Raw genomic sequence first — 72089 nt, forward strand, 5'->3', positions numbered from 1 at the left:
GCATACAAAGTCTCTAGGATTAATGGCTAAGTAATATGAAACATAACACTAGTCAATCAATATATAGTATCTCAAATCTTTTAGTTAAGCAGCCAAATTAAGACTTTTAAGAGTAGTCTTATCATTCAAGGCCATATAACTATTATTAGTTATACAATAATCGTACGATAAGAAGCTATTATCGTACTCGTGGCAAGTTTCTTCTCCTTTGTGGCCGGATCCTGAAACATTAACACCTTGTCTTTGTCTCTAACCCCGACCATGTGTAGATAATCCTCGTCTTCTCTCTCTTCCCCTTTGAACAATAGTCTTTGCTCTTTTGGCTCCAACCCGGTCACCATTGATCATATCATTTTCAGTTCACCTATACAAATGATCAAGGTGATTAAAATTAATGAAGAAAAGACGTACACTATCTTAAATAATCAACTAATAAACCCAGTGTTTTAAAAACCAGTTGAAGTGGTTAACCGGATTTCGCATGACAGACTCGTATTTTTGGCCGGTTTGCTAGAATATCATACTGGCGTTTTTTTTTTTCTAAAATACCGGTTTTTACCGGCAAACCGGTTTTAATTCAGAGAAATCTTTTATATTTGTGGCCCATATTTTTTCAAAATTACTTTTAACCCAACAATTAACATTATCAAACGTGTAAACTTTAGGACTATTTTTTTTAAGTTGAGTGCTTTTGTATTATTTTTTTAATATGGATTAACTTTTTGATTATTTTTTGTTATGAAATCATTTACTTTTGGGTTATTTTGGATTGAAGTAGTATTTATAGGAAATTATAAGGTAAACTATTCAACCGTTGAACCTCTCTGTATAACCCGATTCAACCGGTTGTATCATTTTTTAGTCCAATCCGGTACAAATAAAATACAGATTTTTAAAACATTGAATAAACCTCATGATCAATCACAATTATTACTTTTTATTCGCACAAATATATAAAACTCGATATGGTGATTGATGACATACCAAAAGTAGAAGTAGGGTGAATGGATACATCATGCCATCGCGAACCAGTTACGACTCTAACTGTCATAACTTCTTCTTTAACGCCTTTCTCTCCAATCTCTCTCATTTGAACTAGCATTCCACCGGGTCGCAATTCCCATTTGACTTCAACATCCATGGTCATGTCACAACTTTGTGGACTAACTTTGTTGCATTCGCTAACGTTATTCTTCGCCTTGCCGCAACTTAACTTGGAAAAAGTTTTAGACAATTTCGACCTAAACTTCATGATCATCATGTTTGGTTTGATATTTTGATGGTGTCTTTTGTTTGCTATGTTTTTTTTTGTGATAGAAAGGTGTGGATGTTGGTAGATAAATACTAGTCTTGAAGGTTAATGTAATTAAAATATAAAAGTTTGGGTACCTAACTTAAATTAAAATATTCAAAGGATGTAAGTTGTCCTTTATATATATATTTTGTTTTTTGATAAGCGTCAAGGCACATGGGCTGGGCTGTGGAAGGTTGCTTAATTGGCGGGACCAAACATCCTAATTATAATATTATATATATATATATACTCCACGTAAATAATAGATTATAAGCTTTTTTATATTCACAATGATTTCAGTATAATACAGTAAGTAAAGATTTGGGGCGGAGATTGTAAGGTTTCAAGTCTGGATTCGATCTTAATTGGGTGTATTTTAGTGGGCTTTCGGGCGATGGGTTTAACGGAACAAAAAAATGATATTGAGCTACCTAGCGATGTATATGATCGAGGGTGTCTAAGGTTGCATTTTTCCATTGGATTACTCTGGGTAACCATACTTTATTCGTGGGTCGTTCATATAAATTTATTTTATAGTATTATGATTAGTGTTGTAAAACTCGATCGATTGGCATCTTTTTGGGAACCTTTCTTCAACTCAACCTATATTTCTTAGACTCGAATCTAGGCAGTTAATTCATAGCTACTCGACGATTACTGGGATCTAACCAGTTGTCAACTCAGAACCGCTCAACAATTACTCGGAGCTACTCGGGGATTACTGGAATTTAGACAATTTTGAACATGTGTTTGTTTGATTAATATTAAATATAATGTATTTTGTTATAAATATTAGTAAACTTATAATACTTGACGCATATATAATTTCCAGAAAATTAATTTCTTTATAATTTATCATGTGTGAGCACTTCCAAGTCTAGGCTAAATACTTGCAACTCTATAGTCAACCGACCCGACAGCGCCCAACGACTTATGTAACTATCATTATAAACAACTAATTTATCACAATAATGAAAACTATACTCTCTCAAATAATAAGAAAAACAAAAGCTGGAATATATATGATTATGGTAAAAAAATAACATAATAAGAAATTGTTTAGAAAAATAAAGAAAGAATATACCTAATGGTGGAGCATGTGGAAGAGGAAATAGCTTGTGTTGAGTATGCTTTGACAATGATAGTGTAGGTCGATGGATCAATCATTAGAAGAGGTTGATGATGACTTTAGGGTTAGGTGTTTATAAACAATTAAAACTCTTTGAACCACACAAGCTAAAGTAAGTCGATCGGTTTGACAGTTTGTTCGAACGTTCGTCTTAATAGTTTATAGTTTTATTAATGGTTTAGGACTTCGAATCAGTCGTATAAACTGAACTGACATTTTACCTTTATTATCTTTTTTATATTATCTTATATTCATAAATTATCTTTATCATTTTAAAATCGTATTACAAACTAACAGTTTTAAGAAAATAATAATAGTTCAAGTGTTCAACCCGTCAAACCACAAAAGCCAACCCCTTAGTCTGCCTAGCCGCCCCGACCAATCTAACCAGTCTGGTTTCTAATTTTACAAAGTTGTTAACTTTTTGGTCTAGAGTTTCGTTAAAACCAAAGGAACCTGACCTTGAATACCCCTAGTTAGGGGCAAAGGTGGATCTTAGTGTGGGCCGCGCCCCCACCCAACTTTTGCGCTCGGTAGTGTAATTTTTCTCAAAATATAATAAAAAGAATTATATGTATTGTGTCCGGACATACAAATTATTTTTCAAATTCCTCAGGCTCACCAATATTATGTGTTCAAGATCCGTCACGGGTTAGAGTGGGTTAATGACTTGACGTATAAACGCTATGGTAGATCAATGAATGACGGTCTCAACAATAACTGTCTATGTATCTAGAAACATTAAACGTGAGTTATTTTATTGTTTAGGAAAAAAACAAACATCTCCTTGGAACAATGTTGTTTATCAAATAGGACATGGTATGGTCCAAAAGACATTTGCATATGGTTTCGTAATTTGAGGTAAAAGTGCCCATATCTTAAGGTCTTGAGACCACCTTTTGTCCGCCTTCAACATATGTCGGACCATTTTTTTATGTAGTTATTAAATAAGTTTATAGGACACATTAATAACATAAGACTATAACCAAATGACACGCTTCGTGACAAAAAGATCGTATTTGAAAGAAAATTGACGCGTACTACGATGAACCCGTGCGTCCTATTTAGTATGTCTATATATAAAGTTACTATAAACAAGGGCCGATATGCGTAGACAACACGGATGGGTAAGTATGTTATATGTTACACACTTATACTGCATTTATGTATATGTTGCATATAAAATAAGCAGGGCTGACCCAACCTTCATACGGCCTGACGTCTATGGCGTGGTCTCGATGAGGGCCTAGAATATTTTAAGAATAAATTTATGTATATATATAGAGTTCTTAAACTGGGTCCAAAATATTCGAGCAAATCCATTAAACATTAAATAATTTAATAATAATAATAATAATAATGTTATTGGGTCTGAGTGTAGCAAGGAAGTAATGGACTTGTAAATATGACCTAATAATGTGTTATATTGGGCTATTTTAGGGATCAAAAAAATTATACAAAGTTTATTTTTAAGTACTCGTATTGAGCACTTAAAAACTTAGGGCCTACCCTGAATATAAGGTTCTCGAGTATTTATATCATAATCTAACAATAACAAAAATTAAAATAAAAATAATATATTTTTTTGAACGACTAATTTGAATCACTGACATGCCACTAGCTCTTTCGCTCATCTCCGTTACCCGAGTACCATAAAGTCACCCTCAGTAGAAAACCCATCAAAGATGAAAAACACCTATGTCATAACATGAAGCCTTTTTTTTTTATCATATTTGAGACTTGAACTCAATGCCGTAGTTTATTAATTGGTTAAATAAAATATTATGATAGAAAGAAAAAGATGCTTAAATGATTAAACAAAAACCAAGATCCATGCTCACACAGCCCACAAATTTTGTCGCTTATTCACTCACATATTTATGCATGTGCCCGAATATTTTTCAACCTAGCTATTTGGATTTAAAGAAGAATAAAATCCATGCTCATAATTCAATAAATTTGGAACATATACTTTGGTATCTACTTTGAGATCTTATAATCTACACAAAATCATCTCAAATAATTATTTTTTCATGTTTTTGTGTTCTTGTTTTCTTTTTAATATATATTTTATGTTGACATATGCCAGAAAAAAATGATGATTAATACATTATTATAATTTTGTAAAAGATATTCAAATAACAAGACATATTACATTTTACTTTATATTATCTTGATGGTGTGAATTATTATTAGTTATCGTTTTTAATATTTTCTTTTTCGTGGTACAATGCTCATAACATAGCCAAGTTCTTGTGGCAAACTAAATGGAATCCAAGTGTTTCAAAAAGGGGGGGGGGGGGGTAAACATCTTTAAATGCCCGTTTTTTTCTTAACATATTATCGACTGGGGCTAACCTTTCGAATAAATGGTTAGTTGTTCTGTGACTGTTATATATGTCTGCTTTATTCAAAAGATATTGAAACAACTCATCATCGTTTTACATTTTGTGAGTTGCATTTGTGGCTTGGAAATCAGTTCTCTTGGCTTCAATTAGTTGGGCCGAACACAATGGAAACAAAAAAAATCTAAACCTAAATGGATCAAAATCATTTAATAAAGAAAAAGAAATCACTCGTGGAAGGAATTCTCTTTACTACTTAGTGGGTGATTTGGAAGGTTAGAAACAAAGCAATTTTAAAGCCAACGACTTGAAGACGAAGCTAATATTTTAATTTTATTTTACATTTTTAGTTTATTTGAATTGTAAAAAGAAATAAAAAGGGTAACATATCTTGAACCGAGTAGCTTCAAAACCTTCTACTTTCATGTATTCCCGTCATTTGGTTGTTTGGTTAGCTTTTTTTATAAATTCTAACAAGTAACATTTTTAGTTAATATATTTTTGTTGTTAAAAAAAACTTACAAAAGTGATTAGGAATCAGTTATCCGGGAAAGAAAGTGGGTAGTTTGGATTCGGGAGAAAACAGGAACACCGTCCCCCACCCCCATAAATGGAAAAGGTGAGTCTGTTAAGCTTACCAAACAAAACTTTTTTGTTCATGTTCGGTTCGTTTATTAAAAAGACGAATATAAACGAATTTTCAGTCAAACGGACGTCCGGTCAACTTACATCCCTAAAAGATGAGCAAATGGTATCGGGTATTTTCGGTACCAATTCAAGACTCACTTTTGAGGTTTTCAGAATTAGTGCATTATGGTACCGGTACCAAGCTAACCAGTATGGTGCCACGTACCTCAGCACTTAATAAAATAAAATAAAACCAAAAGTCAATTAATTAATTTGTTTAGTTTTTTAAAGCAGTGGTCCAAAGTTGCAGCATGAAAAAGAATGAACCATCATGCACTTTTTCTGTAACGCTTACTTTAACCTTTTCCATTTGCATTTGAAATTCAAATTATTGCAGCAAAAGTAATTTATATAACCAACTTGTGACAAAAACCATATCTTTTTCCATATATATAAACTAACTACTTCTAGTTTGTTTGTTTTCTACTGTGTACATTTTGTCATTTGTACTAGTCATGGGACAACCATCCTATCTCATACGTTCTTTCTCCTACAACGACACTCGCGTACCTCGTCAACCCGACGATAAGGTAAGTCTCATTAATGTTCATGTACCTTGAGCACCATTCAATGAAATATTGAAATGCTCTAATGTGTTCAAATTCACATATAACTCGAAACCGTATATTTTTTTTATTTCCTCTAGGGGTCTGAATTTCTGGCACGACATTACTAAACGGGTCGGGTTTGGATCAACATGACAGGTTCTTGGGTTGACCTGTTTAACCCATTTTTTTTTTAATTTTAAAAAATGTGTTTTATGTAATAAATTAAATTGGTTGGGTGTGTTATGTAAAAACATTATAACTAAAAAGGAAATTGGCATAATATTTTATACATTAAAATGTAGTAGTTTTATAACTTTTATATTTGTTGTTATTAAAATGTGAATTTGAAGTATTAATATGTCAAAACAATAAGAAATAAATAGTTTTTCGGGTCAACGAGTCGTGTTCACGTTCATGTGTCTTACATGATTTTCGGGTTCATTAATGTTCATGTACCTTGAGCGCTATTCAATGAAATGCTTCAATGCGTTCAAGTTTCACATAAAACTCGAAACCATATATTTTTTATTTCCTCTAGGGGAGTGAATTTCTGACACGACATGAAATTAGCAGGTCTGGGTCAGTTTCTGGTCGAACTTGTCAGCCCGTTTGACTAAACGGGTCGGGTTTAGATCAATCTGACGGCGTCTTGGGTTGACCTGTTTAACCCATTTTTTTATTTTAATTTTTTAAAAATGTGTTTTATGTAATAAATTAAATTGGTTGGGTGTGTTATGTAAAAATTTAAAACTAAAACGGAAATTGGCATAATATTTTATAAATTAAAATGTAGTAGTTTTATATAAACTTTATGTGTAGTCATTAAAATGTGAATTTAAAATATTAATATGTCAAAACAATAAGAAATAAATAGTTTTCGGGTCAGACGGGTCGTGCTTAGGTTCATGTGTCTTACATGATTTTCAGATTCGTGTCAAAATTTTGGGTTCGTGTAGGAATGGACCCGCCAACCCGCGAACATGACCGTTCACTTGATATTAATGTACAAAAGTCTAAACCTTTTTTTTTTTTTTTTCATATTTCAATCTTTCAGATTAAGTTGATGTCAGATTCATTAGGCTGTGAAAAATGGTCAAATGTTTCTAAAAAATGTTATGTTGAAGAAGCCAAGAGTTACACTCAGCCTGGATCTGTTGCTGAGAAGAAAGCTTTCTTTGATGCTTATTACAAGAAACTTGCAGCCCAAAAAGCCGCTGCAGCCGCCTTACTAGAGCAAGAAAAGGCGGCTGCAGCTGACGCTCACCAAGTTGCTAGTAAGGTTGCTGATTTGTCACTTAAAAATAACATAGTAGATGCAGATATTAATAATATTAAGGTGTCTCTAATGAAGAGACCTTTGTTAAAGGTACTACTTTTATTACTATAATTGTTTTAATTTTATTTTGTTATGCTAAATTGCTAACCATATTTGGTAACATTTAAATTTTCTACTGTGTTACAGTCGAAAACTGTGTGTCACCGAAATGACGATATTACAACTCTGAAAACCAAAAACGTTACAACGAACGGTTACATTGATAAAAGGAGTTTGGCTCCAAAATCATTGAAGGTGTTAATGAATTCTAGTTTTGTAAAAGAATCTTGCCGAAAAACCCAAATGACAAAATCTACTTCAAGTGTTTATTCAACCCCTAAACGTGATGTAACGTCTATGAAAACCCCTGCTAAGGTGATTTTTTATTTATGACAGAAATACAAATTTTGTCCTTTAAACATACATGATTTACAAATCAGGTTCTTTAAAGTGTTTACTTTTAGGCGGTGTCCTTTACATGCTATGTTTATTTGATTTTCGTCCTTTAAGCTAACTCTCATCCAATTCCTACGTTAAGATGATGCACGTGAGTAACATGTGAGGGCTTTTTGGTCTTTTAACATGTCAATTATCCCTCCTCTCTCTCTTAAACCACGATAAACCACCAGATCAATCACACCCAAATATCTTTAACATGTCTGCATGTTACTCACGTGCATCAACTTAACAGATGAATTGGATGACAGTTAGCTTAAAAGACGAATATCATATAAACATAGCATGTAAAGGACACCGCCTGAAAGTAAAATATTTTTAAAAACCTGATTCGTAAATCATGTATGTTTAAAGGACAAAATTTGTAATCTGTCTTTATTTATTTATTTTTATCGTATAGGTTATTATGTCATTTTTCTAATTTAGACAGCTTAAGATTGTATTTGGTTTTGTTATAGGCATTTGTGAATGGGGTAAATAATAATAAGCAGCCTTTAGCAACCCTTTCAGTAAATAGAAGGTAAAAAATGTTTTATAAAATTTTAATAATATATTAAGGAATATAATCTTGATGTTTTTTTATGCATCTTGAAGGATTGAAACACCTGCTCATCCTACAGTTGTTGGAACGAAATCGACTGGCCCGAAATGGCACATTTTATCAGCAGTGTAAGTTTGAATAAATATTTATATGTTTTATCTATTATTTATTGAAAATCTACAACTTTTATTGAATAGTTCGAAGTCGTTTACTGCTTACAAAAGCAAATTAGAATCTCCAACTATATCGTCTCCCTTCGTGTTGAGGACAGAGGATCGAGCTGCACGAAGAAAACAGGCAAGAAACTAATACATTTTCGTGTCGAATAGTTTCTATTTAAGTATTTATTAATTATATTAATTACTCATTTTCAGAAGCTCGAGGAGAAATTTAACGAGAAGAAACCACAAATCGTGCACCAGAAAGCTCGGTTTAAGAATTATTCAAACTAAAACTTTTGTTTTAAAGCTCTAACTTTGCCTGACTAGTATTATGAGTCATGAAAACATGTCTATATATATTTATTTACATGTTCATTGTAGTTCAAACAAGTACCAAACTGTCATATATATATATATAGAAACATATGTCTATTAGTTTAACGGATGTATGTGTATGCATTCAAGTACATAATGGTATACAGATAACAGAAGATTTACCGACAAAATGATGTTAAACATGATGTGACGATATAACATTAGACTCATGGTTTACTTGATCAAGACTTGGAGATCTCTCGGCTTTCTTCCCAGGATATAACAAATAATGTTGCACGATAAACACCAAGTCGAATAATATAGACGCCTGCAAACATAGAATTAGCAGTTACACTTATGATATAGTTTTATTTTTTTTTTTGATTTTTAAAATGTTAACATGATATAATATGTTTTAGGTATACATGATACATACCAAAGAAAGCAATGTTTTGCCTATATTTCCATAGAAATTCACCCCCGAATCTACACCACATGTCGAAACATAATCTTGGTTCATAATTCATGCTAACATAATATAAAATTTTGAAAAAAAATATAACATACGTTGGTCGATAGATTGGACCGCCATTTGACCATAATTGGTCAACCCACCGAGTAAATCAAGCAATATGTTACCGATGCTGAATCCAGTTGTGCTCTTCCTTTTAAAGTTCATAATTACCTGCGGTATATACTTGATGACGGTCATGAAAACCTGCAACATGCTGTAATAAATATACTATGTCATTATAATTCATATTCTCATAACTAACAAATTTGTAGTCGAATAATGAATATTACCTAAAGCACGAGACGAGCCACAACCACCAATGTTTTGGTATGGCTATAAAAACACAAATCGCAACAGCCGACCACGCTGCTAAAACTATGGCCATAGTAATCTTCGTGACCTTTTGATTTCCACGCTTCATAATTATAAAATAAACGATTAATCTTCATCTAGAGCATGATATATTAAGGGATGTGATATTCATACACCACCTTCATGCTGACTCGTACAGGCCTATACGAGCCGTATAGGCCACACATGGCTGACAAGTGTACAAAGGGGGAAATACAGCTTTTTTCAGCTCGTATAGAGCCTGATACAAACTGGCACAACTCAGGTCCTATACGGCTCGTCAGGGGAGGCTTTGAGGGTGGACAATGTGGGTGTCCAGCGGGGGCACGTGCTTTTCAGGGGCACGGATAATTTAAAAAAATTCCAATATTATATATATATATATTATTTAGAATACCCGAACTTTTATAAGCCTGTGATTTTATAATACCCAAAAACTTTATAATCTATTTAAGTCATAACCTCAATTAATATAATGATTTTGCTAATTGTTATGTTTATTGCTATAACTTTAATCGTCGTTTAAAAATAACCGTTTACAACTTTACATTATTTAGTTCGTTAAGACTTAAAAGAGCACATTTTTTTCAGCTTGGCCGGGGTACGTGAATTCTCAGGGCCGGCCCTGCGGCCCATATAGGCGAAAAGTGGTGTGTGAAGATTCATGATGCATGGTGTATGAAGATCCTACACCTATATTAACTATAAAGATGGTTATATTATACTTACTTCATAAATGGCGATCTGAAACAACGTAAATGCAGTTAGCAGAACCGCGTGAGTAGAGAAAGCAACATCATTAGCAGCTACTGGTATCATCTGCCATTGATAATATGCAAACAACTTTCTAACAAACTCTAACCAACTTTAACAAACTTTAACAAACTATTTACATAATAACAACTAACTAAAGAAACAAATAGAACCTGATTGGATCCATATTTTTTATGATACTGTCGTTGAACCGTTGAGCTAAAGAACACGGATGCATTGTATATGAGATATGACGAATGCTTCGTCAAATTCAACACAACAAAATCAAAATTCAGCCCCACAACGCTGCAATTCGCCAATTCGGTGTCAAAACTTGAAATCAACTCATGTTTAATAATAATAATAATAATAATAATAATAATAATAATATCTTTGTTGTGCTATTGCTGTGATTTACTGCGTACGATGAATAATAATAATGATAATAATAATAATGGTTGCCTTTTTCGCTTGAAGTTTAAAATGACTTGGGGATAGAAGCTGATGGACCAGGCGCAAAACGCGATCCATCCGAAGACATTCGACAAGGCCTTGAGCGCGGTTGAGTTCCATGAATCCATTCTCTACTAGCAACTTGAACTGTTGATCAAAATATCAGGATGTCCTGGTATTTATGTGCACTATCATAGTGGGAGCTCAAGTGGTATAAGTGATGTCATTTAGCGCCAACTTTAATATTTTATGAACATGGTCATTTTTTTATTTTTGGGAATTAAGTTGCTTGGGGTGGATGTATATCTTGTATTAAATGCGAAAGAAAATAAAATGATATAATATAACGTAATATAATATAACTAGTTTTATCTCAGTGTTTTACGTGGGTTGATTACTTTATTTATTTTAAATTCTTGTAAATATATATTTTTACATATTGGAGGTTTAAGATCGTTTTATAAGGGTTTATTTAAGTTTTGGTTTTAATGTTTTGTTGTTTAATTTATATTTTATAATGATTTGTATTATTTTCTAATATAGTTTTATTATGATTTAATATGTATAAATTAGTTTGTTATGTTCATTGAATATTATGAACCTGGTCAGTTTTGTGTTGTGAATTAAGTTGCTTGGAGTGGATTTGTACATCTTGTAGTAAATGTGAAATAAAATAAAGTAAAATAAAATAATGTAAAGTAAATTAAATTTTAATATAATGTAATAATATATAATGCAATATAATATATTATAAATTGATAATAATGATATAATGATTGATGTTAGTGGTATGTAAATGTATTGCATTTAAAGTAATGTTTCAAATTTGTAATAAATGTTTTTGTTATAAAAGGGTTAGCGAATAATTTACTTACGGAGTTACTAACACTTTGAAATGACGTTTTTAAGAAATCAGATGACGTGTCTGTATGTAAATACGATTGAAGGAATATAAGGTAAATGGTATGAGTGGTATATGCAATATGGTATGATTTTAGTGGTATTTAAACGTATCCTATTAAAGTAATGTTTTAAAATTATTGTAAATAGGTTAGCAAATAATTTGTTTATGGAGTTACTAACATTTGGAAAGTACGTGTTTATCAGAAGACGCATGTGACACGAGTCGTGTCATTGAAGGAATACGGTATAAGGGTATAAGTCGTGTTATTGTTTGCTTTTAATTGCTAAATTTGAAAATTTACGAGTTTAATAATTAATACTTATATTATAGTATTCACACAAACATAACGCAAGTAGTTATTGAAATGCATATATAAAGTTTTATGTGCTAACTTTTTATGAAAGGAATAAAATACCTTTATTATATAAAATAAATGTACTTTTGAAATAAAGAAAACATATAGAACTGAACACCCCCCCCCCCCCTCCTTCTTCCTCGTCCATCACCATCTCCATTTTTATTTTTCTTTGAAGGTTCATAATTTTCGACAAGTTCCAACGCCCTCAATCACTACGTTTTCATCAGTATAAAATTAAAACCTTCTCCACCACATTACATTTTTTTCCATCTCTAAGTTACGGGGAAACAAGCAACCATAAATAATCTTGAAAACCATTGCATAGTTAGCAACCTACTTTCTTCGACCACCATAACCAAACACTCACTATTGCTTCGAGCAATACAACCAATACTCAGTTTCCATATTCATTCTAGCATCCACAAAACCTTAGCGATGCATTGCTATTGGCTCTGATATGTGACAAAAAAGAAAAGGCGGGGGTTGCACGCTTGTTCATGCGTGTTAGAGAAAAAAGAAGAGCTCTATAATTAAACATGCATGTGATGAATTAAAAACCTGGTTAATAGAAACAAAACCAAACCAAACCAAACCATTATAAAAAAAATGGTCATTTGCTCTTAGACCATTTGTGTAATGGCACCACGAAGCGGGCATGACACCCATAAAGTCAACATGGTCGGCGGTATACTACAATTTCATGTATTCATATAAATCATGTATTTATAAGTAAAATTTTTAGCCCTAATTTGATTTTGGGTATTAACCGAACGGATAACCGAAAACCAATTGATTAATTTGGTTGAGGCTATTAACCGAACCGAATAGAACCATACACACTCTTTAGTCCATAATAACATTCAAATCCAGAAGCCACTGCTAACCATATTTCTCCTGCGCCATTCTGATTTGTAGGGCTGTAAACAAACCAAATGAACACGAACAATGCCTAATTTATGTTCGTTGTTTAAGGAAATAATTTGTTCATGAACGTTTACCAAATGGGAATTTATGTTCGTGTTTGTTCATTAAGGAAATGAATGTGTTCACGAACCCAAATAAAATCGGCGGAGCCTAGAGATCGAGATCAATGTATTCATTAATAGGAACGAGAAAGAAAATGCGAACAATGCAAATCGATGTGAGAATATTAATTTCTTATTTTATGTTAGAGATAGTAAATTAAAGAATATCGTATACAAACAAACATGAACGAATGTTTGTGAACAGATTACCGAACGCACACAAACATAATTAAACAAACGGGAGCTCCGTTCACGTTGGTGTTCGTCCATTTATCTAACAAACAAACATAAAACTTCTTACAATTCTTCCATCATTTGCATCTATGGCGACTGCTATTATCAGGAAAACCCTCAATTCCATAAACCCTAATAACTATCCAATAATCCGATCCTTATCTACCACCGCCACCGCCACCGCCACGTCATCCTCCTTCACCTTCTCTTCCGATCAGAATGACGTCACCACCACCGGAGATGATGACATATACATCAAGGCACGTAAACCTGCACCGTCCACGTCAGTCACCATGCCTATGTCATTCATGACTGGTTCAATTGTCGGCAAGAGGTTTTATAAGCAAGTTACTACCAGACCTGCTGACGACGGAGTTGGCTGGTCCGTTATGCTTGATTACCGGACACTTAAGACGCCTTCCAAAAGGCCTCTTAAGTGTCCGACTCTCCCGCTCGCCTACGCGATCGCGGCCGAGTGGGATTATCAGGTTCAGTTCACGTTTCTCCTAATTTTATTGATTCATTTTACTTAGTTTCGGTTAATTTGAATATAGCCTTAGACTGCACATAGGAGCCCTATGAGTTGATTGATTACTGAATTTATTTGAACTCGGATTGATAAAAAGCTCGAAACGAGCTGAGTTTTTTTGAGCTCGAGTCTCAAATTAAGCTCGTTTAGTTTTACTTAGTTTTGGTTAATTTGAATATAGTCATTGGAATGCACATAGGAGCCCTAGTTAGATCATTTCTTAAATTGATTGATTACTGATTTTATCGTTATTATTATTATTATTATTATTGTTATTGTTGTTATTATTTGTGGTTGAATGAATTAGTTTACATCTTGCAATTATTGCGCATAGCATATACTCGGATCGATAAAAAGCTGGAAGTGAGCTGACTTTTTTTGAGGTCGAGTCTCAAATTAAGCTTGTTTAGTTATTGAGCTTTGTGTATTTTTTTAAGTTTTATCTCTTTTGGATTTTTAGTTCAATTCACGTTTCTCCTAATTTTAGTTTATTGCTTCATTTTACTTAGTTTTGGTTAATTTAAATATAGCCTTAAAATGCACATAGGAGCTCTAGTTAGATCATTTCTTAAATTGATTACTGAATTTATTATTATTATTATTATTATTATTATTATTATCTGTTGTTGAATGATCCTAATTTTTGCTTGATTAATGTTGTATTTCATGAATTATACCTGTAAAATGACAATCGGATCGATAAACAGATTGAAACAAGCTGAGATTTTTTGAGCTCGAGCTTCAATAAAGCTCGTTTAGTTATTGAGTCTGAGCTCGAGCAATGCATTGGAAGCTTGTTTAGGCTCGTCGAGCCTTAACGAATATTGTGTATCTTTTAAGTGTTCTCTCTTTTGGACTTCTAAGTGATAGTTTTACACTACACAGACGAGGTCTAGAAGAGCGTTGGCTCGTTTAAGACTTTAAGGTACTACACGAGGTTGGGCCGAGCTTAGGCTCGCTTAAGGTTTTTCTTAAAATATATATAAAATGGATAAAATTGTATATAATTTTATTAATTACTTAATTTTGCTTTATTGTTGTTGTATTTCATGAGTTACACCTGTAAAATGACAAATTTCTCTGCTTACTTAAAAATTTAAATCTTGTGATTATCATGCACATATGAGCCCTAATTAGACCATCTCTTGAATTGATTACTGAGTTTATCATCCTCTGTTGTTGAATGATCTTAATTTTGCCATTATAACCGAGCCGCTCGCGAGCTACTTGGGCTCGGATAGATAAAGACTCCAAATGATCTGAGCTTTTTTGAGCTCGAGCCTCAAATAAAGCTCGTTTAGTTATTGAGCTTGAACTCAAGCATTGCATGGGGAGCTTGTTTAGGCTCGTCGAGCCTTAACGAGTATTGTGTATTTATAAGTTATTTCTCTTTTAGACTTCTTTAGTTCTATGTGATAATTTCACACTACACAGCCGAGCTTTGGTTCATTTAAGGTACTACTCAAGCCAAGCTTAGGCCCGTTTAAGGTTCTTTTACAAAATATATATAAGTAGGACTTAAAAGTATATAAATCAATTAATAAATAGTAAACAAGCTAAGCCTGGGCTTGAAAAAATCAAGTCACAAGCCGAGCTGGAGCTCTCGTAAGTCAAAATGAGCCGAGCTCGAGCCTAGTCAAGCTCGGGCTTGGCTCGGCTTGTTTATAATAAACATATGATTTTTGGGGGTTTTTTTATAGGCTTATATAGGGATAGTCTACAATGGTTCAATGCCATTATTGGATGTTTACACCAATTTGCCTGGAATTTGTAGAATTATACCAAAATACTCAGCAATTGGCCGGAATCTTACCAGAATCTGACCAAATTTGGTTGGAATCTTACCCAGAGGTTGCCACCTGCCGGGTCGCCTGGATGGCAGCAAGGTATTTTCCCTGTGCCTCGCCCAAAGGCCTAGGCGCTCGCCCGAAGGGCTTTGGACAAAATTGGCCATAACTAGATCCTCTCTCAAATTGATTACTATATTCATCATTCTATGCCGTTAAATGATCATAGTTTTGCTTGATTGTTGTATTTCATGAGTTACACTTGTAAAATCCCCTCCTTGCTTCAAATTTCGCGATTATCATACAAATACGAGCATATGTTAGATCCAAAATCTTACTTTAAGTTAAGAAGTGACTCGCTTAACCCTAAAATGCTAGCTCTTTGCATGTTCAGATGATAGTTCAATTCACAATCAGTTGGTTTTTTTGTTGGTTGTAGCTTGCAGATGGAATCAGGCCATTTACAATGCCTTTAATGAAACTTGCATGTACGGCTTTGGAGAGAGTTCCCCTCACTCGTCCAAAGATTATTGATAATTTAATGTCAAGGTTTAATCAAGATTTGGTCTTTTGTCGCGCTCCTGATGATAATGTTCTGACGAGTGGCGTCCATGGTATGCAGCACATTACATAAACTCATTAAGTTTTTTAATATTAACTTTTAGAATATTTGAATTTGTAGAATTGCAAGTGAAGAAGATTGATCCTCTGCTTAAATGGGTAGAATCAGAGTTTGGTTTTAAGCCCGTTGTATATTCCAGCTTTTTTGGCGGGAAGCAAGAAGACGGCCTTGTAACTGCCATTGAAAACGTTCTTAAGAAGATGAATGATAATGAACTCGCAGCCATTGATGCACTTGCATCCGCATCACACTCGTTAGTAATTTCAATTGCATTATTTCGCGGGAGACTTCAAATTGAGGAAGCGATTGAGTTAATTAGACTTGAAGAAGATATGCAGGTTTGTGTTTCATTTAGACATGTTACAGATAAATATAATCTGATTTTATTTTTATTAAAAATCTTTTGCAGGTGGATAAGTGGGGTCTGGTAGAAGGCGGTCACGATCTTGATGTTGCAGACCTTAAAGTGCAAATATCATCTGCTACGGTTTTTCTTGGTCTCACAAAAAAGTTTTGAAGTGGCGTGTAGAATTACCATTTTGCCCTTGGCTCGGCTTTATCAATGTTGTTTTGCCATTATCGTTTCTTCATAGGTGTTAAAAGTTAATACTAAGCATCGACTAATAAGAGGTAAACAATCGTATCATTAATCACATTTGTATCCTCATCTTTATGTCTTCTGTATGTGTTAAATTTTTAGAATAATCAACACAATGAATAGCTTCTTGCTTGAAAAATGAATATTTAGAAACTTTTGTTTTTTTAGATGCTAAACCGCAGTTTAAGGTTCTTCATCCTCACAACATTGTAAGCAAATAGGTGGTTGTTTCTTGATATCACAGTAGCAACAAGATATATCGCAGTCACTGCTGCATCCTACGAAAACCATTTTGATGATTTAGTGAATACCGCATATAAGTTATATAACAAGTTTTGAAATTTAAGCATCACCTGTTACAAGAATGTAGTCTAAGGGTTGGATTTGTTGAAGATTGATAAGAATCGGTGAATCCGTTATTGCTCCGACTTGAAAACACACCAAGAACCATACCGATACTAATAGTGACAACTTCATGGCATAGATTTGATGGAAAGGTTCGAGTGTTGGTGGCGTAGAGTATATGAAATGTTTTGGTTGGATTTGCAGTTGAGAGTTAGGAGTGTTAAGAATCTATATAAACTCAAATGACATGATTGCCCATTGCTACCCACTTGTCTATAGTATAATCCTAGTGTAGGAGTCATACATTGATGATGTCTAGTTATGGAATTGCACATATCTTTATCAAAGTGACAATGCCAACACCATGATTCCAATTTGAGAAATCATCAAAATGTTGTCATTTTATGCGTTGTAAACATCACAACATAGATATGCTAATGTGTTAGTATTACCGAACATTGCGTAAGTATTTGAATTATATAGTCTTAATGACTTACCGTTACATTTAAAGTATTATCACTTTCCCAGTTTCCCTAATACTCTTCATAACCCTCTTGTGTAGCCTTGATAACATTGTCTATAAGAAAGTAACGAAGTACGTCTAGGTATATTACCTTATGAGCGGATAGCAAAAACAACAGTGATAGTAGAATTGAAAATCAGAAACATGAACTTAGGAATAGAGCAGTATGCACCATATGAAAAATACCCATTGAACTAACCTTAGTTAACGGTGTTGGTAACGATGTTAGAACAATGTCATAACAATATCAGAGCACTATCGTAACAGTAATACGATATTGAAAATCAATGCCGGTAATGGTATTGGTACCTGTATGCTCGGGTACGAGTCCAATTGAAAAGTATAAACATAACACACTTGTCAACTCCACTAACAAATAATCTTATAAATCTATCAAACTTAAAATAGAGAAATCTGAATAACTAAACTTGGCAACATGTAAACATGTAAACTTGTAAAACCCAAAAACTCGCAATCTTGTCAACACGAAATATTGTAAGTATACAAACTGGCAAGCTTGTAAACCTGCAAAACTTGTAAAACAAAATGGCTAAACTGACAAAATTTCAAGATATACAGTGGCCTATTAGTCTCAAAACATATAATGAAAGTTCAATCAAACTAGTTATAACAAAGATTATATGTTCAAACAAACATATAATCTGGTTTTTGGGTAATATTAAGAATTGTTAGTATTGCGTAACTTTGGCATGCCGCATCGTATTAGAAATATTTATTAAAATTTAAATATGAACAGACACAGTTCACCTTATTCAACTATTTGAGCAAGTTTGATGCATTATATCCGAAAACACATGAACACGAACATAATGTGTTGAGCATTCCTCGTGTAGTCAAGGAATTCAACATATACGAAAAAGCAGTAGACATCATCATAATGACCACCGGTATAGATAGTACTTATGATAAAATCTATCAGTTAGATATAAAAATTGCTATATGAAACCGTCTGTAGAGGTATGGTACTAAAAAGACCCAAATACCATTAAGTACCACCCGCGGGTCACAGAGAATCCTCTTGTAAACCACCCGCGGAACACATGGACCACCCGCATATCACGAATGAGGAGGAACGTCCTCATAACACACGCGGAAGCATCCTGGCATCCTCAAAAGTCATCCGCAGGATAGGATATCTGTCCGCCTAAACATCCGGAAGGCAATGCCAGCGGGACAGCTGTCATCACTCAAATACTCTCTAGAAGAAGGTTCATGATTCTTACTTGGGGAATACGTGACTGAACAACCAATAAATAAAGGACATCTGGCCAGTTTGTTACAACCGTGCACATGGCCAAGGTGCAATCTATCCTATCATTGGGCGACGCGTGTCCAGGTTGTTATACCCATGCACATGGGACGTATAGCTCAACCTATCACAAGAGGACACGCGTCCAGGCAGTTATCAAAGATCTTTTGGAAGAGGACAGATGGCCCAATCACCTTTCTACATCCTTCGGCTATAAATACCTTGTCAAACGGTATGAGGTATTCATTCACTCACTGGCATTCTGACTACACTTAGTCTGTTTACTTCAGTATTTTCTCCATTTACGAACGTTACTGATTCTCACGCCGGATGGTGGTTACAGGAAGACCCCCCTCTTGTCCTTCCTGTAATGAGACTCGCGGTGTCTGTTTTGCAGGTTCCGGTCATTGGACTTTGTGAAGTCACACTCATATCATTGGTAGTAATTATCGTATCTTACCCTGTGGACTCATTGGATCCAGGACCCATACTCGGGGATTGAATCCGTGTTTCTTCATTGGCGCCATCCGTGTTGGTGTTAGAACTGCATAATTTTGTCTCTGTCGGTTTTTGGTTCGTTTGATATGAGTAAACTTCCTGAAGGGCCGATGGGAACTGCTGCACCCGATTCACGTGTAACTAACACAGAAGCACCTCCGGGTATTAGTGTTTTTGCACGTATCACGACTCCGGGTGGCCGTGCTCTTGAACGTGTCACTGCTCCGGGGTCACGAATCACTGAGGTAACACTTGGGGGGGGGGGGGGGGTTTCCCTAGAAAATGTTACAGCACCAACCGATCCCACTCCCATAAACATGGGACGTGCCTTGGCACCGGAAGGTTCTAATTTGGGTCAAAAACGAATTACGGATGAGACTCGCCGGAAACGGCCATAATTGGATCTGGAAAATGATTCAGGCGATTCTGACATCGCGAGATCTCACCAACGTAATTCTAGATCCAGAGGAGCATTAACTCCTGAAGAGTGGCTCCGCATGCAACAACAAAATTTGGTGGTTGAATACGAGCGAAGAAAACGTAATGAAAGATTTCACGCTCGCACTTTGGATTATGAGGAATCCCCTAGAGGATCTCCTTCCTCTCCACCAATAGTGCGAGGAAGTCAAATTCGTTACAACCAACAGGCGGAGCCGGAGTTTGGTGAGTTACCAAGGCTACGCCCTCGTCCTCGCATAGACATGCGGATACCATCTTATTTGGACGAGTTTGATAGTTACGATTCATCTTACCACCTGGGAGATTACAATATGTATACCGGGGATAGTAGGATGAGTTCCCAGGCGAGAAGTAGTCGTCCGCATGACACCGTCCGCCACACCGAGTACCATAGCAATGCTGAACGAGACTTTACCAAACCATATCGCCTCGCGGCTTTTGCCGAAAAATCAAAATTTATAGCGAGCATTGCCACAGAACCCTTTCCTGTTAATGCTAAAATACCTACATCAGTAGGTAAATACAATGGTATGACTGATCCAAGCGATCATCTCCAGAACTTTGTGGCGGTAGGTGGTGTTAGTGGTTGGACGCTTCCCTATTGGTGTCATATGTTCGCATTGACACTAACAGGGGCAGCAAGAGAGTGGTTTGAAAAGTTGCCTGATGGTGAAATTTCCAGTTGGGACGATTTGGTGAAAAAATTTTCTCAGCAGTTCAGTCAGCAGAAGAAACATACTCGAGACCAATCAGAAATTTTAGATGTCGTTCGTCGCGATAACGAGTCTATAGAAGATTTTATCACCAAGTCCAATGATGAGAGCCTGAACATCGATGGAATTAGTAAAGACATGCTTCGGGGCGCCTTCCGCAAAAACATCAGATGTGATGATTTAGTCCGCACACTTACTGGCAGAGATGGAATGCCAAAAGAGTGGGACGATCTCATGACTGCGACAATGGTGTATGCTAACACTGAGAAAACATTGAGAAATGGTAACCCGAAGCAAAAATTCAAAGTCGAGTTTCAAACTCCAAGACCTAATAGACAGGCGAAAGGCCCTATCTGGTCAAGGCTTCAGCCAAGTGCGGAAGCATCAAAATCATTTGATGCACGATCCCTCATAGGCAACAAAAACAAAGTGGGACCCTCGAACCGAGGTCCCAATAACTGGACTCCCCTTTCAAAGTCTCCTGCCGAAATTCTCACCACGGAGAACGTGAATTTTAAAAAACCACAGCCACTGATAAGAAGATCATTCCTTGACCCGAAAAAGCGTTGTTCGTATCATGATGACATTGGTCATAATACGAATGAATGCAGAACATTAAAAAATGAAATTGAAGCAGCTGTAAAGTCTGGAAAACTTGGACACTTGGTAAAAGGTGGAAAACCTGACAATGGTAAAGCTCCCGCACGGGATATCCAAGGCCCGAGTAAAAAGCAAGTCAGAGATTTAAACGTCCATATGATACAAGGCGGGTACGATACAAGGAAAAAGAGGAAGGAGTCTGATGATGAGGACTGGAAGAATGAGCCAGTGATCTTTCCTCGTATCAAGGGGGGCCCGAATAACAAAAACCCCTTGATCATCACTGCCCAATTCGGACACTACCGTTCCCAATACGTCTTCTTCGACACCGGTAGTACTTCCGACATTATGTATGAACAATGTTTTGAACAGCTTGACGAGGAAGATAAGGAAAGATTAAACCCCATCCACGCTCCAGTATCGGGGTTCGGAGGGGAAATAATGCATCCGCGGGGTGTAATTTCATTCCCAGTCACCTTAAGTGACGGAATTCACTCTAGGACTGAGGAAGTCGAGTTTTTGGTTCTGCCAACAACATCAAAACATGACATTATTCTTGGATGAGAAGCGATTGGTGACTTTAATGCTCATCCGTCCACAGCACACGGTGCAGTAGGAGTTCCAACTTGCACTGACATAGCAATAATTTATGTTAATCGGCACTGCTTTGCAACCGAGAGCTCAAAACCAAGCAAAATTCCAAAACAAACTGTGAAGACTGAACCAGAGAAATGGGTTTTGAACAAAAAATTTCCTGATCAAACTGTAACAATAGGACCTGCTATTTCCGAGATAGTGCGGACCTTCTTGAAACAGTTATTATCAAAGAATATTGATGTTTTTGCATGGCAACCCGCGGATATGACCGGTGTTCCGAGGAACATTGCGGACACAAGTTAAGGGTAAACCCGTTGTTTACGCCAATTGTTCAGAAACAACGTAAGATGGGTCCGGAACAAACAAAAGCAATGAATGAGCAAGTCCAGGACCTCTTACAAGCTGGAATCATCCGCCCAATTCGTTATCAGACCTGGGTTGCTAATCCAGTTATGGTTCCCAAAAGCAATGGGTCATGGCGGATGTGCATTGATTTCAAAGATCTAAATAAAGCATGTCCCAAAGATTGTTATCCCTTACCCGAAATAGATCTCAAGGTTGATGCTGTGGCACCATTCAAATTCAAATGCTTCCTGGATGCCTACAAGGGCTACCATCAGATCCGCATGGCAGCATGCGATGAGGACAAAACAGCATTTCGTACCGATCAAGGCACTTTTTTTACAAAATGATGCCTTTCAGACTGAAAAATGCGGGAGCCACGTATCAACGATTGATGGACATAGCGTTCAAAGATCAAATTGGCCGAAATTTAGAAGTGTATATGGATGATCTCGTAATAAAAAGTGTTGAGGAAGACCAGATGTTGATAGATATTGAAGAGACGTTCGAAACCTTGAAAAGTATCAACATGAAGCTGAATCCGGCCAAATGCTCATTTGGAATGGAAGAAGGAAAGTTTTTGGGAGTGATTGTCACGGATGCGGGCTTCAAAGCTAATCCAGATAAAGTTCAAGCTATAGCCCGCATGCCTTCCCCATCTTCCCTCAAAGAAGTTCAGACATTAAATGGTCGACTGGTTGCCTTGAATCGTTTTTTGGCGAATCATGCAGCCAAGTCTCATCCTTTCATTTCAACTTTAAGAAATTGTCTCAAGAAAGCACAATTTAAGTGGATCGCGGAGGCCGAAAAAGCTTTTTTGGAGGCTAAAAAATGTTTGATGGAACTTCCCACGTTAACAGCACCCCAAGCGGGAGAACCTTTAACGTTATACCTATCGGCTCAGACATTGCTATCGGGGCTGTCCTTCTGACAGATCGCAAGAATGTTCAAACACCAATCTACTACGTCAGCAGAACACTATCAGACCCAGAAACAAGATATTTCATGCTAGAAAAACTTGTTTTGGCACTGATCTACGCTGCACGACGCCTCCGCAGGTACTTTCAAGGGCACCCCATCAATGTCTTAACTGGATACAAGCTCAAAAAGGTTCTCAGCAAGCCACCAGAATTGTCTGGGCGATTGGCCAAATGGGCCATCGAACTAGGTGAACACGCAATAGAATACAAACCTAGGCCAGCAATCAAAGGGCAAGTGTTGGCGGACTTCGTGACAGAGGTCCCGCATCACAAAGAAAAAGAATGTTTGATTGAGCAACAACCCCAAGCACCCCCGGAATCAGGACAAATTTGGTCCTTATTTACGGATGGAGCTTCAAGCAGTGAGGGATGTGGCGCAGGCCTTAGGTTAGTCAATCCCGAAGGCCATGAGTTTACATATGCCATAAAGTTGGACTTCAAAAGTACCAACAATGAGGCAGAATATGAAGCTTTTTTTGGCAGGCTTGAGGATAGCTAAAAAGCTTTGGGTTAAGCATTTGGAAGCCCGAGTGGATTCCATGTTGATTGCGGGACAGATCAACGGCACATACGAAGCAAAAAATGATATCATGGTTTCATATGTGTCACAAGCGAAAGATCTGATGCTCCAATTCTCTTCTTGCAAAGTCATTCATATAAAGAGAAGTGAGAACAGATCAGCGGATGCCCTCAGTAAATTGGCTTCAACAAACTTCGAACACTTTGCCAAAGACATCCACATCGAAATATTAGACCGCCCGTCTGTCCCGCAACATCAGGTTTTAGTGATCCAAATGGGAGTGGAATCCTGGATGACACCGATTACAGCATACCTGTCGTCCGGAGTACTTCCAGAGGGAAAAACAGCGGCCCGGAAGATAAAGCACAAAGCCTTGAACTATCAAATACTTGACGGTGTCTTGTATCGACGTTCCTTCCTCGGACCACTACTACGATGTGTGGATGCTGAGGACCGAACTACCTAATCAGAGAGGTTCATGAAGGCATTTGTGGTCTTCACGCTGGCCCGCGAATGGTCCTGGCGAAGTTAATGAATGCCGGATATTATTGGTCGGGGATGCACTTGGATGCTGTAAATGAAATCAGAAAGTGGGATTCTTGCCAAAGGCATGCCCCTAACACGCTACGACCAAAGAACGAGTTAGTTCCAGTCACTTCAGCCTGGCAATTCCAAAAATGGGCTATTGATATCATGGGACCTTTCCCTGAAGCCCCTGGACGGGTCAAATTCTTAATAGTAGCCATCGACTACTTTACAAAATCGGTGGAGGCCAAACCAGTTGCTTCTATAACAGCAGCGAGTGTTAAAAAATTCTTGTGGGAATTCATCATATGTCGTTTCGGACTCCCCCTAGAGCTCGTTAGTGACAACGGAACACAATTCGCGGACAGTGGGTTACAAGAATGGCTAAAAGAATTACACATTTCTCAAACCTTCACCTCTGTAGCTCACCCGCAAGCGAATGGTCAAGTTGAACGAATTATCAGACCATCAAAGAAGGAATCAAGGCCAGACTAGGGACTAAAAGGACGGGTTGGGTGGACGAATTGCCCCATGTACTATGGGCTTTCCGCACTCAGAAAAATTCCAGTAATTTTGAAACCCCCTTTAATTTGACTTATGGCACAGAGGCCATGATTCCAGCCGAAATCGGAATCCCATCCGCTAGAGTTCTCATGATCGAAGATAACGATCATGAACTCCGGATGAACCTTAACCTCCTTAAAGAAAGGAGAGAACTAGCATCAATCCGTGAGCATAATTATAAACGACAGTTGCAAAAATATTATAACTCGCGGGTTCAAAGTTGTGAATTCGATGCGGGAGATTTTGTCTTCCGCAATAATGAAGCCTCCGGGCAAGAGCCTTCGGGCAAGTTGGCTCCTACCTGGGAAGGACCTTATAGAATCCAGAAAGTTCTATCCAAAGGTACCTACAAACTTGAAAGGTTGGACGGGGCAGAGATCCCTAGAACCTGGAATGGGGCCCAACTGAGAAAATGTTACATTTAGTTGGTCTTTCTTTTGGCCTGTGTGCCTAACTAGCTGTTAAGAACTTTTGTAATTTCATTTCTTGTAAATCGGCTTACGCCTCAGTTATGAAAATTTTCTTTTCAGTCATATGAGACTCGTATTATTATGTAATCCTTTATTGGTATACAAAGAAGATTCTACAAAACACTTATATTATGACAAATAAACAAAGTGTACCGGATACAAAATAAAACCTTCATTATTTACACAAATGGGATTACAAACAAATAAAAAAGATCAAGTTACAAGAACAGAAAAATTCATGGTGCAGCATCATTATGCTCCGCACCCTCGCCTCCCGCATCATCAGCATGTTCGTCATCTTCTTCTTCTTCTTCTTCTTCTTCGTTTTCTTTATCAAGTTCAAGAAGAGTCTTTAGCTGCTGGATGCTATCTTCCTTATCAGCAAGCTCGGATATCTGCTCCGTCAAAGAAAATTTCAAAGAATCAAAGTCCTTTGATTTCTGTTTGAGGATGGCAACGGTATCTTTGCCAGCCAAAACATACTCCTCAGGAAGCTTGGAGTTTAATCCAAACTGATAACCTTCTTGGAAGCCTAGTTGGCGACCGACCTGTTTAGAAGCTTTGAGGAGGATAGCAACACAATTCCCAAGCTCATCACTAGCTCGGACATCAGCAATGACCTGTCAAAATCATCACGCATAAATAACTCTAAACACTAAGATTATTTGTGGCTAGAATAAAATACATACCTTGGGAATAGCTTCCGCCAATAGCCATTTTTGATCCGCCTTGGCCTGAACAAGCTCCATCTTGTGTTTGGTGCAGTCTAGGGCTTGATCACGATTTCTGACATTAAGATCAGCCAATCGCTTGTCCTTGGCTGCTGACTCAGCCTGCAGGGTTTCCAGCAACCTGGTCTGGTCAGCCATCATCTTGGATTGTTCATCCAGTTGCTTTTGGAGAGTAATCTTGGCTTCCTCGGCAGCAGATCGGGCAACCTTCTCCGCCTCCAGGGCCTGGTTGGCTTCCCTAGCTTCATTAATAGTCCTAAGAGCTTCTTCTTTGGCATTGGAAGCAGTGCCGCCAATTCGTCCCATTCTTCATTCATTGCCAGCCAATCTCTGGTTATCTCATGGGTAGTGGAAATAGAATTTGCCACATAGTAAGTATGGGAGTTCAGCAACTCCTGGCGGACACTGAGGCGACGTCTTTCCTTTTCACCATGCGGTAGACTCTCCCGCAGAAATTCATAACATGTGTCCACGTCACGGAATGTCGAATCCCGACGTAGGGTCCAATTAGGTTGATGCGGGGTAGGGTCTTCCTCTTCAGGAGTAGGGGAAGTTTGGGAAGCATAGGGAACGTGCTTATACCCCCTTGATCCCTGAAACGGTAAACATTATAAGAGGACGACACCTTGGCATGATCAGTCGGGTCGACCCCCTTATCCTTCAAAGGCGAATCATCCGCCACAACTACCGGGTCCTTGGCAGTATTAGGGGGCGGTGGTGGTGGACGAACAGGAGAATCCTTCAAACCGGAAATACCTTCAGAGAGGTTATCCAGGTTCACTGAAAAACATCAACAAATGAGTTAGACACATTCTAATTCACAATAATAAAGATTTAGCTTACCTAACGAAGGATCGTCAGCGTCGAGTTGATCCAAACGAGCTCCCAAAGCAGCAGGGTTTGTCTTTTTAGATTTCTTCTTCTTTGAGACAACCTTGACTAGATTAACCTTGCGTTTTCCAGCCGCTTTGGAGACACCCGCCTCACTCGCTTGACGATCACCCTCAGCAGTGACGTCATCAGACGCAGGTCTTTTACCTTATGCTTCAATTGTAGCATCATCTTGATCCGCCGTTTGGCTAGACGCAGCCCTCTGGCGAGTGAGACCTGCAGATGAGTCCACAGCTCTATTAACATTAGTTGAACAAGCTTCTTCACAAAGTGATGACTCCTCGCTAGACGAGAAGAGCACAATCACTCCGCTGGAAGTAATAGCAGTCATAGGTTTGGGTTTCAAAATGCCCTCACCTTTCTGGATACAATCTTTAACATATGCCTCACCTTTGGCATACATCGCCTCGGAAACTTTAGGTTCCGGGCGGAAAGCTGTGGGGAATATAAAATTATGATGGGTGCGCTCAAGGAAAGGCGCATCCCTCTTATCGATTGGGCGTCACACCATCATTCCCCCCTCGCGATCCAACTAAGTATTAAAGGCGGAACCTTCACCTACATAAAGCAAGAAAACAAAGTTAGAAAATACTTAATGACAAAAAAGAGATAACAACAAACTTACTCTTGTTGGTCCCCTCGTAGTACGGTTCCAGACTTGGAAACGGCCACAGGCGGCTCATCTTTGCACACACCATCGCCCCTTCATGAATTGGGCGTAGAGGAGTTGGCGTGGAGACCAATGTTTTATACCACGCCTGATCTTCATGAGCACTGGCAATAACTACGGGCATGGGAGCGTCCGCCTTACGTTTCGTCATCTTGAACGGAATAACGTCCTCATGAATCCAGAAAAAATTTGGCTTCCAGCCATGAAGGCTACGGAGCCATTCCGTTCCTATAATCCTCTTCTCGATGGAGGCAAAACTGTACCATCCATCACGAAAGGTCATCTTATAAAAAACGGCAACAATGCCAACAGTCGGTTCTAGGTTATGAGTTTGGCAACAAAATTCGAAATGTCGAATTCTCAACATCCCAAACGGATGGATCTGGGATAGATGAATCCCATAAGTTGTTAAGATCGATCCGACAAATTTGGTAATCGGAACCCGGAAGTTCCCCGTGGTAAAATGGTCCACGTAGACAGCCATTTTATTCGGAGGAGGACTAGTGGCAATAGAACCACTAGCAGGACGTTTCGGTTTCCACTCCGTCGTTAATCCGTAAACATTAACAACGTCATTATAATCTTATTCTTTAAGACAGACGACAACGTCGTTGATGGTGGGAGTATTCTTCTTCTCTTTAGCCATTTCAGTTTCAAGAAAATTAAGGAATCTCAGAAAGTTGCATAAAAGTTTCAAGTGTTTGGGAGAAATCTGAAAGAGATAAAGATTAAGTGGAAATCGCAAGGGTTATATTTATACCCATCGCAATTAATGCGATTCATAAAGTGACAGAGGAGAGAGAAACCGCGGACCGCCAGATGGTTGACACGTCAGGCGGGAATTTCAAGATAATGCAAACAGGCTGTCACTGGCGTTCTCCACGTCTTGTCAGTTGTCCTCAAAGAGTTTCTCTCTCCGCCACGTCATCATAGTTATCCAAACGTTTAAACATTTCAAAAAAGCTGTAAATTTCAAAAATATCTTTTAGAGATATTTTCTCCAAACAGTTGAATGTCCACAAAATTCAAAGAGGTTTTCTCATTAATTATTCAAAAGATACTTACAAAACGAGAAAGAAAAACTACAAGTGATAAAAATCTAAGAATATCCTAAGGGTTCGAGCCTGATGGATCTTCCGGAGCCTTCTGCGAAGTATCTTCTGAAGAATCATCCTCAGATTCCTCCCCAAGGTAACTCTTCAAAAGTTGCACGTCGTCGTATACAGAAGCAAACTCCGGAAGCGCATCTTGTAAAGGAAAAACTAAAGTGTCATGCTCCTTGACCCGGTCCGCACGATCTTGTTTGACGTTTACACCATATAGCGGATGGTATTGAAATGTGCGGTTGCTTCGAGTATAACTCACTCCTTCATGGAAGCCCGCCACACGCCCTAGCGAAGAAGAGGCAGCCATCACATTAGCAAAGCTATCATTCAGCTCCTTACTTCCTTTAATATGGCGGACGACCTGTTGAGACAAAAACATAAGTTCCCAATATCAAAGAATAAGAGCGAAATAATAAACGATAAAAGATTAACTTACAGCATCAACTCCCCGAGTAAGGAACCATTGACGGTCCTGCTCTGCACGCTCTGCCCGCGCTTGGAATTCCTTCGATTCCGCGATAGCTTCCTCATGAGCTCGAAGAAGAGAGTCATAGGCAGTCTGAATTTCAGCAGCGCTCTGGTCTTTAAGTTCGGCTCGCTCCTTCTGCAACTTTAGCTCCGCCTCGAGATCATGGATACGTGCACCTTGAAGGGCCACTTGATCTTCCAAGGAAGAATTAGCTTCTTGAGCGCGGGCTAAGTCATCTTTTTCCTTTTGGGTCTTCGCCCGTGCAGCTTCAAGAAAGGAATTTTGTTTCTCACAAGCTTCCTTCCATCGGCGAGCAGCAACAACATTACGATCTTGTTCACTTTTAAGGGCATTCTCCGCATCGATCTGCTTCCATTTAGCAGTTTGGGCAGCAATGCGTTGCTCCTCAGCTTCTTTCTTGGCAGCCTCAGCGGCCCGCCGGGCCTCTCTCACCTTCCCGCCTAAGGTACGCCATTCACTTAGGACTTCTTGGCTACCAGCTAAAGCATTAGCCAGGTGGTAAGCCACGTTGGTATGTAGGTCATGGCGGGAAAGGTCTCGTTGAACTGCCATCTCAGCGGGTGGCATACAATGTTCAACGAAATCCATACAAGTTCTAGGATGGGAAAACCGTGACTCGTTAGTAATCCCCCATGGAGGGACAAACAATTCATGTGTATCACCCAAGCCCGTATCCCCATAGTAACGAGAACCCGAAGGTTTAAGGCGAGTTGGGGTTGAAAAAAGTTGTTGAGGAGGAGACTCCTCAGTCCTGTAACCCTCCTCATTAACAGCAGGATTGTCCTGCTGACTACCATTACCACCCCCAGCCTCAGATAGTTAAAACGATCATCAGTCTCAAACTGGATGTTAGCCCCCTCTATAGTGGCAGTATCAATCGGAGGGGTTGGCACTCTCTCCTCTACCAAAGGTGAGGATGGTTGATCCTCCGTGTTAATATTGCTAGGAGGAGTCGGAGGCTTATCCTCCACATTCTTCTCTGGAGAAGGAGATGGTTGCTGTTCAGTTTGAGGAGTTGGTGTAGGCAACTTCTCAGAGACATCTTCACTAAAGATCAGTGGGTCTACAAACACAAAAGCTTTTTTTAGCTACACATCTTATGAAAATATAGTACTTAAAAAGATTAGTATGTACCTTCAACAGTGTCAATACGGTCAGCAAGGCTATATTGTGGCTTCTTAGGACGACGAATTTTTCGTTTCTTCTTCGAAGGTCCCGCCTCAACATCCGCAATCTCGACACCCGCTTGTCCTGCTTGAGAAGCCATAAAAGCTCTCTTTTTCTCTAATTCTGCCAACAAATGGGAGACAGAAGAAGGTTCAGGTATGTCATCATCAGATTCCCTCTCTCCTTGGGAGATCAAGAAGTCAGAACTATTGCCGTCATCGTCACTCGACAATAAAGTGGCGATCGTCCCGTCAGAAGTAATAGCAAAAAGCGGATGAGGGTTTAGAACATACGCACCTGTCTCAAAGGTGGCGTTCGAGACTATGGGTTCAGCCCGCACCTTCTTTGGAAAAAGGAAGCGAGACTTAGTTTTCTCGAGAGTAGGCATGCCACTGGCATCCCGGATGCCATGTCGGACACAACCCCTATCTTCAAAAAGGGCATTAAACATCGAACCCCGACCTGAGGAGATAAAAAATTTAATTATAGAATACATCGCAAAAAAAAAAAGAAAAGAAAGAAGAAAAAACAGTAAGAATAACTTACGTTCATATAAGTCAACAAAAATAGGCTCCATAAATTCTAAGGCCCATAAGCGACTCATGCCTTCCCACACCAGGGCTTCTTCTGGCAGTACCCGCATTGGTGTTGGTTCCATCGTAAGTACACGATACCATTCTTGACCTTCATGGTTAGCGGTAACAATGTCCGGAAGGGCAGAATTCACCGGACGGCGAACCATGTTTAACAGCACCACGTCCTCAGAAATCCAAAAGAACTTATTCCACCAATCTTTAGATACCTTTTCAACTTCATATCCGATGCTTCGGTCAGAGAACCCCTGACACGTATACCAACCATCACGAATGGCAAGACGGTAAAAAACTGGAAATCGATCAATATGTGGCACCATGTCACGTGCTATGCATACGAATTCATAATGAAGAATTCGCATCATAGCACGAGGATGCAATTGAGATAAATGGATTCCATAGGCAGCTAACACCTTCTGAAGGAATCTCGTTATGGGTAAACGAAAGTTCCCATGAACAAAATAATCGGCATACAAAGCCATTTTTCGAGGCGGTGGGAAACTGGCTATAGAACCGATAGAAGGAAACTCTGGTTCCCACTCGGGTGGAATACCATACGTTTCCAGTAACTTTTCATATTCTGAGTAGTCCCATGCAATTTCTATCTCATCAACTTCAGTATGAACATTCGACATTTTAGGAAGATTTAAGGAAGACATATAAGAAAGATTTGATACTTTATCAGAGAGAGAATAAGAAGATAATCAGAGGAAAAGAGTGATAAAACTTCTTAAGAAAGGAATCTCTCCTTATTTATACCCATCGCAATTAATGCGATGAGATATGAACAGTAACCAGTGACTGCCATGTCACGCGGGAAATTCGCAAAAGAGAAAAAGTTGTACAGTCGGGTATAGTGACAGCCGTAAAAAACGTTCCATCACCTGTTCACACACCTGCGAGTGGTCAACTTGTCCTTTTTCATGATTATCCACACCATCAGAAGATATTTTCTACCTAATTTTTGAACAATAAAAATCCCCAACACGCATTAAGTCCAGAATTTCACCCGCATAAAAGATTTCACACGAAAGAAACACTGGACTGGGGGGACTTGTAGAGGTAGGGTACCCAAAAAGACCCAAATACCCTTAAGTACCCCCGCGGGTCACAGAGAATCCTCTTGTAAACCACCCGCGGAACACATGGACCACCCGCATATCACGAATGAGGAGGAACGTCCTCACAACACACGCGGAAGCATCCTGGCATCCTCAAAAGTCATCAGCAGGATAGGATATCTGTCCGCCTAAACATCCGGAAGGCAATGCCAGCGGGACAGCTGTCATCACTCAAATACTCTCTAGAAGAAGGTTCATGATTCTTACTTGGGGAATACATGACTGAACAGCCAATAAATAAAGGACACCTGGCCAGTTTGTTACAACCGTGCACATGGCCAAGGTGCAATCCATCCTATCATTGGGCGACGCGTGTCCAGGTTGTTATACCCATGCACATGGGACGTATAGCTCAACCTATCACAAGAGGACACGCGTCCAGGCAGTTATCAAAGATCTTCTGGAAGAGGATAGCTGGCCCAATCACCTTCCTACATCCTTCGGCTATAAATACCTTGTCAAACGGTATGAGGTATTCATTCACTCACTGGCATTCTGACTACACTTAGTCTGTTTACTTCAGTACTTTCTCCATTTACGAACGTTACTGATTCTCACGCCGGAGGGTGGTTACAGGAAGACCCCCTCTCTTGTCCTTCCTGTAACGAGACTCACGGTGTCTGTTTTGCAGGTTCCAGTCATTGGACTTTGGGAAGTCACACTCATATCATTGGTAGTAATTATCGTATCTTACCCTGTGGACTCATTGGATCCAGGACCCATACTCGGGGATTGGATCCGTGTTTCTTCACTCTCCTAACAAAAGCGGTAGAATCATAGTTATCAAATGCGATAAGCGCAAAAAAAGCGCCCGATTTAAAAAAAACGCACATTAAAAAACAAAATTTTAACTAAAATAGAGCATCTTAATAAGAAAGTATACATTTATTCTTCCAATAGTTTATAAAACAACCAAAATCCAAAACATGAAGTAGTACCAAGTACATCATAATAATTAGAAAAACCAAAAACCAAAACATAGAAAAACCAAAAACTAAAACAACTTAATCATCATCAACCTGAGAAGAAACCATTTGCTGAATCGAATATTAAAGTTACATAAGATTATAAGAAATAAAGAACATAAAATGCAGAATAAAGGAAAGAAATTCGAAAATAGGAAATTAAGAACGAAACTAACCTATAATTTCTTAGTTTCTTGATGATTTTGTGTCCTATATAATTAATTATGGTATAGTGGAGTTTTAGGTACTCCTAGAAAATAGGAAAAGGTTGTTTAAATGATATTTAATACACATGGGAATGCTGGGAACAGTTACTGCGCTTTAAATATCTAGGCATGCAACTCGCATTTAATGCGCCTGACGCTTAAATGCGCTTAAGCGCTAAAAGCGCACGCTTTTAATAACTATGGGTAGAATATGATTTAACTTTTCGCGATAGTTCTCAATCTATTCTTGGTTGTCGGGGAAATAATTTTTATCATTTATACTTTTCTCAGGCGATCGGAAAATAAAAAAATGGTTAATCTATTCAAGATAATTACGTATTTACAAAATACCGTCTCAATTCATCCTATTTCATAGTACTTTTCGGTGAATGATAATATTTGCAACCATGACGAACTTGCAACGACACACTATTTTTCCTACACTCGATGAAATATAAGCTAAGTCAGCTTCTTTTAAGTATTTCGTATCCAGATTGTACAATGACTATGGGCAGATGCACAAGATATAAAGAAACAAGAACATGTAAATCAAAGTTTGTAAGCCATAAAGAATTTGAATACATACCAGTCTCGACGGTAGGACATCAGTGAGAGTTACCTTCGAAATTAATTGGAGACGGCAACACAATACTTTGTGGTAACTCACCATGATTCTTTCTTATTAATATATCAATCCCGAAAACAAGAACTTGCTAAGAAATACAATGACCTACACCATCTATTATTTATACTTTCCTTAACTTATTTCCTACTCGAACTCTAATTCCTAATAATACTCAAACACAGAATTACTGAATACTTCTCTTCACCGCAATCGCAATGGAAGAACAGATAATGTAAAAAGAACAAATACAAACATACGAAAAACATGACAAAAAACACGTCCTCAACAACCAAGAATAGAACAAGTACATCGAAAATTAGTTTAAATCCTATTGCAGTGATTTTGTTACATTGGTTTCTTTTGGAGTGTCTGGTTCGCCCGACAACAATCTTTTTTGCATTTGTGTAGAGCGCATAACACAGTATCTTCGAACGTCTTATATCATTTAAATAATTTTGGTTAATTACTGTAAACATGAGATATAACTTCCATTTCTAGAAAACGTTTACAATAAAGTGGCAGGAAAACAGGCAACAAGAAAATTAATTAACGGAGGACGAAGAACAAGCAGCAATCTTTGGCCTTTAACTTAAAACATCGTCGGCCGAGTTATTCCAACTGGAAATTCATAATCTCATCACCTGTTTGTTTTAGTAATCTGTTACTCTTTGACATACACACACCTAATTGAAACTATAACATAAAAAACTAAAAATGACATCAATAGATACACAGCCATAATCCATAATTCAATATCAGTTATAATATCCGTTCGGCTTTACCGAGAATCAACGACAACCATGATCCATATATCAAACATAATCAACATTAACAGTTATAAGAAATATCCATGACAAAAGCTCTACAATAGAACTTAAACTTATTCTCGAAATTATTTAGTTCCTGGCTGCATGTCGATGATACTTTTCGCCTTTAAGGTTGCTTCATGGGATGATTAAACTTACATCCACGCCCGTATCTGCAACGACCGGTACCTTCATAGTTGCGGCATAGGTTCTTCTCCTGTGACACCAAGAAACATACACGTACACTATGGTAAGTTTTTTGTATTTTATGTTAGGGGTGTGCACAAAATCGAAATAACCGAATCGAAACCGAAAAAACCAAAAAAACCGACCGAAAAAACCAAACCGTATTAGAAACCAGCAGTTTGGTTTAAAAATTTTACAAAAACCGAACCTAACCGAAATAATCAAAAATTGAAATAACCATAATAGCTTAACCGTAAATCCCTAACCATTAAAGCAAAATCTACCGATGACAATTTGTTTAGTTTTAATTTTAACATATGGTTAGTAACAAATGTATTTGGTTTACTAGATATGGTTAATAACTAATAGAACTATGTTAGATTTTGAATTTTGATTTTAAATGTATCTTTTATTAGCTTTTAATATTTGAAGTCCAAATATTCGATATTCTATTAATCATCAGTTTTTTTTTAAAAAATATCATGCTCAATTTCAATATCTTGGGTTTTTTCCCAAAAAGTTCTCTGATTAGCAAACCGAAAAAACCGCATCTAAAACCGAACCGAACCCAAAAACCAAAAACTGAAAACCGAAAAAACCGAAACCGAATAGTTTTAAAAAATCATCAAACCGAAAGGGTTTTTTGGTTCGGTTTTAGTCAAAAACTGCACCGAACCGCACCACGCACACCCCTATTTTATGTGCAAAGTATAATGATTTTGGGATAAATCACATGCAAATCAAATTTAAGAAGCTACAAAGGATTTAGAAACATACTGGCCTCAATGGCAGGCCAATGTCGTTGAGAGGTACTGCCGGCTCCCTGATGCTTATAAACGTTACACGTTGATTCCAACCATTATCAATTCGTGTGTATCCGTTTTGATACTGAACAGCTTCACCACCAACATATGGACCATACCCTTGATAAGGATAATACAATACAGGCTCGGGGTGGTGAAATCGACAGGCTGTTCCGTAACCACAAACTCCGGTACGCATGTACAAATAGCAATCCGGCTGTCCCTGGTTAAGAAGAAAATTAATAGAATTTAATACGCCCATGAATCTAGTAATCATATGTTTACAATATGTGTTCTTCGACTTTAATAAGTTGTATTTCAAAAAGACATATGAAGCAGTAAGTTACCCATCGTTTTGGAAATCCCAGGGCGTTGAAATGCAGCGAGAAATTAAGTAATGGCGACGGTAAGCGATGATCATACATGCAAGATGACCCATACTTGCATATTCCCGCAAGAAAGAACTGCAACAAGAAAGAATAACATAATGAAGACGAGACTCGCTTATAAATTAAACAAAGAAATATTAGTCAAGAACATCCTTAGCAAATCTAGATTAACACTACTAATTTATAGTTATCCTATTAGTTAATGTTGGTTAATCATCGATCTCGTTAAAGATTTCGTTAGTTATTATAGAATAGATAAACTTTGTTAGAAAGTTCAGTTAAAAAGTTAGGGTACACAGTGTAATTAGTAGAAGTTTGTGTATATTATTGTAATTAATAAGAATATAAACGAAACATCGTGTCGTATGTACGAACCGTCGTGACGGTAAAATGTAACTGCCGGCAAGGGTATAAATACCTCCGGCCACCACCATTGTAAATCAAACCGTTTTTAGTTTCAATTAATAATACAAGATTCGTTCATTATAATTGTTATTACTTACTTAGTATTGTTCGTTTAATCGTTCCCGAGGCCTTCAGTTAATAGTTACTTAGCATGCTGTGTGTTAATCATACCATCCAAAGATGCATAATTAGTTATTATAAGTAGAAACTTTTCATGTTAGCATAAAAATAGTAACCTACATTTCTAGATTTTACTAATCAGCTGATTAAACAAAACATCTCTAAAGCTTTAAATAATTACTGAACTTAAGTGGCCGGTGCGCATACTTGGAATTAAGAGTACTCATAAAACCGAGAACTAAAAAAATTATATATTAACTTCTCGCGACATGGAATGAGTTTACGTAGGCAGATGCACACGTACTTTGCCACGCTCATGCCTTTCATCTTAATCGACCTAGCCTTTATGTTATTGCAACAACAATAGTTGTCCTTCTAACATCTAAGCAATAGATTGCACTGACACCAAGTTTTACTTATTGGTTGATTTGATAAGTCACAAGTACATTTTTCAAGGTGACATGAGGTTAATCATATCAGGTCTTTCATGAGTGTGCATATTTTTTATGAACGGCTTTGAGAGTGTTGTTAATATTAGATTAATATAAACATTATTAGGGTTATATTTGTATTTATTATTTTATTTATTACATGTTAGACAAAACAATAATGTCGGGTAACACATTTACAGCGTTAACACGTTAATTATTTTGATGACTGTTAACCGGCTCATTCTTAATCGTTGCAATGGTTATAGGTTGGTAGTTACATGCAATTTTTATGTTCATATAGTTATATAAACTATTATGTAATCCGTGTTAATCACCAAGATTGATCTAATAAATTCGATTAATCCAATTTTCTTTTTATCATTCAAATCATCATTGTGTTTGTGTAATTGTGTTCTTGATATCAAATAAACTGGTATCAGAGCCGTATACATTTCACGAATTCATTTCACTCTCACACAATTACGAAGAAGATGGAAAGAACTTGCAGAATCAAAAATAGAAAGAACGGTGGTTATAACAAGCGTAGAGAGCCTGGGATTTGATCTAATAATGCAAACTCAAGGAATAAGACGAGGCGACACTATTGATCGTCAAGCAATTAACATGGGAATTCAAGGCTAATAATCTGTTACAGATCATGCTGATGAACACATAGCATCTAGAACGGATCAAGGGTTATGGTCCGAAATATGGTATGTTAATTAATACTCATTGTCGTAATCATCTTGCCCTCAATTTAACAAGATTAAGAAATCTTTTGGGATCGATACACACACGTATTTTACGTTCTAGACATTGACAAAAATATACCAAGTCTGGAACAATTAAGAATGCAAGGTTTTCAATTTAAGTTTGAGGGAAACAAGTGCGAAATTAGTCCGATGTTTGAGGATGATAATGAAATTATGAGTGAATGGATTCTTGAAACAAACTCGGACATATGATCAGAAAACAAGATTGCTTTGCGAAGTGATAGCGAATATGAGGATCTTAAGAATTTATATCTGGTATCTTATTTTACGAATTATCCATACATGAATCCGCAGTTGTAATCGTTTCAGTAATTGCATACTCTATTGGATATCGATGATTTCACAAATATAGAGAGAAAATAAGGGTTAAGTTTCTACATATATTGGATTGATTTTTTATTTACTCGAAAATTGAAATGTTTGATCTATATATTACTGTGAAAAGAGAGGAGAGGGTGGAATGTTGCGGGTAAATGAATATAATCTGTGAACAGTGATTGCCAAAGATCTTGGCCTTGAGTATGAAGATAATATGTTGATGAAAGAACTCTACGCAAATTAATTAGGACGTGATCGAGTGTAATTATGGAACAATGGTTGCTACAAGGGATCGTCGAAACAAGTTGGCAAGGGTGAAGGATATTCAAGATATAGTTGGAAAGTCCAGCAGAACTCAAGATGAACAAGGGTTTGCCCTAACCGAAGTCCAAGAACGGATCCTTTTGCCTGAAATGACTGAGGTCAAATGACGCATTAGGCAGTAGCCATTCAAAAGCCCAAGAGACGATACCCTAGTTTGATACATGATGACTTGCCCTCATTTTGTCTAAACCGGTTGATTGAATGTCTGAGGTAGGGCCTTCTTTGCCAAAGTAATGGGCCCTCCCAATAGGACGAAGGACGTTGGGACAAGGAACTTCACTTCAACGCTGGGTAACACTTCCTCCATCTTTGGAATTGAATCACTAGTAGCAGAAGGAGGCAAATAACTGATTAAGGAAAAAACATGAGTTTCCCTTTTCCAAGTAAGTTATGGCAAAAAAGTTATTATTAGCTTTCACCATTTCTCCTCTTCAAAAGGAGCCGAAGATCTTTAAAGAACAAATACTTTTCAAACGGCCTTAAGGAAATAAGTACATGAGCTGAAGTCGATTCGCCAACAGAGAAGGGGGTCGAACATAAATATGATTCGCAGACATGAAACATAATCAAGGTATATGCCAATAAGTGGGCAAGGAACTTCCTTAGGGGCTTGTAGTCTTTACTTCCTTTGGAGGCTCTGCGGGGATAATAAGGGCTTTAGTTGTTGAAGAAAATGTTCCGCTGAACCTTTATTCGCACTTTATGTCGCTAACCTGTGGCAGACAGATCTAGCAGGTGACGGTAAAGGTACCTCCACATTTCAAACCTCAGGAGAGAAGGACGTTGATCGAGCTTTTCCATGCCTATTCCCAGTTTCAGTTAAAGACCCGGAACGGGCTACAAATCTATACTAATGAAGTTTGTATGTGAGGAAGTCAGACTTGAATGCGGCTAAATGCACTAGGGATTAAAGTTGTACTTTCACATAGGCTGCAATGGCTGTGGAAAAGGCAGACCAAAGCTTGTTGAAGATTCTCCTAAACCCTAATCATGTTTAGGGTTATGTATTTGATTATTATAAACATTATTAGGGATATATTTGTTCTTTTTTGTTTATGAATTTATGTATTACCACTACTAGATATCCACTTTTACGGCGACGCCAGGCATTGCGGTGACAACCTAGTCTGTAGCTGCTAATGCCGGACGTCGCCGGTAAAGTTCTATTCGTGTGCTCCATTTGCAAATGTTCCTTACCGTCGATAAGCTCATGATCTAATGGTCACCATCTTAAATTCACAACGTTCCAAACAAACACACCCACATTCAATCTAATTAATTACCACACCCCTCCACCAAATAAGCACACCCGCCTCGCCCGCCATCGCTCCAACTTCTTTCACTTGCAACCGGCCACCACTAGGGCGCAACTACAACTCGGTGGCAACTTCAGCTGTAGCTCTGGTGCACTCGCAACTTCGGCGGCAACACTAGTTTTTATCTAGTGTATATTGTACAAATTGTGGGTGGTGTTTTTTTAGCTAGAGCTCCAGTCACTTGTACGTCTCTTGTTTGTGTAAATTTTGTATTACGACCGATTTAATGAGAAATTAATGGTGTTTTATTTCATTTTCAAGTTCAAACTCTCGTGCAAATTAATCGTGTATTTATTGCTTAAGAAAATTTGGAAATATGTCTTTGAAAGGTTTTCCAGCGAAATCTCCGGGGTAGGAATTAGTGGCAAAGGTCTAGGCAGTAGCAACGAAGAATTAGTAGTGACACAATAGCGGCACCATTGCCCCTAAAGAATTTATTGTAGTGTATATGTAGATAATACAATAATGTTGGGTAACATATTAATAGCCTTTTAGCGCATGAATCGTTTTGATGACTGTTAACCGACACATTCTTAACCATTGCAACGATTATAGGTTGGCAGTTACCTTCCATTTTTATGTATGTATACACTATTATGTAGTCGGTGTTAATCACCAAGATTGATCTAATAATTTCGATGAATCCAATATGTTCAAAATTAAATAAATCATCATTGTATTTGTGTAATTGTGTTCTTGATATCCAATAGTTAATAATTAGGTTTAGGAAACATTAAACCATTAGCCTTCTCCATTTTCTAGTTTGATTCTATACCATTATGTAACCCCTAATTTCAAGTTACAGATCACTTTATTGTTAATAACACTTTGTAATATCTAAAAAAAGTTATTTCATGAATCCAACTACCACCTCAATGCTTTTAAATTATACTCTTTAATTTTTAATACAACAAATTGACACCATTTTGATTTTTTTTATCATCAAATATATAAGATTTGTTTTTATTATCAAATATAAATAAAGAGGGTTTAAAAAAATACTTTAAATCACCCAACATAACTAAGAGAAGGCATTAAATAAACCAAGAATGTTTTAATAAACTTAAATGCAATAAATATACCTTATATTTATTTATTTACTTTTGAAAAACAACATTTTATATTTTCAATAACGTGATACCATTAGGCCAAATGATCTTTGGTTTTAAAAATATTATTACAGCCGTTATATTATTATATAACAATCAAAATACAATTATATTACATTCTATTTATATCTCACACCAACTTTTGAAGTAAACCATGAGTTATAAATAAAAATTGTTAAATACAATTTGTAATTTTATAACAAAATAAAAAAGTAACACATTCTTATGAAAACCCAAGATCCGTGAATAATCCTTTTTACAAATTTTAATTGCTTGCATTGGATTGATTTATCACCAAATTCTATTAAGATCTCAAATCATAAACGTCGTAGACATACTCAAGAATCTAAAAATAAAAATAAAAATTCCTGAGTATGTCATTGATGTTTATTTAAAGAAATATTAGCCGCGTGTTATAAAAAAATTTCCGTTAACAAATAAAAAATCTTAAAATGTATTCAATCAATAATACCTTGCATGGGTTGCACGAATACGTTTCATGCATATTATCCACCATTGTTTGCCTATGATCAGCCTTCACATGAAGAACACAAATAAACATCAATAAGAAAACAACCATATAATGGTATGTATATAGTAAGTAAATTCAAACCATGAAAACCTAAAATTAATTAATGTAACAAAACCATTTTTATAAAATGCATATCACAAATTTGAAGTGAAACCAAAATACGATTATTATACCGAATGATGCCCACGAACGGGGTGATTGAATTTGCAATTGTCACCAAAGCTGCAAGTCCCAAAAAACACAAAAAAGAAACAGTCTATAGTAACAGATGGATGATATCGAGCGGGTACGTTGTTATTGATACGATTTCTGGAACTTGCCATGATTTCAGGTCGGATGAGTTAACGGATGAAAGCTCTTGCGAAGATGGTAAAGATTAGAGAGCAAGAGGAGGTGTGTAAAAAGCCTGATTTTCTTATGCTTTTATTATAGTGAATGGGAGAGAATGACAAACTCATTAATTACTACAACAAATCTTTTTTTTTCTTGAATTTCTTTCGAGTAAAAAAACAATCTGATTACAATAAGGTGACAGGCAGTGTTTTAAAAATCGGTTTAAACCAGCTGGTTGAAATGGTTAAATCGAATTTCGTACAGTAGACTAGTATTTTGAGCCCGATATTTTTGGCCGGTTTGCTAGAATATCGTACCGGCGTTTTTTTTTTTATAAAATACCGGTTTTTTCAGCAAACCGATTTTATGTCTGAGAAATTTTTGATATTTGCAGCCCATATATTTTCAAAATTTCTTTTAACCTAACAATTAACATTTAAACGTGTAAATTTTAAGACTACTTTTTTAAAAATTGAGTGCATTTGTATTATTTTTTTAATATGAATTTACTTTTGGATTTTTTTTGTCATAAAATTATTTACTTTTGGGTTATTTTTGGAGCTGAAGTTGCATTTATAGAAAACTATAATGTAAACTATTCAACCGGTTGAACCTCACGGTATAACCCGGTTTAACCGGTTGTACCTAATCCGGTACGAGTAAAAAACCGGTTTTTAAAACATTGGTGACAGGTAAACGAGCAACAATATTATGTAAGCAAAACTTAATTATAAATGAATATTATTTGATTTTAATATTTTTATTTTTAAAAACATAAGATTTTAATTAAATGCGATATCTTGCAAGGTGCATATTGATGGTTAATACGACCATTGATCCTTGTATCGCGATAACAAAGAATAAAGAGCACACGGTAATTACAAAACTTTGCATGGTACCATTGGTTTGTAGATTACGGGTATTCAAGCATTTATTAAATGTGTTTTTTCTTAAGTGGTTGAGCCTTCTAATATTCATAATAGACATTTAATGTTTTACTAGGTTATTGACCCGTGGGCGCCACGGGTTGAAATAATTAAATCTTGTAACATAAAACGATAATTTTAAAGTCAAAAACAAAAATCATACATACATATTGCCACGATAATAGAATATACAATTGTTAATAACTTTCCAAGAAAAATAAAACGATCTTTACAATCACTCCATGGATAAAAAATAAAAACTTCATATATTATTAAACAGTTCCTTATAAACCACATTTGAAGTTTGATTTGTAACTTTACCCTCCTTGTCTAAAATAAGCATTTTAACTCCGGCTCTACTCTTCACTCTGGATAAAGCCATATATAACTGACCATGTGTAAACACCGGATGTCGAAGATATATTCCAACTTTTGCTAGGGATTGGCCTTCACTTTTGTTAATTGTCATTGCAAAACAAACCTTAAAAAGATAATAGATAATCCTACTATAAAATAACACTCAACATTAGAGATGTTCAAAACGGTTTGGGACTAGGAACCGGAACCGGTTCCTAACCGGTTCCTATATTCAAAACCCCCTTTTAAACCGGTTCCAGGCTCGAACCGGTTAGGGAACCGAACCGGTTCTCCCACCCTCGGACCCCTAACCTATCTAACCGGTTCTTACCGGTTCCTAACCCGGTTCCTGTACCGTAACCGGTTCCAACCAGTTACAGTGTAAAATTTTTTTTTTTTTCGTTTTTCGTTTGCGATTTGGATTCTAAACTACGATTCGTATTTGTATAGCATGAAAAATAAACAAAACAAGTAACATAAAATTCATTTTATTTACTTTAAGAAGTTCAAAAAAAAAGGTTACATGTTTTAAAATCTTCAAAAACAAACTAACAAAACATTAAACTTATAAATATAAAGTTGTGACATATTATTTCTAGAAAAGTCTTCTTGTTTGTCGTAATTATTGAGCGGCGACTTCTTCCTCGGAATTACTTGTAGAAATGCCTTCTTGTTCGTCGTGCACTCGAACATCAAGTGGTGTTTCATCTTCGAGAGTGGTTACGTGTTGAATACGATCGATTGAGTCCAAGTGATCCTTTAAGCAAATGCACATCTCCACCGACTCCGAATTTAGTCTTGTTCTTCTCACCGATATTACCCTGCCACTAAGAGAAAAAGCGGATTCCGAAGCTACCGTAGAAGCTTGGACGGTTAGTAAATCACGGGCCATGGTGGCAAGAATCGGAAACTCGGTTTCCTTTACCTTCCACCAAGCCAAAACATCAAAAGTGCCATATTCCTCTTCGGATAAACCGGTAGAGTAATCATTTGCACTATACCTTCCTAGTTCGCTTGAAGGGGTGTTACCCCTTTGTTTTTTAGCCGTTACGTTGCGAACGGTGTTCATAAGGCTAATCATGGGATCTCGTACTCTAGTAGCACTTGAACTTGATGAAGACCCCCCCCCCCCCCGGCATAGGCATGTGTATGTTTGACCCATATTTATTTAAATAAAAGTCATACATAAATTTAAAATTCAAGTTAAAATAATTTTTTGCCTCTGTTGAAAAGTTTGGGTCAACTTCATGCATATCTAAGGCTGAAAAAATTTCGTCTATCACACATTCAACCCCCGTAACATTTAACATTGGGTTTAAAGCGGCTACGCAAGTAAAAACCGGTAGCAATTCAAGAAAGTATTTTTTTAATTTAAACTTCATTGGTAATATGATGTTTGAAAACATTGGACTTTTATTTTCAAATTCTTTAAGATTGTTAACGATTAAAAATAACTCCGAAAGAACCAAGGGACTTGTCGGATAATACGTTCCCGATAGTTTCGTAGTTGATGTTTTAAAAACTTCAAGAAAAGTCGATAAGTCATTGATAATTTCCCATTTCTCATTTGAAAAGGGGATTGCCAAATCATTCTCGGCAAGACTAGAATGAAACATTTGTAAAGTTTCTCTTTGTTCCAAAGCACTTTGAAACATTATGCAAGTGGAATTCCATCGATGAGGTACATCCCAATTAGCTCCCAAAGCTTTTCTTCCCGTATCTTTACAAAATTTTCTATATTCCATTTGTCTTTTTTTACTTTTCTTAAAAACTTCATGTATCATTAGTCTAAAATCGTTTATAACCGATGTAACCTCATCCGAAGCAAGTCCGTCTTGCACGATTAAATTAATGATATGTGCAACACACCTTGAGTGAAAAATACACCATTGCAAATCGGCGTATATTTTAATTTTAATTTATCAACCGCCGATGTATTATTCGACGCGTTATCAAATGCCATTGAAAATATTTTATTTTCTAGTTTATAAGTTTTTATAACATAATCTAAAATTTCAAACAAATTATCTCCCGTATGTGGATACTCAAAGAGTTCGAAAGCAATGGTGCGTTTCATCATTTCCCACGATGACGGGTCTACCCAATGAGCGGTGACACAAAGATAAGATTCGGGTAGACCATGTGGAGCCGACCAAACATCACTAGTTAAGTTTATTCCCGTATTTATATTTTCAAAATATGCAATTAGTACCTCTTTAGCCTTTTTCCACAATTTTAAACAATAACGTTTAAGAGTATGACGACTTACGTGAGTGTATTGTGGTTGAAGCGTATCTCGAATCATGGCGGTTAAGCGAGGGTTGTCGAAGTGGCTAAACGGCAAAGCTTCTTGAATCACAAACTTCGCCATACGATCTTGAACTCGATCAATTTGGTATGTAAATATTCCGCCTTCACTATCCATTTGCGTTTGTTGTGAATCGACGTTCTTTTTCAACGCCTTGCATTACGGTTTTTCGATGTGTTTCTTCAAATTTGAATTCGAAAGTGGGTTTAAATAAATCCCACAAAACTTGCACCGAGCCTTCAATGAATGGTCACTCAATTCAACCAAATCCCAATTGCACCAAATCTCTTGATTACGATTATGAGGTACAATACGAACCAAACTTGGTTCGGCGTTGGAACATTGACCAACCGATGATTGTGAGGCAGCCATAACAACAAATATGAACATAGAAGAAGAGAAAACAAGAGATTAGAGAACTCAAAACGTTGTAATAGCGTTTTTTTGTATTTTTTTGCGTTCGGGTTTGCGTTTTGAGTGTTGTGATGAACCCATGACACCAAATACCTATTTATACTAGTAGTGGGGTGCTTGGGGGAGCCAAAAAACGGCTATTTTTGACCCCAACGGTCAAAAAACGGCCAAAAAAACGATTTCCAACGGCTATATTCGATCCAACGGCTAGAACCGGTTAGGAACCGGTTCCGGCTGGGTCGGTTCCAGAACCGGTTCCGGTTCGGTTCCGGTTCCTACCCGCCCCCACTCAGAAATGCAAGAACCGGTCACGGATCATCGGGTTGAATCAGATAGGGTCCGGTTCCTACAAAAAACGGGTAGGAACCGGTTCGGGTCCGGTTCGGTTCCACCCGTTCGGTTCCAGGAACCGGTTCGTTGATCATCACTACTCAACATAAGGAAAACATAAGTTCAATATAAAATTCAACCAACATAAATAAAACCCAAATCACAATGTCAAATAAACAAACATAAAAACCAAAAACATCCATAGTCAAACCATTAAAAAAGACAAACGATGCATGCAATAAGCTGCGTTTATTATTAAGTTGCGCCTTCGTCCATTTTAAATATCCACGTCATCAACATTAGCATCAACAACTGGTTGTTCATCAACCTTCGTCTTGGTTGCAGACATACCGGTGTCATCCTGACCATCATAAGTATCATCCAACTTCCGCTTGAGTTTTACGTCAACCTCTGGTAAAGAAATAGCCTTCCCATCATGAGATGAAAGACGATCCAGAATTACGTCTTCAGAGTTTGAAATAGGAGTGAAGTGGTCGGACGAAGGTGTCAACAACTCCTACGAATCAGTTTATCATTCATGTTTTTAGTATAAACATTTAGATTTATAAAGTTTTGGATTATTAAAAAAACAGATTAATAATCCAACTGTTACATTTTCGGTTGATTTCAGGTTAGAGGATGATCCAACAGTTAAAGACTGATTGTCATTAGGCTGCACATGAAGTTAAATTGAATTATATTTAAAATTAAATAAATACACAGTTTGTTAATGTACATTAAAACATTATTTTTAAAAACGGAAACAATAATCATACCTGACCATGAGCAAGCTGTTTATCAAGATCAATAAGAACGTCCTGGTCATCGGTTAACTTGGTGACACCGTAGACGTCATATGAGTTCTTGATGTTGTAGTCACTAACCTCAACAATGAAAGCAAATTTCTTTTCTAATATAGTGTTGAGTTCTTCAGGAAACGTGTGCATCGGATCAACCTTCAAAATAACAATTAAGAAAATGAACATAATAAAAAATCATTTAATGAAGTTCTAAAATGTAAAAAAAGAAAAGTCAATGATTTGAAAATCAAGTTAAATAGGATAAAAGCTGTTTGCGTTTTATTTTATGTTTATAAGATATTAAAAAATTCCGGTTTTAAAACAATGAAAAAAAAGAACATAATAATATGAAAACTAATAGATTGAACTGAATAGTGTAAATGACACAAAAAAACATATTGTATGGGAGAATGGTACAAATGTCATACCTCAACATCAGTGGTAACAAATGCATCAGCAGGCTTATTGAACAACTGTCTCGCATCCCTATCAAACAACCTAAGAGAAACAACACCGGTCGTATCTTGTACACGAATTGGAATTCGGAATTTGTAAAATAAAGGGGACTTATTTTAAAAATTATTGTAAAACACCATTTTAATTTAATATTATTAAATGAAAAAGTAATAATATTATATATTTTAAATTTATAAAATAGTACCTCGGTCCAGCGGTTACACCTTGAGAATTACAACTTGAATTCTTACATTCATAAACCTTCACTCCATCAACAAAAGTAGAAGTAACCTTACGACTACAACGTTTACATCAATTATAGTACCATTCCTTGTTACCCAATATATACTTAACGGTACCAATTATAACGACGTTTTTAGCCTATAATAATAACATGGTGAACTTATTAGTAAAATTTAACTCAACATGAGTATTTACAAACACAAATGGTTACAAACCTCCAAAATGGTACAAAGATCACTGATTGAATAGAACAGATACTTCTTCAAAAATTCATCCTTAACAGTTAGCAGCTTAGATGAACCAACCGGTTTAGGTACTTCGACATTGACTTTCGAGGATATTTCAAGCAACCTATTATTTCAAAAAAATAAGTCATAAGGTGTTTAAAATAAACAATAATGTATACGTGTAATAAAATAAAATTATAATTAAATAGTTATAATACATTACCGTTTCTTATAATCAATCACTTCATACAAGTAATCATTGATCATCAACCTTGACACTTGGTTACCATAAGAGTTTTGAACATAAACATTTTCTGCCAAAATCATATAAACGTATGTAAAGTTAGAATTATTAACTATAAAGAATTTTAAGGATTAGAAATAAAATACTCAATGTATAATGATACCTCCATAGTACTTGACTCGTGCGAATTGGAGGGCGATAATGAGATACTCCTCATTCGGGTTGTCAGAAACATATTTGATAAGTTGTTTAAGATAGTCATCCCATAAGGTGAGATAAATCGTTTTGCCACTGGTTCATCGAAAAGTAGAAGTTAACAAAAATGAATTATTTAATTATACATGATAATATATAAATTATTTACAAAACCTCAAATCAGCAAATTCCATGGTTCTTCGATTCTGGTGTTGTGCCTCTCGGAAGAATGAGTTTTTATTGTCGAAAAACTTACTGACATGACCGATTACATCTGAGAAATAATTTATAATGAGGAATGAAACAGATATTAAACGATCGTATTTAACTGTCATAATATAATGTATTGAATTTAAAACGAAATTTAATTAAAAGATGCAAAAAAGGATACCTATCGTTCCATTCTGAGTTACGTTCTTGGCTTTGATATCATCAAAGGTAGCAAACGACAATCCATAAATGTGACCTTTAAACTCATCACAAATCGAAAGTCGAGTTTCTGACGTGAAACGGAGCTTATGTGGGCTGTCAACTACACGGTATGTTGACAGATTTGCACCAAGGGAAGCTTTTCGCACAATCAATGAGCGATTCTCAGCAAGCCAAACATCATGTTTCGGTATGCAAGGTTTCCTTACATACGCCTGCATTCGATGACCCTGTTACAGTATTAATAAGACAAACATTATTGTATGCATATAATAAGAAAGAAATGAAAAAAATATAAACAATTAATGTATGCATATTTCTCATACCGTCTCATCTTGTAAGATCATTTCGATGGACCAGTCCTCTCCTGGTTTATTGTTGTCCTTCAAACGCCACAGTCTAAGTATACGAACCTTCAGTAAGCAATCGTTGTTCGAAACATCCAAAGAGTTGAACATGGTAAAGTTTTTTGCTTCCATCTTGCTGTGTAACAAAAACAAAATCAATGCAAAGATAAAAGAATCGGTAAATAAAATTTACATGAGTGAAAATAAATATTTATATGTATATTCGAAAATGAAAACCTTGAAAATGAAACAAATATGAAACGAAGACAAAGAAAGTGAGAACTGTGTGAATGTCTTCGTTATGGTTACAGTATATATAGACACGGAGTATTTGTTACAAACTTGGAATTATTAACAAAAATAGGAAAGCTCTAAATACGGTTAATTGAAGGAGAATACAATCAGGGATTTATAAAAAATAATCCTAACAACTTGCCAAAATTTGATATTATTTGTAGAATGTACAACTTGCCAAAATTTTTAATAATTTGTAGAATGTAAATCTAAATAACATTTAGTAAACTTTTTGAATATATTGATGATAAAAATTCTAATACAAATATTCTAATACAAATAAAAATCATAACAACTTGCCAAAATTTGTCATAAGTTGACTAACAATTGAAATTTCGAATTTCAAAAGTTGATATAATTGCTTACATTAACAAATCAGGGATTTATATAAAATAATAAATTCTAATACAAATAAAAATCATAACAACTTGCCAAAATTTGTCATAAGTTGACTAACAATTAGAAATTTCGAATTTAGTAAAACTCATTTAATATACTATGAATTAATATTTTCTTTGTAACAACTTTCCAAAATATTTAGAAAGTAAATACGGATTTAATTAAAAGGAATAAATAAACAGTAATAACTCATAGGTGATTACGAGTTCACAATTTGAAAATTAAGTTGACTAATAATTCAAATTTCGAATTTAAAAAATTGTTAGCTCTTATTAATGATAGTAATCAATAAAAATCAAAACTTAATATTACAAAAAATATAACATGTTATTCAGATCTTCACAATGAAATTACTTACCGGAAAATAAAATCCAATTGACGGGACGAAAACAATGTCTTTCAGATCTGATTAACAATAACCATGACGCGACGGCAAAGTATCCGAACATCTGATCAAAAATAACCATGGATCTACTGAATAGCCGTGATAAGATCAATGATTATTTCGTTATTATAGCGTCTTAATAGCCGTGATTTTGAAGAAAACGAACTAAAAAATTCGTCGGAGGGACAGATAAATTGATTTCGTCGGAGGGACGGTTAAACTGAAGGATATTATCATAATACGATTGAACTGTAGATACTGGTTAAACTGATGGAAGATACTGGTTAAACTGATGGAAGATAATGGTAGAATGAAGAGAAAGGGGATCCAAGGAAAAAAAATTAATCGTAATATTGTAATTCATTTAAAGTATTTAATTAAATTAAATGCATTTAATGTATAAGGAAAATAATATGTTTTTGATTTATTTTAATGATAAGAAAATTAGAGAAGTGAGGGATATTTTTGGAAGGAGAGGCTAACGTCCAATAGGAAGGGGCCATGTGGCACCAAACTCTATTGTTTTAATATATAGTAGGATGTGGTCGTAATTAAATCGTTTGTGAAGTACTTAATACATAAAATTTGATATATTTTGTTTATTTCTTATTAATTTTAGAAAGTAGAATTAAATGAAGTAAACGTTTATTATTACAACCATTAATTTTTTTTTTCGACGGGCTTTCCTCAAGGGAAAACGATCGTTTGGGATTAGCAAGACGCTATCCCAATTAAAAACCAAATCGCATCAGTTTATCAATTATCATAGAACACTAAAACTTACACCAATTAGTCCAAATCAATCTGTTATTGTTATTACCAGCTTTGATACTCGTGTACAACACGAGTTTAACAAATTTAATTTTATAAACATTTGAAATATATATAATAAAAAGTCTTGATAAGCAAATTTGAGTATTAAATATAAAAGGTACAAATATACATTCCGGTTAAAAATATATATATTTTTAATAATACATTTATCACAAAACATGCAAAATGTTAGGTGCTCGAACACAAAATAAATGATTGTTAAAAAATTAAGTTGAATAATATATACAATAATGCATAATCAACCCAAGTCTAGAATATTAAATTAGTTGGTCTTCTAAAATGGAACCGTACTTCGTCCCTTAAAAGAAGTTGGTGCAATTTTTAGATCTGTCTGTCAACGGAAGATTTTCGGGGCATTCTTCACATGCTTGGGTTTTGCGTTGTTGTTAGGTAGTGCGGGCCTATAAATAAAGTAGCAAGAATTCTCTTGGTGATGTTTTTCAAACTTGGCAAAGTAAGGTTTGAACACGCTTACTTCATTCCTGAACATTTAACCTAGTTGTGATAGCTGAATATTAAATAAATAAAAAATGATGTTAAATATTTACATGGCCGTCTCAACGTGCCCGGAGGCCTAAACCGAGACAAAAATTTGAGGCCCTTTTGAATAACGATTTTTTACTTTCCATTTGACAATTTTTAACCCAAAAACCATATCAGACATATAAATCTAACTGCGTTCCATAAATGTTAAATAAATAAAATTAAATTGTTTAAATCACAAGATAAAGGGCTTGTTGTGGCCAAATGAGTGTTCTTTAGTATTTTTATTTTCTTTTATAATATTAAATCCTTAAACTTATGGTGGCCCTAGGAATGCGGAGGCCCAAGGCTGTTGCCTTACTTGGCTGACCTTAGAGCCGGCATTGAATATTTAGCTCATTATTATTAAAACATTTCAATTTACAAAATTTTGTTAGCACATTTGTTGTTTGGTTTTATCTGTTGTCTCTCAATCTAATCAAAAACCATTTTTGGCTCCATTACGTATTAGAGACATTGATAGAAGAATTAATTACATAATTTGTTGTATATGGTAGTTAATAAAATATTACAAAATATGATGATCAATGCAGGAAAACAGAAAAACATACCTGGATGGTAAAACGTTTTACCAAAAGATGCAAAGAGTTAATCATATATGTTTTTGTCATCACGTTATGGTATTTATAACATTATAGAATTATGAATCATTTAATGAGTTAATCGGTAATTTGGAAAGATAACAATTATTTTGAGTATGAATCAATCAATTTATTTTTAAAGGATTACATGTAATTTAAAAAAATATCCTTAATTTGATTAAAATGTCAAAAATATGCAATTAACATATATACTTGAAATTTAAAATTCAAACATAATATGACGTGTAATTAGCAATATTTAAATCTTTGTTGATTTTTTTTGATTTAGAAAAGTATAATTATGGCGTAAATTACGGAAATAACATAATTAGGAGTTTATGTTTAAATAAGTAAGATATATTGTATGTTTAAATTAGTTTACTCTAATTAATAAGTAGAATGACAAAATACTAAATTATAATAGCTATTTATATATGGTATATATTCTGTTAATTGGGTCGGGTATGAATATGAACCGAGTTTGTAAAATGAGTGTGGTGGGAGGAGGGAAATTAAAAGAAATTGTGGGCTAGATAGAGAACACGTGGCATAAGAAAACATTTATTTATTAATCAGTATAGATTTTTTTGTTTGAAGGCCATGCTTTCATTATTATTATGCAACCATTAAGAATATAACAAGCAAATTAAAATTGACTTTATTACAAAAAATTTTCCCAAACCCACAACGACAACAAACTCTTAAAAGTAAACCATGGGTTAATTGTATGTGGTGTTAATATTTTAATATTCAGACACATATGTCCATGGCCTCTTGGTCTATTGCAACCTGGTTTTATTCCTATTAATTAAGTTGGTACAGATCCGAGTTTCATAAAAGCGTAATATATGTAATTTAGTAGTAAATTTTAAGGGGTGTGTATTTGCCACTTAAAAAATTGCTAAACCCATACAAACAACTCTCTCTCTCTCTCTCTCTCACACACACATAAATTAAAATTTCAAAACTTTCATATAACTAGTAGTTTACCCGTCCGGTGGACGGGAATATCAACACGAAAATATAACGACTATGCTAATTCAGTTTCACCACCACTATTTGTGAAGTAAAATTGGCCGCTACGACAAATTAAAGTAACATCTTATATATAATGATCGAATTATTTCAGATTTACTTTCATAAGTATGTGTAGATAATCAATTCGTAACACGATATAATAATGTGGAAATAAAACTTGTTGATTGAAAAAAGTTGCAAATCCAAACAACATACTTGACCAACACATAAACATACCAATGCCAAATTGAAAACATCAGACAAAGGGTCAAATCGTGTCACAGTTTAAAAAACTCGTGTGTTAGAACATGATTAGATTATAAATGATTTAATCGTTTAGATTGTAGCTTACCTCAGCTGAACAATGTAAATGCCAACTTAACCAACCTTTAATACATAATTAAAAACATCAATAAGCATCAATTATGGATAAAAATGAACCCTATTTGTTACCTTTATACATTTATTATTCATCAGCTTATGAAATTGGAGATACATGAGCCATAGTTACAATCAAAATATGTAAAAAAATATAGGATATCTTGAAGTTTAATTTTTCTTAGAGCATTGATGATTTAGTACAACAAATAGCACCTGTGAACATGAAGCAAATATATCAGTCTCCAAAAAAGGGTAAATAAAGGGTTGCCAAACTTATGATTTTAACATGTTAACCTAAGAAGATCAAAACCTCATTTCTCTCCAAAATAACCCTAACGTCGTTCTTTCAATCTTCAATTCGTCTTGTCATCGGCACTCTGAACCTCCACCGCCATGGATTCTAGTATCAACACCGCTGGTGATTTGCAATAATCTTATGGTAAATGCTTTCAGGCGATTGAGTCAATTGGGAGACAACACAACATATGAAGCATTTTTGTTAATTGCTCCGATGAAGGAGGAAGACGTGGGGATACAGAGCGTAGTGTGAGGAGAGATTGTAACCTCCGGTAACCTCCATGAAAACCGTCAATTATGTGACCATGTACAACCAAGATTTAATTTCATGTATTTTCTATGGCTAAGACTTAATTTCACTCTTCTCTAGCCATATAATATATAATTTAAATACTTATAAAATCTCTTAACCAACAATTATTTTATTTAAATATTTCATATATTTGGGTAGTTTCTTTATTTATTATATATAATTACATGATTACATGTATGTAAACCGGTTATTACACACATATATAATTGTTATCACAAATATCTAAACTTGTGATTATATATATTAAGTGACGAAACTATCATTACACACACACACACACACACACACATATATATATATATATATGAGTTGGATCAAATATGAATGAAATTAGCATGTTAATTGTGAGAATCACGTAGAGTAATTATATATACAAGAAGGGTAATTACATGAACACTAAGAGCATTCCCAACCAATCCCTATAATTATGTGAGGGGAAATTGTAAATTATAAGGTGAGGTTTTAAGTGATTGTGAGTGTAAATTATAGGGTGGAAAGAGATATGTAGTGATTTTTTGCATATTTGGGGAAACTTTGTTTGCCTATATTTATTTTTTAATATTTGTTGAATTGATTGTGAGTAGAGGAGAGAGAAAACTGTAATGATAAAAGTATAAAAAAATATTATTTAATTAAACAGAAAAGAAAAATGTAGTGTTTTGTAGTGTAATTATAGAGATGGGGATGGGGGACGGCCTGTGAATGCTTAAAGGAACCACGGAACATTGAGTTTTACATTTAAAAAAAATTCAAAAAAACTAATTTTTACATGTAAAAACTTGCATAACTTATTTCAGATTTTTAACATATAAACACATGTAGAAGGGAGGTTCACTAATTACGGAACCACGGAAGTGACAAACTGAGGAACATTGAGTTTTACATTTTAAAAATAACTCATAAAAACTAATTTTTACATGTAAAAACTTGCCTAACTTATTTCAGATTTTTTGCATATAAACACATGTAGATGACGATAACTTTATTAAAAAAACTCGTTGTTTTTTTTAAAAAAAAGGCTCACTTTTTTTTAACTGTTTTATATTCGACAAATTTGTTTTCTTTCATTTTTTTTTATAATCTCTCATGTTATGTAAGATTCTAATGACACATAACTTCCAGGTTTGTAGGTTGAAACCTCAAAAATATCCCCGAAATACATGCAAGAACTGCATGTTGGAAAGGAGCTAGTGCACTTCAGAGTGTATCTTCTTGTTTACAAGGAAACTAATATATACAGAAAGGAGTACACCTCCATCATCCTATACACAATCCTTTAAACAACACATCCATTCGAAACACAACGTCAATTCGGCTTCAGTGCTTCACCTACGATTAACGACAACGGGAATTGTGATAAAATATAGTACAACAATACATGCAAGACATAAATATATGAATGTTTGGATATGGAAATAGTATTGAGATACAACTTTAGCAAAAGCTCATAATAGGACGGAAACTAGCTTCTCTTTCTAGATGTAAATTAAACTAGCTTACTTTCTAAGAAAAAGGAAAAAAAAACACCGTTTACTCGTATCCTCCTTCCGACTTATATAAGATACGTATAAAACCATTCGTAATTAAATGAATGAACTCCCTCACCCTAAAAGGTTTCTAATTTACATACGATACCCTAAATCCTTCCTATAAGCTTATACTAGAGGTGGGCAAAAAACCCTATTCTGGACCTGACTCGGCCTGAACCTTTCGAAACCTGTTCCACTTTTACTTGGTTAAAACCCGAACCGGCCCAACCCTAAACCTGATAAAAACCTAGTCAAATACTCGACCATACCCAAAACCGGTTCATACTTGTCTCAGTTCATGAATTTTGTCGACCTACCTGGAACCGATTTTCTGGCACCTGGAAAGAGAGGTGCACAAACCGGGTATTGTCAATAATAGTCAAAAGCAGGTAGGGTAGAAACCGGTTCCGGGTATAGTCGGGTATTTGACTGAGTTTTGACCGGGTTTTTTTTTCAGGTTTTGAGGTATGGTCGGGTCGTGTTTTAACCAGATATTCTGGGTTCCGGAACGGCTCCCGGGAGAAATCTAATACCAGGTAATACCCACGGGTAGGGATGGCAATGAAACCCGAACTCGAATGGAAAACCCGAAACCCGACATAATTGGGGCGGGTAATACCCGATCAATTAGGGTTTGGGACGAGTTTGGGATTAGTTTTAAAACTTTTTGCGGGTTTGGGACGGGTTTGAAATTTCTAATATACCCGATTACCCGACCTGAATACCTTATAACATAAACCCATTTACCCGATTATATACCCGATGTACCCAATATAGCTTATTATATTATCTAATATATATGAAATAAAAGTTTAGTGTCGTTAGGCACCTCATTGGGCCAGGCGGCGGTAACGTCCAGATTTTACCGACTTTTTTTTATTTAGTTCCAGTATCGTAACGAACGTAACCTCAGATCAAATTTGTGTCGACTCACCACGACAACACCCGGGACAGACATTGCTCGTTTTTTTAAACCCTTTTGTTTTAGTTCCGACACCGTTAAGAATGTGACTGAGACCGACAAAATAGGCGTCAACTCATCACCGCAACACTTGGGACCGATAACACGCGGGTTTTACCAACGCCCAGGTTTTACTGATTCAACGCCCGGACCGTTAACGTTCGGATTTTACCGACCCTTTTGTTTTAGTTCCGGAACCATAACTTACAAGAGCAAACCAACCGAATTCGCGTTGACTCACCGTCGTGACGCTCGAGATCGACAACGCTCAAGTGTTACGAACGCACAGGATTTGCCGACTCGCCGCCGCCACGTATGGGAATGACAACGCTCGGTTTTACCAACGTCTGGGTTTACCGACCGAAAAATGTTGTTTTAAATTTATTTTTTATATATTAATTTGATGAATTGATTTTTTTTGAGTTTTAACACTTGGATTTTACCAATGTCGTTAATATCGTACCGTAAAGAATACAACGCGACACGTAATGAATAAATCTGACATGCCCGGCGCAAGTGCTCAACGCGCGAGGTAGAACACTAGTTATATATATATATATATACTATATTCAAAATATATTGTTTGTCGAAACTTGGTTATGTCAATTATTTGAGATATTTTATCTTTATGATAACTATCTTTATAATCGATTAGTTATATTTTATCAAAACCTGACGGGTTTTGAGCCGGATATACCCGACGGGTATTTTATCAAAACCCGATAGAAAATCCGATGGAAAAACCCGAAACCCGACGGGTTATTACCCGATTAAAGCCCGACGGGTTTGGGACGGATTTTAATAACGGGGTATGGGTTTAGGAATACCTAAACCCGAACCAAACCTGACCCATTGTCATCCCTACTGCCACGGTTTGAAACGAGTTCCGGGTCGGGTTCGGAACTGGGTATTTTGTACCCCTCTAGTCCTCTACTTAAAAATACCCGATTTGGGCTGGTGGGCTTGAATGGACAATAATAATAACACTACACTAAGCCCAAAACCCGAAGAACACGAAAGAATCTTATTATGCAAGAAAACGCAGAGCAAAATACGAATTTGGGGTTTTTTGGATCAAACATTTCGTTAATAATTATAATAATAATAAGCTGATTTTACGACCATTTTGAAGCGGATTTGATTCACTATGGACTCTCAATATGCTAAGGTCTTATTCTTTTACTCATAATTTGTTAATTGCTACCAAATGGATCAAATTAGGGCTTTTTTTGTCTATGCTTTAATTTCATAATATTATTGCATGTTGTGTTGTATTAATTGCATGTTTCTTGATTTGATTGATCGAATTGCTCTGTTTAAACATACAAGAGTTTAAGTGTCATTTTTGAGGTTTGTCCAACTACGCAACTTCGGCACACTTTTTAATTTTCTTGCAACTGAATACCTTACATGTCAAAATTGATATAAAGGGGTTAAAAGAAATGATAATTAACGGCCAAAATAGATCGTTTTACCACAACTTAACGGCCAAAATAGACGGGGTTAGCAAAAAGTACGAAAGTTGCGTGATTCTTGATACGTCAAGTGTTCAGTTGCAAAAAATTAATGTAGTGAAGTTGTGTCGCTAGCCAAACTTCAGGTACGAAGATGGCACTTATGACTTAACCCGAGGTTAAAGACAATGAGAAATCAAATAAATACAAAATGACCGTTTTACCCCTGACTTAACGGCCAAAATAGATGGGGTTGGCGAAAAAATATGAAAGTTGCGTGATTCTTGATACGCCAGGTGTTCAGTTGCAAAAAATTAATGTAGTGAATTAGCCAAACTTCAGGTATGAAAATGGCACTTAACCCCAGGTTAAAGAAAATGCGAAATTAAAACTGTTTTAATCCTGACTTAACGGCCAAAATAGATGGGGTTAGCGAAAAGTACGAAAATGGCATGATTTTGAAACGCCAAGTATTCAGTTGGAAATAAATTGAAAAATGTACCGAAGTTGTTTAGTTGGCCAAACCTCAGGTATGAAAATGACACTTAACTCAAAATATAAATAACTAAATTAATTATTATTACTCAACCGTTTTGAACTAGAGTAATTACACTACAAAAAATGAAATAGAGTAATAATAATTACATTAGTTCAAAACTGTAGAGTAATAATAATTAGTCTGGTGGTAAGCGTTAACATAATTACTCTAGTTATTTGTAGTTTCTCACTTTAAAGTTTTATGTGTATTTGATCTTGATATTAGATTCGAGCATTAATTTTGGGGAAATTAATAAGCTTAGAACATGCATAATTGTTATATGTGATTAGTGATGTTTATTGTATAAGATCAACCTCCAATTTTATCACCTCACTTTGAAGTTCGTTGCTTATATATTTAATTTGCGAAAATCGTTGTTAAACTTACTGAACTTTGAGAAACTGTTGTATAAATCATTTAGAAATGTTCTGTGTTGGTAAATCAGGAAAAGCTTGCTGCAGCAAAGCAAAATTACGGTCGAGAAATCCGTGTATTTGAGACAACACCAACAACCTCTCAAGCATCAAACGAGCCAACCAACAACGGTATGCATTTAGCCAAGGCTTCAAATAAACACTCAAATACAACACTCATTGTATGTATAATGTATCATTTTGAGGTGTAAAGATTTTTTATTCCTATTTTTATTTTTTGTTTCGTAGAGGAGCCCGATGAGTTTTATGAATTCACTGCTGAAGATTATTACCGCATTTTGGCTACCAAAAAGGAAGGTAAGAGTACCTTTATGGTAAAACGGTAAAACATGTGTTGATGTTGGAATAATTTTTGTTACGTGAATAATAAATTTATGACGCGAGCAGATAAATTTTTGAAGACAAGAAAAATCCGAGAGGCGGAAGAAGCTGCTCGTAGGGCAAGGATTACCAAGGTAAAAGCTGAATAATTCCACAGGAAGTGAATTAAGAATATTTTTTTTGAAAAATAAAAAATAAAAAAAGTTATACAAGTTTATTTCTTTGTTTTGCAGGCGGTTATTCGTGTCAGGTTTCCATATAACTACACATTAGAAGCCACATTTCAACCATCCGAGACAATTCAAAGCCTAATTGATCTTCTCATGAAAGTTTTATCTCAATCAGAGCTTCCTTTCCATATATGTGAGCATATTTTATGCTATTATGTATTTACTACTATGTATCTAACCCGACCCGGCCCAGCCGGTCTATTTTGAGTCAACTTGATTTATATTGAATATTGGCATTTTTTATTTGCAGATACTACGCCTCCAAAGAAGCTAATAAAGGACACGTCACAAGACTTCTATTCTCTTGGCTTTGCTCCTGGTGCAATCGTATATTTTTCATACGATCAACCAAAAGGTTGTGTGATTTTAACATTGATTAACTAGAATATTCATTTTTTAATTTGGAATCGTTACTTTTACATGAATGTTGTTAAGTTTGGTGGTGCGTTTTGTGGGTGGTACAGGTGATGGTGGTGTTGCTATATCAGGCCCGTTTCTTAAGGAGGATGTGATGTCTTTGAAAGGTCTGGAACTTATAAACGAAGAGGTCAAACCTGAGGTTGACCAAGGTACTGCCACCGGGTCAGTAGCGGCTGCCGCCCCTGCTACGGTTCAAGAGCGTAAGCCTGCTGCTGATAAGAAGATGGTGAAGCCTAAATGGTTGAAAATGTGACAGCTGGTTGAGTTCAGAAATGTTTGTTATAAAAAAAGTTAAAAACAATACCAGTCTGAATGTTGTCTGAGATGTCTTGCAACTGTGTAAATCATGTTACTTGTTTAGTTTGACATGGAGGGATAAACGAGTTGTTAGGGTAACGGTTCAGAATATGTTTGGGTCAAAACGGGTCGCATGATGGTCATATTGAGTATGTGATGCACCTTGCTTTTTTGAATCTTGATTGTCAATTATGCTTTCACTGAAATTTGACATCTTTATATTTAGCGGAGAAAACACTTGGCTCATGCATAACGATTAAAGTGAACGGTTAATGCATGCTACATTATTAAGATTTTACGAAATTTTAACCGCCAAAGAGTGATCATAAGATTTTCATCATTCCAGATTTTTGTCACTAGATAGATTGTCTTCATTCGATCGACATTGTTGGATGAAAAACTTTTGTTTATCAGCGTAGACGACCATTCTTTTATCTACCATTCTTTGCAAAGTCGGCTTTTAAAAAACCAACCTCTGATGTGTTCTGAACATTAGAATAGTTGATGGCAAAAAATTAATTCCCTTTTCTACAATTTTTATGAAAGGCAGATATATATTAAATAAACCTAGCAAAACGGTAGGACAAGAAAATAATTACATGTACAATAATGGATTTTTCATCTTGTGATCGAGTGGTTGAGTGTTATGTGTGTCTTATGTCCAAGGCTTGATGCAAAACTACTATCGAGCCAGGGGTCTCATCTGAAGCAGCCTCTCTATTCTTAAAGGGTAGAGATAAGGCTGTCTACGTCTTACCCTCCTCAGACCCTACCATAGCTTTACTATTGACGGGATTTACTAAGCACGAAGATTATGATGATAATGGATTTTTCATATGTTAGTTCTAGTTGACGGGAGCCCGTTGTCTCCTTATGTCAATAATTACATTCCCTTGTTTAGGTAATCCTTGATTTATATAATCACAAATAATATATACACAAACATAACCTTTAGTATATATATTTCTACACATAAAACTCCATTTTAGAAAAATTCAGTCATAAGGCTATATGTAATGGACGGCAAAAACGGGTGACAAGTGACGAATTGGGGCGCGAACACCGCCCCCTTAGCGATTTTTGGTGTGAATTGTGTGTGTGGGGGGGAGGTATTTCTCGCCTGGTGTTGTGTGTGTATATTATTATTATATATATGTGATATATATATATATATATATATATATATATATTATATAGAGCAATGTTAAAATAAGAAGTAAAACTATCATAAGAAGTGTAAGAAGTGGTTTTTACCCTTAAAAAAATAAAACACACCGAACAAAAAACACACTAACAATATCCATCATTAGATGATCACATCCAACGCCCGATATTACTTCTCACACTTCTTACAAATAACTCACTTCTTATTCTAACCCCACCCGAAATAATATATATATATATATATATATATATATATATATATATATATATATATATAGGGTCAAATTATTCTACAAATGGTAACAAAAATGAGAAGTGTGAGAAACCATAAATAATTAACATGTGTCAATTGAGGACCAAAAGAAAAAAAGGGTATTCACCCAAAATGACCATATTTTAGGTCCTGTAGACCTGCATCGAATGTTTTATGACCTTACGAAAGAATCGGATCAATTTGAAGTCCCTAAAGCTTTCCCGTGGCCCGTTCGAAATTTTGCTACTACGGCCAAAGGGTTCACCGTCAGCTCGAAAAAACTGAGTATGGGGCTATTCACCCAAAATGACAATATTTTCGGTCCTAAAGACCTGCATCGAATATTTTATTACACTACGAAAGAATCAGATAGATTTGATGTCCCTAGAACTTTCCCGTGGCCCGTTCGAAATTTTGCTACTACGGCCAAAGGGTATGTTCACCGTCAGCCCGAAAAAACTGAATACGGGGCTATTCACCCAAAAAGACAATAATTTCGGTCCTGGAGACCTACATCGAATATTTTATTACCCTACGAAAAAATCAGATAGATTTGATGTCCCTAAAGCATTCCCGTGGCCCGTTCGAAATTTTGCAACTACGGGCAAAGGGGTATGTTCACCGTCAGCCCGAAAAAACTGAGTATGGGGCTATTCACTCAAAATGACAATATTTTCGGTCCTGGAGACCAGCATCGAATATTTTATGACCCTACGAAAGAATCGGATAGATTTGATGTCCCTATAGCTTTACCGTGGCCCGTTGGAAATTTTGCTACTACGGCCAAATGGGTATGTTCACCGTCAGCCCGAAAAAACCGAGTATGGGTCTATTCACCCAAAATGACCATATTTTCGGTCCTGGAGACCTGCATCGAATATTTTATGAACCTACGAAAGAATCGGATCGATTTGATGTCCCTAGAGCTTCCCTGTGGCCCGTTCAAAATTTTGCTACTACGGCCAAATGGGTATGTTCACCGTCAGCACGAAAAAACTGAGTATGAGGCTATTCACCGAAAATAACCATATTTTCGGTCCTGGAGACCTGCATCGAATATTTTATGACCCTACGAAAGAATCGGATCGATTTGATGTCCCTAAAGCTTTCCCGTGGCCCGTTCGAAATTTTGCTACTACGGCCAAAGGGACCATCAGCCCGAAAAAACTGAGTATGGGGCTATTCACCAAAAATGACCATATTTTAGGTCCTGGAGACCTGCATCGAATATTTTATTACCCTACGAAAGAATCGGATCACTTTGATGTTCCTAAAGCTTTCCGGTGGCCCGTTCGAAATTTTGCTACTACGGCCAAAGGGGTATGTTCACCGTCAGCCCGAAAAAACTGAGTATGGGACAATTAACCCAAAATGACCATATTTTCGGTCCTGGAGACCTGCATTGAATATTTTATGACCCTACAAAATAATCGGATCGCTTTGATGTCCCTGTAGATTTCCCGTAGCCCGTTCGAAATTTTGCTACTATGGCCAAAGGGGTATGTTCACATTCAGCCCGAAAAAACTGAGTAAGGGGCTATTCACCCAAAAAGACAATATTTAAGGTCCTGAACACCTGCATCGAATATTTTATGACCCTACGAAAGAATCGGATAGATTTGATGTCCCGAGTGCTTTCCCGTGGCCCGTTCGAAATTTTGCTACTAAGGACAAAGGGGTATGTTCACCGTCAGCCCGAAAAAACCGAGTGTGGGGCTATTCACCGAAAATGACCATATTTTCGGTTTTGGAAACCTGCATTGAATATTTTATAACCCTACGAAACAATCGGATCGATTTGATGTCCTTAGAGATTTCCCGTGGCCCGTTCGAAATTTTGCTACTACGGACAAAGGGGTATGTTCTCCGTCAGCCCGAAAAAACTGAGTATGGGGCTATTCACCGAAAATGACAATATTTTCGGTCCTGGAAACCTGCATCAAATATTTTATGACCCTACGAAAGAATCGGATCGATTTGATGTCCCTTGAGCTTTCCCGTGGCCCGTTATAAAATTTTGCTACTACTGCCAAAGGGGTTTGTTCATCGTTAGCCCCAAAAAACTGAGCATGGGGCTATTCACACAAAATGACCATATTTTCGGTCCTGAAGACCTGTATCAAATATTTTATGACCCTACGAAAGAATCGGATCAATTTGATGTCCTTATAGCTTTCCCGTGGCCCGTTCGAAATTCTGCTACTACGCCCAAAGGGGTATGTTCACCGTCAGCCCGAAAAAACTGAGTATGGGGCTATTCACCCAAAATGACCATATTTTCGGTCAGGAGACCTGCATCGAATATTTTATGACTCTACGAAAAAATTGGATCGATTTGATATCCCTAAAGCTTTCCCGTGGCCAGTTCGAAATTTTGCTACTACAGCCAAAAGGGTTTGTTCACCGTCAGCCCGAAAAAACTGAGTATGGGGCTATTCACCCAAAATGACAATATTTTCGGTCCTGGAGACCTGCATCGAATATTTCATGACCCTACGAAAGTATCGGATCGATTTGATGTCCCTAGAGCTTTCCCGTCGCCCGTTCGAAATTTTGCTGCTACGGCCAAATGGATATGTTCACCGTTAGCCCGAAAAAATTTAGTATATGGCTATTCACCCAAAATGACAATATTTTCGGTCCTGGAGACCTGCATCGAATATTTTACGACCCTACGAATGAATCGGATCGATTTGATGTCCCTTAAGCTTTCCCGTGGCCCGTTCAAAATTTTGTTACTACGGACAAAGGGGTATGTTCACAGTCAGCTCGAAAAAACTGAGTATGGAGCTATTCACCCAAAATGACCATATTTACGGTCCTGGGGATCTGCATCGAATATTTTACGACCCTACGAGTGAATCAGATCGATTTGATGTTCCTAGAGATTTCCCGTGGCCCGTTCGAAATTTTGCTACTACGGCCAAAGGGACCGTCAGCCCGAAAAAACTGAGTATGGGGCTATTCACCCAAAATGACCAAATTTTCGGTCCTGGAGACATGCATCGAATATTTTATTACCCTACGAAAGAATCGGATCACTTTGATGTTCCTAAAGCTTTCCGGTGGCCCGTTCGAAATTTTGCTACGACGGCCAAAGGGGTATGTTCACCGTCAGCCCGAAAAAACTGAGTATGGGACAATTAACCCAAAATGACCATATTTTCGGTCCTGGAGACCTGTATCGAATATTTTATGACCCTACGAAAGAATCGGATCGATTAGATGTCCCTGTAGCTTTCACGTGGCCCGTTCGAAATTTTGCTACTATGGCCAAAGGGGTATGTTCACCGTCAGCCCGAAAAAACTGAGTATGGGGCTATTCACCCAAAATGACTATATTTTCGGTCCTGGAGATCTGCATCGAATATTTTATGACCCTACGAAAGAATCGGATCGCTTTGATGTCCCTGTAGATTTGTGTAGCCCGTTCGAAATTTCGCTACTATGGCCAAAGGGGTATGTTCACCGTCAGCCCGAAAAAACTGAGTATGGGGCTATTCACCCAAAAAGACAATATTTAAGGTCCTGAACACCTACATCGAATATTTTATGACCCTACGAAAGAATCGGATAGTTTTGATTTCCCAAGTGCTTTCCTGTGGCCTGTTCGATATTTTGCTACTACGGACAAAGGGGTACGTTCACCGTCAGCCCGAAAAAACCGAGTGTGGGGCTATTCACCGAAAATGACCATATTTTCGGTTCTGGAGACCTGCATCGAATATTTTATGACCCTACGAAGTAATCGGATCGATTTATGTCTTTAGAGCTTTCCTGTGGCCCGTTAGAAATTTTGCTACAACGGCAAAGGGGTTTGTTCACCGTCAGCCCGAAAAAACTGAGTATAGGGCTATTCACCGAAAATGACCATACTTTCGGTCCTGGAAACCTGTATCAAATATTTTATGCCCCTACGAAAGAATAAGATCGATTTGATGTCCCTTGAGCTTTCCCGTGGCCCGTTATAAAATTTTGCTACTACGGCCAAAGGGGTTTGTGCACCGTTAGCCCGAAAAAACTGAGCATGGGGCTATTCTCACAAAATGACCATATTTTCGGTCCTGGAGACCTGTATCGAATATTATATGACCCTACGAAAGAATCGGATCAATTTGATGTCCTTATAGCTTTCCTGTGGCCCGTTCGAAATTTTGCTACTACGGCTAAAGAGGTATGTTCACCGTCAGCCCGAAAAAACTGAGAGGGGCTATTCACCCAAAATGACCATATTTTCGGTCTGGAGACCTGCATCGAATATTTTATTACCCTACGAAAGAATCGGATCGATTAGATGTCCCTGTAGCTTTCCCGTGGCCCGTTCGAAATTTTGCTACTATGGCCAAAGGGGTATGTTCACCGTCAGCCCCAAAAAACTAAGTATGGGGCTATTCACCCAAAATGACAATATTTTCGGTCCTGGAGACCTGCATCGAATATTTTATGACCCTACAAAAGAATCGGATCGCTTTGATGTCCCTGTAGATTTCCCGTAGCCCGTTCGAAATTTTGCTACTAAGGCCATAAGGGGTATGTTTACCGTCAGCCCGAAAAAACTGAGTATGGGGCTATTCACCCAAAATGACCATATTTTCGGTTCTGGAGACCTGCATCGAATATTTTATGACCCTACGAAAGAATCGGATCGCTTTGATGTCCCTGTAGATTTCTGTAGCCCGTTTGAAATTTCGCTACTATGGCCAAAGGGGTATGTTCACCGTCAGCCCGAAAAAACTGAGTATGGGGCTATTCACCCAAAAAGATAATATTTAAGGTCCTGAACACCTGCATTGAATATTTTATGACCCTATGAGAGAATCGGATAGATTTGATTTCCCAAGTGATTTCCCGTGGCCTGTTCGAACTTTTGCTTCTACGGACAAAGGGGTATGTTCACCGTTAGCCCGAAAAAACCGAGTGTGGTGCTATTCACCGAAAATGACCATATTTTCGGTTCTGGAGACCTGCATCGAATATTTTATGACCCTACGAAATAATCGGATCGATTTGATGTCCTTAGAGCTTTCCCGTGGCTCGTTCGAAATTTTGCTACTACGGACAAATGGGTATGTTCACTGTCAGCCCGAAAAAACTGAGTATGGGGCTATTCACCGAAAATGACCATATTTTCGGTCCTGGAAACCTGCATCAAATATTTTATGACTCTATGAAAGAATCAGATCGATTTGATGTCCCTTGAGCTTTCCCGTGGCCCGTTATAAAATTTTGCTACTACGGCCAAAGGGATTTGTTCACCGTTAGCCCAAAAAAACTGAGCATGGGCTATTCACACAAAATGACAATATTTTCGGTCCTGGAAACCTGCATCGAATATTTTATGACCCTACGAAAGAATCGTATCAATTTGATGTCCTATAGCTTTCCCGTGGCCCGTTCTAAATTTTGCTACTACGGCCAAAGAGGTATGTTCACCGTCAACCCGAAAAAACTGAGTATGGGGCTATTCACCCAAAATGACCATATTGTCGGTCTGGAGACCTGCATCGAATATTTTATGACCCTACGAAAGAATCAGATCGATTAGATGTCCCTGTAGCTTTCCCGTGGCCCGTTCGAAATTTTGCTACTATGGCCAAAGGGGTATGTTTACCGTCAGCCCGAAAAAACTGAGTATGGGGCTATTCACCCAAAATGACCATATTTTCGGTCCTGGAGACCTGCATCGAATATTTTATGACCCTACGAAAGAATCGGACCGCTTTGATGTCCCTGTAGAATTCCCGTATCCCTTCGAAATTTTGCTACTATGGCCAAAGGGGCATGTTTACCGTCAGCCCGAAAAAACTGAGCATGGGGCTATTCACCCAAAAAGACTATATTTAAGGTCCTGAACACCTACATCGAATATTTTATGACCCTACAAAAGAATCGGATAGATTTGATGTCCCGAGTGCTTTCCTGTGGCCCGTTCGAAATTTTGCTACTACGGACAAAGGGGTATGTTCATCGTCAGCCTGAAAAAACCGAGCGTGGGGCTAATCACCGAAAATGACCATATTTTCGGTTCTGGAGACCTGCATCGAATATTTTATGACCCTACAAAAGAATCGGATCGATTTGATGTCTCTTGAGCTTTCCCGTAGCCCGTTATAAAATTTTGCTACTACGGCCAAAGAGGTTTGTTCATCGTCAGCTCGAATAAACTGAGCATGGGGCTATTCACACAAAATGACCATATTTTCGGTCTTGAAGACCTGTATCGAATATTTTATGACCCTTCGAAATTTTGCTACTACGGCCAAAGGGGTATGTTCACCGTCAGTCCGAAAAAACCGAGTGTGGGGCTATTCACCGAAAATGACCATATTTTCAGTCCTGGAGACCTGCATCGAATATTTTATGACCCTACGAAAGAATCGGATCGATTTGATGTCTCTTGAGCTTTCCGGTGGCACGTTCGAAATTTTGCTACTACAGCCAAAAGGGTATGTTCACCGTCAGCCCGAAAAAACTGAGTATGTGGCTATTCACCCAAAAAGACAATATTTAAGGTCCTGGACACCTGCATCGAATATTTTATGATACTACGAAAGAATCGGATAGATTTAATGTCCCGAGTGCTTTCCCGTGGCCCGTTCGAAATTTTGCTACTACGGCCAATGGGGTATGTTCACCGTCAGCTCGAAAAAACTGAGTATGGGACAATTAACCCAAAATGACCATATTTTCGGTCCTGGAGACCTGCATCGAATATTTTATGACCCTACGAAAGAATCGGATCGCTTTGATGTCCATGTAGATTTCCCGTAGCTCGTTCGAAATTTTGCTACTATGGCAAAAGGGGTATGTTCACCGTAAGCCCGAAAAAACTGAGTATGGGGCTATTCACCTAAAAAGACAATATTTAAGGTCCTGGACACCTGCATCAAATATTTTATAACCCTACGAAAGAATCAGATAGATTTGATGTCCCGAGTGCTTTCTCGTGGCACGTTCAAAATTTTGCTACTACGGCCAAAAGGGTATGTTCACCGTCAGCCCGAAAAAACCGAGTGTGGGGCTATTCACCGAAAATGACCATATTTTCGGTCCTGGAGATCTGCATCGAATATTTTATGACCCTACGAAAGAATCGAATCGATTTGATGTCCCTAAAACTTTCCCGTGGCAAGTTCGAAATTTTGCTACTACGGCCAAAGAGGTATGTTCGCCGTCAGCCCGAAAAAATTGAGTATGGGGTTATTCACCCAAAATGACCATATTTTCGGACCTAGAGACCCGCATCGAATATTTTATTACCCTACGAAAGAATCGGATCTCTTTGATGTCCCTAAAGCTTTCCCGTGGCGAGTTCGAAATTTTACTACTACGGCCAAAGGGATATGTTCACCGTCAGCCCGAAAAAACTGAGTATGGGACAATTAACCAAAAATGACCATATTTTCGGTCCTGGAGACCTGCATCGAATATTTTATGACCCTACGAAAGAATCGGATTGATTAGATGTCCCTGTTGCTTTCCCGTGGCCCGTTTAAAATTTTGCTACTACGGCCAAAGGGGTATGTTCAACGTCAGCCCGAAAAACAGAGTATGGGGCTATTCACCAAAAATGACCATATTTTTGGTCCTGGAGACCTGCATCGAATATTTTATTACCCTTCGAAAGAATCGGATCACTTTGATGTCCCTAAAGCTTTCCCGTGGCCAGTTCGAAATTTTACAACTACGGCCAAAGGGGTATGTTCACCGTCAGCCCGAAAAAACTGAGTATGGGGCTATTCACCCAAAATGACCATATTTTCGGTCCTAGAGACCTGCATCAAATATTTTATTACCCTACGAAATAATCGGATCTCTTTGAAGTACCTAAAGCTTTCCCGTGGCCCGTTCGAAATTTTGCTACTACGGACAAAGGGGTATGTTCACCGTCAGCCCGAAAAACTGAGTATGGGGCTATTCACCAAAAATGACCATATTTTTGGTCCTGGAGACCTGCATCGAATATTTTATTACCCTTCGAAAGAATCGGATCACTTTGATTTTCCTAAAGCATTCTCGTGGCCCGTTCGAAATTTTGCTACTACGGCCAAAAGGGTACGTTCACCATCAGCCCGAAAAAACTGAGTATGGGGCTATTCAACTAGAAAGACAATTTTTAAGGTCCTGGACACTTGCATCGAATATTTTATGACCATACGAAAGAATCGGATCGATTTGATGTCCCTAGAGCTTTTCCGTGGCAAGTTCGAAATTTTGTTACTACGGCCAAAGGGTATGTTCACCGTCAGCCCGAAAAAATTGAGTATGGGGCTATTCACCCAAAATGACCATATTTTCGGTCCTAGAGACCCGCATCGAATATTTTATTACCCTACGAAATAATCGGATCTCTTTGATGTCCCTAAAGCTTTCCCGAGGCCCGTTCGAAATTTTGCTACTACGGACAAAGGGGTATGTTCACCGTCAGCCCGAAAAAACTGAGTATGGTTCTATTCACCAAAAATGACCATATTTTCGGTCCTAGAGACCTACATCGAATATTTAATTACTCTTCGAAAGAATCAGATCACTTTGATGTACCTCAAGCATTCCCGTGGCCCTTTCGAAATTTTGCTACTACGGCCAAAGGGGTATGTTCCCCGTCAGCCCGAAAAAACTGAGTATGGGGCTATTCACCCAAAAAGACAATATTTAAGGTCCTGTACACCTACATCGAATATTTTATGACACTACGAAGGAATCGGATAGATTTGATGTCCCGAGTGCTTTCCCGTGGCCCGTTCGAAATTTTGCTACTACGGCCAAAGGGGTATGTTCACCGTAAGTCCGAAAAAACCGAGTGTGGGGCTATTCACCGTAAATGACCATATTTTCGGTCCTGGAGACCTGCATCGAATATTTTATGACCCTGCGAAAGAATCGGATCGATTTGATGTCCCTAGAGCTTTCCGGTGGCACGTTTGAAATTTAGCTACTACGGCCAAAGGGGTATGTTCACCGTCAGCCCGAAAAAACTGAGTATGTGGCTATTCACCCAAAAAGACAATATTTAAGGTCCTGGACACCTGTATCGAATATTTTATGACACTACGAAAGAATCGGGTAGATTTGATGACCCGAGTGCTTTCCCGTGGCCCGTTCGAAATTTTGCTACTACGGCCAAAGGGGTATGATCACCGTCAGTCCGAAAAAACCGAGTGTGGGGCTATTCACCGAAAATGACCATATTTTCGGTCCTGGAGACCTGCATCGAATATTTTATGACCCTACGAAAGAATCGGATCGATTTGATGTCCCTAGAGCTTTCCGGTGGCACGTTTGAAATTTTGCTACTACGGCCAAAGGGGTATTTTCGCCGTCAGCACGAAAAAACTGAGTATGTGGCTATTCACCCAAAAAGACAATATTTAAGGTCCTGGACACCTGCATCGAATATTTTATGACACTACGAAAGAATCGGTTAGATTTGATGTCCCGAGTGCTTTCCCGTGGCCCGTTCGAAATTTTTCTACTACAGCCAATGGGGTATGTTCACCGTCAGTCCGAAAAACCGGGTGTGTGGCTATTCACTGAAAATGACCATATTTTCGGTCCTAGAGACCTGCATCGAATATTTTATGACCCTACGAAAGAATCGGATCGATTTGATGTCCCTAGAGCTTTCCGGTATAAACCTAGCAAAACGGTAGGACAAGAAAATAATTACATGTACAATAATGGATTTTTCATCTTGTGATCGAGTGGTTGAGTGTTATGTGTGTCTTATGTCCAAGGCTTGATGCAAAACTACTATCGAGCCAGGGGTCTCATCTGAAGCAGCCTCTCTATTCTTAAAGGGTAGAGATAAGGCTGTCTACGTCTTACCCTCCTCAGACCCTACCATAGCTTTACTATTGACGGGATTTACTAAGCACGAAGATTATGATGATAATGGATTTTTCATATGTTAGTTCTAGTTGACGGGAGCCCGTTGTCTCCTTATGTCAATAATTACATTCCCTTGTTTAGGTAATCCTTGATTTATATAATCACAAATAATATATACACAAACCTAACCTTTAGTATATATATTTCTACACATAAAACTCCATTTTAGAAAAATTCAGTCATAAGGCTATATGTAATGGACGGCAAAAACGGGTGACAAGTGACGAATTGGGGCGCGAACACCGCCCCCTTAGCGATTTTTGGTGTGAATTGTGTGTGTGGGGGGGAGGTATTTCTCGCCTGGTGTTGTGTGTGTATATTATTATTATATATATGTGATATATATATATATATATATATATATATATATATATATATATATAGAGCAATGTTAAAATAAGAAGTAAAACTATCCTAAGAAGTGTAAGAAGTGGTTTTTACCCTTAAAAAAATAAAACACACCGAACAAAAAACACACTAACAATATCCATCATTAGATGATCACATCCAACGCCCGATATTACTTCTCACACTTCTTACAAATA

General features: G+C 36.9%; 4 protein-coding genes across 4 annotated transcripts; 3 read left to right on the forward strand and 1 right to left on the reverse strand.

The window, feature by feature from the left end:
* The first annotated feature begins 5898 nt into the window (after nucleotides 1–5898).
* On the forward strand, nucleotides 5899–8661 carry LOC143583676 (uncharacterized). The gene is made up of 6 exons (XM_077065917.1): nucleotides 5899–5985; nucleotides 7058–7369; nucleotides 7466–7693; nucleotides 8233–8294; nucleotides 8369–8443; nucleotides 8513–8661. Exons 1-6 carry the CDS (start codon nucleotides 5911–5913, stop codon nucleotides 8622–8624), a joined length of 864 nt encoding a protein of 287 aa, XP_076922032.1. The 5' UTR covers nucleotides 5899–5910; the 3' UTR covers nucleotides 8625–8661.
* Nucleotides 8662–8918: 257 nt separating this feature from the next.
* Nucleotides 8919–11028, reverse strand: LOC143583669 (cystinosin homolog). Its single transcript, XM_077065911.1, has 7 exons — nucleotides 10872–11028; nucleotides 10583–10715; nucleotides 10386–10475; nucleotides 9596–9720; nucleotides 9359–9519; nucleotides 9228–9277; nucleotides 8919–9119 (listed from the first exon to the last, which is right to left on the reverse strand). The coding sequence occupies exons 1-7, from the start codon at nucleotides 10988–10990 to the stop codon at nucleotides 8988–8990; spliced, it is 810 nt and encodes a 269-aa protein (XP_076922026.1). The 5' UTR covers nucleotides 10991–11028; the 3' UTR covers nucleotides 8919–8987.
* Nucleotides 11029–13472: 2444 nt separating this feature from the next.
* Nucleotides 13473–16970, forward strand: LOC143583670 (uncharacterized). Its single transcript, XM_077065912.1, has 4 exons — nucleotides 13473–13871; nucleotides 16139–16313; nucleotides 16382–16659; nucleotides 16731–16970. Exons 1-4 carry the CDS (start codon nucleotides 13473–13475, stop codon nucleotides 16836–16838), a joined length of 960 nt encoding a protein of 319 aa, XP_076922027.1. The 3' UTR covers nucleotides 16839–16970.
* A 40585-nt stretch (nucleotides 16971–57555) lies between these two features.
* On the forward strand, nucleotides 57556–60223 carry LOC143583671 (plant UBX domain-containing protein 1-like). The gene is made up of 7 exons (XM_077065913.1): nucleotides 57556–57713; nucleotides 58983–59082; nucleotides 59200–59268; nucleotides 59359–59426; nucleotides 59526–59655; nucleotides 59773–59877; nucleotides 59987–60223. The coding sequence occupies exons 1-7, from the start codon at nucleotides 57693–57695 to the stop codon at nucleotides 60193–60195; spliced, it is 702 nt and encodes a 233-aa protein (XP_076922028.1). The 5' UTR covers nucleotides 57556–57692; the 3' UTR covers nucleotides 60196–60223.
* The last annotated feature ends 11866 nt before the right edge of the window (nucleotides 60224–72089 follow it).

Source organism: Bidens hawaiensis, unplaced genomic scaffold (genome assembly GCF_021521415.1).
Source record: "Bidens hawaiensis isolate Kalapana, Puna unplaced genomic scaffold, B.hawaiensis_p1.1 tig00032489_1, whole genome shotgun sequence".
Classification (NCBI taxonomy): Eukaryota; Viridiplantae; Streptophyta; class Magnoliopsida; order Asterales; family Asteraceae; genus Bidens; species Bidens hawaiensis.

Excerpts from the sequence above, each read along its gene's own strand:
- LOC143583676 (XM_077065917.1), top strand. The coding sequence starts at position 5,911 with ATGGGACAACCATCCTATCTCATACGTTCTTTCTCCTACAACGACACT. Across the intron at positions 5,986-7,057 it reads CTCGTCAACCCGACGATAAG|ATTAAGTTGATGTCAGATTC; the intron begins GTAAGTCTCATT and ends TCAATCTTTCAG. Across the intron at positions 8,295-8,368 it reads ACCCTTTCAGTAAATAGAAG|GATTGAAACACCTGCTCATC; the intron begins GTAAAAAATGTT and ends TGCATCTTGAAG.
- LOC143583669 (XM_077065911.1), bottom strand. The coding sequence starts at position 10,990 with ATGGATTCATGGAACTCAACCGCGCTCAAGGCCTTGTCGAATGTCTTC. Across the intron at positions 10,476-10,582 it reads AAAAATATGGATCCAATCAG|ATGATACCAGTAGCTGCTAA; the intron begins GTTCTATTTGTT and ends TATCAATGGCAG. Across the intron at positions 9,120-9,227 it reads GCAAAACATTGCTTTCTTTG|GCGTCTATATTATTCGACTT; the intron begins GTATGTATCATG and ends CTATGTTTGCAG.
- LOC143583670 (XM_077065912.1), top strand. The coding sequence starts at position 13,473 with ATGGCGACTGCTATTATCAGGAAAACCCTCAATTCCATAAACCCTAAT. Across the intron at positions 13,872-16,138 it reads CGGCCGAGTGGGATTATCAG|CTTGCAGATGGAATCAGGCC; the intron begins GTTCAGTTCACG and ends TGTTGGTTGTAG. Across the intron at positions 16,314-16,381 it reads TCTGACGAGTGGCGTCCATG|AATTGCAAGTGAAGAAGATT; the intron begins GTATGCAGCACA and ends TTGAATTTGTAG.
- LOC143583671 (XM_077065913.1), top strand. The coding sequence starts at position 57,693 with ATGGACTCTCAATATGCTAAG. Across the intron at positions 59,427-59,525 it reads GTAGGGCAAGGATTACCAAG|GCGGTTATTCGTGTCAGGTT; the intron begins GTAAAAGCTGAA and ends TTTGTTTTGCAG. Across the intron at positions 59,878-59,986 it reads TTCATACGATCAACCAAAAG|GTGATGGTGGTGTTGCTATA; the intron begins GTTGTGTGATTT and ends TGGGTGGTACAG.